General features: G+C 33.3%; 3 protein-coding genes across 7 annotated transcripts in view; 2 read left to right on the top strand and 1 right to left on the bottom strand.

The window, feature by feature from the left end:
* The window catches only part of LOC103498255 (chaperonin 60 subunit alpha 2, chloroplastic), a 6,438-nt gene extending 3,359 nt beyond the window's left edge, over positions 1-3,079 (top strand). Inside the window, exons 7-9 of one of the 3 annotated variants that reach the window (XM_051080612.1) lie at positions 61-311; positions 1,804-2,004; positions 2,369-3,079. In XM_051080612.1, the coding sequence (XP_050936569.1) occupies positions 61-311; positions 1,804-2,004; positions 2,369-2,383 (467 nt within the window). In that variant the 3' untranslated portion in view covers positions 2,384-3,079. Of the gene's footprint in view, positions 1-60; positions 312-1,799; positions 2,005-2,328 lie in introns of those variants that run through there. The other 2 variants (XM_008460801.3, XM_051080613.1) reach the window with 2 other exon arrangements.
* Positions 3,080-17,303: 14,224 nt separating this feature from the next.
* LOC127144161 (uncharacterized) lies at positions 17,304-19,789 on the bottom strand. The gene is made up of 5 exons (XM_051079730.1): positions 19,782-19,789; positions 18,350-18,668; positions 18,046-18,279; positions 17,874-17,943; positions 17,304-17,643 (listed from the first exon to the last, which is right to left on the bottom strand). The coding sequence occupies exons 1-5, from the start codon at positions 19,787-19,789 to the stop codon at positions 17,597-17,599; spliced, it is 678 nt and encodes a 225-aa protein (XP_050935687.1). The 3' UTR covers positions 17,304-17,596.
* Positions 19,790-26,414: 6,625 nt separating this feature from the next.
* LOC103498253 (protein NAP1) lies at positions 26,415-55,567 on the top strand. 3 transcript variants are annotated; one of them, XM_008460798.2, is made up of 24 exons: positions 26,418-26,655; positions 27,099-27,518; positions 27,633-27,707; positions 28,012-28,092; positions 28,985-29,065; positions 29,224-29,306; positions 29,459-29,543; positions 29,830-29,955; positions 30,072-30,179; positions 31,912-31,956; positions 32,038-32,180; positions 32,919-33,051; positions 37,522-37,632; positions 37,712-37,790; positions 38,638-38,831; positions 39,501-39,646; positions 43,229-43,310; positions 43,440-43,550; positions 44,594-44,719; positions 44,830-44,969; positions 45,490-45,586; positions 53,322-54,313; positions 54,496-54,711; positions 54,910-55,567. In XM_008460798.2, the coding sequence occupies exons 2-24, from the start codon at positions 27,108-27,110 to the stop codon at positions 55,400-55,402; spliced, it is 4,158 nt and encodes a 1,385-aa protein (XP_008459020.1). In that variant the 5' UTR covers positions 26,418-26,655; positions 27,099-27,107; the 3' UTR covers positions 55,403-55,567. The 3 variants fall into 3 exon arrangements, with proteins under 3 accessions (XP_050936568.1, XP_008459020.1, XP_008459021.1); XM_051080611.1 differs by lacking the exon at positions 54,910-55,567 and having other exon boundaries at positions 26,415-26,655; positions 54,510-54,669; XM_008460799.2 differs by lacking the exons at positions 26,418-26,655; positions 27,099-27,518 and having other exon boundaries at positions 27,639-27,707; positions 28,975-29,065.
* The last annotated feature ends 16,522 nt before the right edge of the window (positions 55,568-72,089 follow it).

The following is a 72,089-nucleotide window of genomic DNA, read 5'->3' as shown; positions in this document are numbered from 1 at the left end:
ATGACTCTGATTATGTTGCCGTACAATGTTAGATTGTTGACTTTATTTTAAAATTGTCAGGTGCTGATTTTCTCTCTGGAGATTTGGGTCTAGGACTTGAAGGTGCAACTTCAGATCAGCTTGGAATTGCTAGGAAAGTAGTTATAACATCTAATTCAACAACAATAGTTGCAGATCCCTCTACTAAAGATGAAATTCAAGCAAGAATTTCACAGATTAAGAAGGATCTTCTTGAAACAGATAATTCCAACCTCTCAAGAAAGCTGTCGGAGAGGATTGCTAAACTTTCTGGTGGAGTTGCTGTCATCAAGGTTTGTGGTTTTAAAAGATTACTTAAGGGTGTATCTTTTGAGAGACTTCTCATCATTCATTTGACTGCATGATTTTTCTGTATTCATACACTGGTCCGGACTTGCTGAAATTTAATTCCTTATTAGCTATGTGAACCATGGTGAAGGCTTTAGTTCTAGCTCATTAGTCATGATATTAACTGAAAACAGATTACCTGTTAGTTCAGTAGTTAAATGGAAGTATGGAAATTGGAAGTATCTTATATATCAAAGGGAGAGACCCCTCAAAAGCAATAGTTTCTTGAAGATCCTCCACGTTACCTTCTTTTCCTTGGAAGACTCTTACACCCCCTTTTCCATGCCCCCAGACAAGGATTTTAGAGTCCCAATGAGAAAGCTTTGGGGAAGTGTTTAAACCCTCGAGAAGCAAGGTCGAGAAGAAAGCCTTGTACATCTTAGATTAGCTAGCCTTCTAAATAGCCTCAGAGAGCTGAAAGTTAAATGCTTCTTGTTTCATCGTGAGCATGCCAAGAGGGGACCAGGAGTCTAGGACATTAAAGAGAAGGAACATGAAGAATTGGGAAATCAAACTCTACTATTCTCATTCAAAGATACCTGGAATTACCCCTGCTTCTGTTTATCAGATTTCTTTAAAAAGTTCTGAAATCTATTATCCATGTTCTATATTTGGGCAGGGTAGTATGCTACAACTCATTCTATACAGAATGCCGTACAGCCTTGGAAGCATAGTGCATAAGGGAGCGTTATGTATCCTAAACTTCCAAATTTCTCTGTTGAACAATTAATACTTAATAGCATGCGATTTCAGATTGATATAAAATTCAAAGATCTTATCTAGATGAAATGAAAGTTCATCTTAGCTTAACCAAGTCCTCAACTTATGACTATTACATTGCATGTTGTCCTGTAGTGTGTGAGAAGATTGGGGATAATCTTTTAATCCACCCAAGAACAAAAACAGCAAAAGATAATTACTAGAAAGCTCTGAATTTTTCATTTGACAGACATTTATGAAAAGAAAACTGTAGTGAAGAATTCGTTATCGTTCTGACTTTACTATGAGCATGAGTGACTAATCATTTAAAGGACTTCTTTGCTGTTTAATTTTTTCAGAATTGGGCTTTGAATTATCCTAACTAATGTTATTTTTCTTTTTATTTCTTATGTCACATTTTGTCTTATTTTCTTTATGAACAGTAAAACATCCAAGGAATAAAAATCTTTTCTAATTTTCTTTTATGGGGCATTTGCAAAAATAGCAAAAAATTTATGATAATAGGGCTCATGTTACTACATTTTCTAAATTGCAAAATTAGTAAATTTAAAAGCGGATAACTCTCTGATAGCCTCCCGATAGTCCTCTGATATCATCAATTATTTATCATATTCGCAATATGCAAAAAAAAAAAGGTGTTATGGGCTATTCTTTTTAAAAAAATTGTCATTTGATGCAATTTCCCTTTTTTTATTGGATCCATGTGGTTCAAGTTAGGTGGGAGCACATACAGAGGTGGAACTTGAAGACAGAAAACTTAGAATTGAGGATGCAAAGAATGCTGTATTTGCTGCCATGAATGAAGGCATTGTTGCTGGTGGAGGTGCCACCTATGTTCATTTGTATGAATTGCTTCCGACCATAAAACAGTCAATGGAAAATCAAGATGAGCAGATTGGTGCTGATATTGTGGGCAAGGTATTGTCGATGCCCCTTTTCATTGTCGTGGTTTCCTTATCTCTTCATTTTTTTTGTGGAAATTGAACTGCTATTACTTTAGTACCTCTTTGATGGTGAAATGGAAGTTTGGATTTGGGTGCCAGTTTTTTGGTAGATAATTCAAGTATTCTATAATGAAGAAGATGAATGGTGAATTTAAGTTCAGGCACAATATTTCGGTTTTTCTTGGAATTAGCAAGGCATGCCATGTATCATATATCGATTGCTTGTAGAAGTGCTCCTTTCATTAAAATTTTGTGTACCTTTCAAAATTTTGAATAGATTTTGCAAAAAAAATTGCAGGCACTTCTTGCTCCTGCAAAACTCATTGCTAGTAATGCAGGGGATGATGGAATAGTTGTTGTGGAGAAAACTCAAGCATGCGATTGGCGACACGGCTATAATGCAATGGCAAACAAATATGAAGATCTTTTCAATGCTGGTGTAGTAGATCCTTGCCTTGTTTCCAGATGCGCGCTTCAGATTGCAGCCTCAGTTACTGGAATCGTTTTAACGACTCAAGCCATAATTGTAGAGAAAACAAAGAAGCCAAAGCCACCCATTCCTCTTGTTCCTGGAATATCTCCATGAATGGGAAAGAAAAGAGAAATAGATATTCCCAAAAGTTGACATGAATAGACAAAAAATAGATTGATCAGGTCGACCTCGCCATGGTTTCTCTTGGAACCTTCTTAGCTTGAGTTGAATAAGGTAAAAAGATTAAGAAGCTTTCAGGGTTTCATGAACCATTAGGGAAAGCTCCCATTTTCACCTGTGGCTGATGAAGAGATGACTTGCCAAATTGCTAGGCTAATACGATGAAAGAAATTAATTTATAGGAACTGGGTTAGCTCCTCTAGTTTTCCTCTCCTAATTATTGCAAGAAAAGTACCTATTAAAGCAGAAACTTTGTCCATGTTTACTTTATCACCACAGTATTGGTATTGTTTCCAGGTTTCTCTGTTGTAAAGTATCAACATTTTGTAACGTCTGTTCTATTATCTTTCATGTCCATAGAAAATGATAACAGCTTGGTTTGGGCCAAATTTGACAATTGACATGGAGTGGCTTGTCCCAACCCAAACTAGCATTATCAACGATCAAGTTGGGCTAAAACTAAACATGTCTGACTGAAATCAATAAAAACTTCAATAAAAAAAGGGTTTTAAGGAGAATAGCCTAAATCGGGGCTTTTTTTCTAATATATTTTATAAAAGTCCTTAAAGGGTTAATATCTTTCGCAAATAAATGAGCAAATTTACTTTATTACCTAAATTTTATTAATCTTGAATAATATTTTTCTTAATTATTAATTATCAACAATCATATTTATTATATCAGTAACTTTCTTAATTATTTAATTATTAATACAAATATATTTATTTATTTATATAATATTTATTATCTTTAGAATAATTTAAATATGTTATAAATTATTACCTTACATAGTAATAAGATTTTTAATTATCCTACAAAATAAATATTTTCAATTTCATGTCCAACCAGAATTTATTTTCTCATGATCATCAATTCTGATGCTGACATTCTTCTTCGATTTCTATTACAAAAATAAAAAAAATTGTTCCTTCTTCCTCCCTTTCGATTTGTTTCTTGTGATACGATTAGTCTTTTATATATATATATATATATATTATTCATTCTTCCGTTCGGAGCAAATACAATTTTCCTTCAAAAATTTGTGCTTTCTTTTTCCGTTTCGTAGCATATATTCCGGTAACGTTCCTCATATTTTGATTTTTCACGTATGCTACTGAATAATACATTTATGTTTTGTAATTTGTTACATATGTACTACTACATATATTCAATATTAATACATTGACCTTTTCTCATGTTCTGTAATTTTTTTAGTCAATTTATATACTACTGCATATATTCAATAATTGCGACATATTTCGATCATCTTATTCATATTTTTTGTTTAGTAAAGTTTTCGTGAACAATATATACATTTATATACCACTGTTTATTCTACTTTTATTATGTGATTTATCATATATATACATCTTATTCATATTTATGTTATGTGATTTGTTACATATATACTACTGCATATATTCAATAATACATAAATTGTAGTTGAATTTCATTATATATCATTGCATACACAGATGATGTTACAATAATAGGTATTTAGTGATACATTGATCAGCTTTTTCTAAGATTCATTGGTCAATTATGTGCCAATTTTTACCTTTTTTTATTCCTCTTGAAAACCTAAATTTATTACTTCAACTAGTTCTTGGTGAGGACCTAGAACCTTATCTTCTTCTTCTACCATTCTTAACAATTTTGAGGATATTCCCACAGCATCTTCATTGTCACTTTCCTTGTCAGATTCCCTAGTGTATATTAAGGCATCAAGGGTAGAACTGGAATTACTAACATCTTCATTCTTATGAATATTGTCTATGAAAGGGTTTAGACTTTTGTGTTTAATTTGCAAATGCAAGAAAGAAAGCAGAGAGAAGAAGAAATTAAAATGAATGAAATGAAAAATGCGAAAATTTTATTAAATAACAAGAAAACAACACATCAATTTTGTAAAGCAAATAAATACTATGGTCATGGATAGAGCCGTTCGAAAAAATAAAAATTTTACACAAATAAAAGCTTAATCATTACTCTTGAAAATCTCTTGAAAACGTAGGTAGATCTACAATATCCCAGTTGTTAAGCTCAAAATCAGGCGGACATGCATAAACTATGTTGCCTTCAAATGATGCTTCTTGCGCCACTACTACAATCGATAAACTCTCCATCTTTGTTAACAATCCATCCTCCAAATCAGAGTTGTGTGATGAGTAACTTATACCAGCAGTCTTGAAAGTATCATATAATTATGGTATAAGTTTTATACTTGGATCAAATTCCCTCATCTCCAGCTTTGCCAAACGCCTTTTCTTCTTTTCCTCCTGAAGTCTAATCTTGTCATATATGGATGGTTTATAGCCTAAACCAAGCCTCTCATCATTGCTCGGTAAAAGTGTCTCTAAGTTTTGATTCAAAGAATATCCTCCACCTCTCATTATCCTAGTGGTCATAACTTCAACTTTAAACCTGTGTGGCTTTATCACTTCATCTACAGTTGCTTCCATCATAGTTGCATGAGCAATTTCAAAAGAGCGAAAAGAACACTCTAATTCTTCCTCTGTCGCCTCAACATATGGGGTTGAGACCAGTTTTGTTATTAAGAAATCTTCCTCTCCCATCACGCAAATCAACTTACTCCCAACAATAAATTTTAATTTATGATGCAACGTGGATGGCACCACTCCTCTAGAGTGAATCCAAGAACGTTCTAATAAAAAATTGTATGTAGGTGTTATCTCCATGACTTGAAAGACTATATTGAAAATACATGGGCTAATTTTAATTGGTAATTCAATGTCACCCATTACTTCTCTACGTGACCCATCAAAAGCTTTCACAACCATAGTACTTGATTTCATGTGTGACATGTCAACTGGAAGCTTCAATAGTGTAGATTTCGACGTTATATTAAGAGTTGATCCATTATCCACTAAAACTCTTGTGATGACGTAGTCTTTGCAATTAACTTGAATATGCAGTGCTTTTGTATGGTCTAAGCCTTCAGGAGGAATTTCGTCATCCGTAAAGACCATGGAATTTGAAGATATAATATTTCCAATAATTCCACTGAACTTTTCCACTGAAATGTCATATCTGACATGTGCCTTGTTCAAAATATCTAATAACACTTTGTGATGAGGCTCTGAATTAAAAAACAAAGATAATAAATAAATTTGAGCTTGAGTATGATGCATTTGCTCTATGATCTTATACTCACTTTGTTTTACTATTTTCAAGAATTTATTTGCTTCCTCATCCGTGACAAGCTTTTTATACTCTATATCTTTTACAATAATAGACATCTCTACATCTTGCTCTTTACAATGCTCCTTCACATTTCTTATCTCATTTTTCCTCCCTTACTCTAGTATTAGGCCATCTGAAGGGACTGTTAAATTATCTGGTTTGTAGCATCTTCCACTTCGGGTTATCCCACTAATTTCTGTAATGTTATCAACTGAAGGACCTGTTATGACTTGATACTCATACCGCCACAACACTGCTTTTAAATCCTTAAATTTGAAAGGACTCGGCACTTGGATCGTGAGATTTTTAGGATTGTAGAAAGTTGACTCATTACAACTTTCTTGATAAAAGACTGTCAAAGGTCTTGGTAAAAAGAAATCTTCCTTTTCTGAAACTTCATCCATTAATGCATATATTTTACTGTCTTTCATCTCGTATTTTTCTTGTCCTCTATATACCGTGAGTATCTTTGAATCCATAAGTTGTTATATTTTAGATCTAAATTTGTGGCACTGTTGGATAAAGTGGCCTGCAACTCCTTGATGAAATATACAATATTTGCTTTCATCATACCCTTCATATCTTTTGTTGAGGTCTAGATATTCCTAACTAACATATTCTGCTTAAAAAAAAAAACCTTCAAAAAGTGCTTCCATAGGCATCATTATCTCATGTACTTTATTTTTGCACTTTTCAACAAGTTCATCCACTGCGTTCACTTTTGGATTTTCATGATTAGGTAGTGGGTTTTTATTGACATTCGGCTTCTCACCAGATTTTTGAAGCTTAACCATCCAGCATTAATTAAATATTACATCTTCCTTTTCAAAGTCAAACAATTTTTAGTTGAGTGTCCCGCTCCTCCAGCATGATAATCACATCGAGCATTTGAATCGTACCATTTTGGGTAAGAAGGTTGTATAGGAGTCATTGGAATAAGAGCTAACTATCGATTTTGAATTAGCTGAGGTAAAAGCTTTGTATAAGTCATGAGAATTTGATCAAATCGCCATGTATCTGAATTGGTCTTGCTACCTTGACCCTGTACAAATGGTCGAGGAGAATTTGAGTTAACGAGTTTTGGAGTTTCAGAGAAGGTATGGACTGGTACATAGCTATTATAAGGGATATGAGAAACATTCTTATATATGACGAAAAATTTTGCTCATGTTTTCTCTAACCAAAAATTGATTTGTGCTTCCTTGAATTAGGAAAACCAATTGCATGAACCTCTCCTTCTTTCTTCTTAGATATTGTTCCTTTCTTTATTCCATCATATTCAGTTGTAGCCTCTACTAACCTCTCATGCTTTATCTCATATTCAATTCCTTTGCCGATAACAATAATGTCATAAAAATTGGTTGTTTTATTACCAATCATTCAATCATAGAATGGAGCCCGCAAAGTATTCATAAACATAGATGTCATTTCTTTTTTTTGTTAACGGTGGTTGAACCTCAACTGCCATATCTCTCCACCATTGAGCATATTCTTTGAAACTTTCTAAACTCTTCTTCTCCATCTGTTGCAAGTCTAAACGATCTAGAGTCATATCAATGTTGTCTTTGTATTGCTTTAGAAATGCATCAGCTAAGTCATTCTAAACATGAATGTGTGCATTATCTATTTGAATTTACCATCAACTAGTTGGACCAGTCAAGCTATCCTTGAAGCAATGGATCAACAATTTATCATTACCAATATAAGCTGCCATCTTTCTACAGTAAAATATAGGATGACTCCTTGGACACGATGATTCATCATATTTATCGAATTCAGGAACTTTAAACTTTGCTGGAATGATCAAGCCTGGCACCAAGCACAATTGTGTTGCATCTATATTTCCATAGACATCAGTCCCTTCAATTGCTCGCAACCTTTATTCCAAAACATTTAGTTTTTGCTTAGCCGGAGTATTCTCGCTTTTCCTTATGTCTTAAATTTTAGCTTGAGCTTCAAATTGTTCTATATCTGGAACAAGAGGTGGAACAGCATAGAGCGGATTCGTAGCAACATAATGTTGAGTGGTTTGAGACTGCGAAACATTCATGTGGCTCAGCGTGAATTCTGGAGGATAAATGGGATCATTGGTGTCTTGAACTGGATTTCTTGATTGTGTTGTATCTACACCGATTTTTTCTTTCCCTATTGAAAGCAATTTTAGTATTTTTGAAACCTATTCCCCAAAATTATTAATCTCTTGCCTCATTTTATCCATGTCTTTATCTTGTTCTTCCATGATTCGACTTTTATACCTCGTATTGTAAGAATGATGAATTGGAGTAGGACGAGCTATATTTTTCTTTCAAGATTTAAAAAGAAAAAAAATAGAACAAAAGAGAAGAGGGGAGAAAGAAATAAGCAAATTTTAGTATATAAAGTTCAAATACATTAATAAAATCAAACAAACATAATGTAAACTTGATGTAATAAAAAAAAAATCAAATTAAACTAGAAACAAACAAAACATAATAAACACCATTCTTATTGTCAATAGCAAAATGAACAATTAATGAAAACAACTAAAATGTCCGAGTTCTCTGCATATCATCTTCAAGAATCTATTTAGATCATCTGCATGAGGTTGCATTGAGAAAAAATTAACCCTCAAATCAGCTGTCCCATTCTGCCGTCTTTTGCTCTTTTGGACACCATTTTGAGAAATTCAATTGTTTGATCTACACGTTCCACTAGCACTTGAAAATCTCTCGTTTGCAGATCATAATCAAACTTCATTGGCACATAATCCATCTTCAATGACTCATATTCCTACACTATCATCTCACTTGAATTTTGAAATGCAGTAAGTTGATAGTGTAAGGAATCAACATAATTTTTCAATATCTCATACTCTTCAGAGCGCTCGTCTATCTTCAAATGTAGGCTATCAATAGTTTAATGCAAAGAATGTTTTGTGCTTCCAAATCCATTATTTGTGTTTCTCGTTTTTCAATTGATGTATCCAAATCATTGACAAGCTCGAGAAAATATTCCTTTCCACTTTCTAAATCTTTAATATATTCATCTTGCGACCCCACTGTTGCTTGTAATGTTGTCTTTTCATTTTTCAAACTTCTATTTGCTTTATTTATTCGCCTCATCTCCTTATCTAACTTCTCAAGATTTTTTTCTAACTTATCTTGATTTCTTAAGAAACTCTTGGTCTTTTCGAGTTCTTTCTGCAAATAAGTCGCATGGTCCATCCATTGACTTGTCTCTTTAATAAGTCGCATGAGCCACACCTGATGCAAAACCAACATAATAGTGTATAGTTAACACCTCCCTATGGTCCCAATAAAGGCACACTGTGAAAATCTCCACATCTATATATCACCGCCTTCAAAGGCATCCATTGAGCCTTCCATATGACATTTTCAGAAGTCAGTTTTGCAAAGAAAGACAACCAAACCTCCTTCCTTGGATATGTTGGATTCCAAACTCCCATACCAAACTCACTGATTGTGTTGCGCATTAAGTTCCATGGGCTACTGAAATATAACCTTGGACACCTAAACTTGATATGGCTATGTATCCAAATATATAATAAAGGAACACAACAATTCAATTTTCCTTCCCTTTTATTTCTACAATAGTTAAGAGATCGAAAAGTTTCAGTCAGAAAAACAATCTGATCACTTTTCCATCAACATAACCCTCAATAACCTTAGGAAAAATCACCGCGCCGTAAATGCACAATGCCAAGAGTGTAAGACCTTTGTCTTCATCAATGTATGTTTATGTCATCTTTATTAGATAATCAAATGGCATATTCTCTTCCTCACCCTTAACTTTTATATGCTTTTGAATTTCTGTGGCATGGACGGTTTCTAAAAATTTTGACAAAGTCCTTTTTGTTGTTTGCTTACGGTTAAAGAAATAAACAATTTTCCTTTCTTTTCAGGCATGCTAAGCATAGCTTGATATTCTTCTATGGTTTGCAGTAAATCACATGACCCAAACATGAAACAACCATATGCTGAATCTCAAAAGTTAATTATGGCTCTTAAGACAAAATAATTCACGGTATGTACATCAAGTCTGCTATATGTCCATACTTCTTCGAGAACATGAATCTACGCTGAGGTGTCAATACTTCCTAGATCATCTTTAGATTCGCTAAATCATTTTGTGTAAAAGATGATGGAAAAAACAAAGCATTAGTGACATGCAATAGTGGAATTTAAAGGATCATGCTTTACTTTATATGCATCTAAACGATTTAGAAGTTAACATGCATCTACTAAGAGATGGACTTAAACAAAAAGTCAAAAGGTAAACGATGTTCTTACCTATGTAGTTTTGAACTTCTTCTTTAATTCAACGCTTATTTGCCTAAATATCACGAGCAAGGACAACCACCAAGCTGACCTACTATGCTCAGGATCAAGAATGAAGTTGTGGGACTCGATTTTTGAAGTAAAAAATATTGAGAGAGATGGGGAGTGTATCGTTTAGATGTTGTTATTCAGATGAAAAAACTCATTCTTTTCTCATTCGGTAATGAGAAGTTTTATATGAAATTTACATGCAAATATGCATGTAAATTATTTCATATCTTATCAACACCTAATCAATTCATTAACTCTTTAATGAAATTAGTGGCTTCAAATTCATAATAATCTGCCACATTTTCCATTAACTATTAATTAATAAAGTAATTAGCCAAAGGGGCATTTTGATCATTTGACCAACTTAAGTCAAAGTAAAACTTTGACTTTTCTTAGTCAAAAATCAACTTTTTGATTTTTTTTACTAATTTTCCCGTCTTGGCTAATTCTAACCTCCCGAGTATGAATCCATCTTCATTTCTCTAAAATTCAAATCATATTTGAATATAAATCTGATCAAAGTTCAAAGTTAAAAGTCAACATGTTGACTTTTACAACTTTGACCGTTTCTAAATTTTTCAAGCTTTTAAATATGAACCTATATTCATATTTATTTAAATTATATTTAAACACAAAGCTTAAAGTTTATATCTACTGACTTATATCTGTCGGTTTCTCTCTCTATTCTTAATTCGAACAATTCGAATTACTTCAACATACTTGTTCTTGGTTGAATCCATATGAGCTAGTAAGGGAACCTAATGGACCTATAGATCATGGGCTCTAACGATCCGAGATTAACTGGCTAAACTCTTTTAGACCAAAGTTAATCAATATTCGTTAACTAAAGAGTCATTCCACTAAAGACTCTTAGTTGCACTCCCCTCACTATAGATATATTTCTGTCCACCTGATATAACCATGATGGGTAAGTCAATCCTTCACAGGTTGTTCGTAATCTTGGTTGGGTCAAATACCGTTTTACTCCCGAGATTACATCTTGCTCCTTAAGACCCACTGATCCACTATTGAACAATTGGTTTAAGGTTCAACCTATAAACCAGAATCCTTCTCGGGCCAATGAAAAGATGGGGCCCCTTGTTCAAGACTTGGATTCAGTCCTTAAGGGAACAACCTATCTACTATCCCAGAAGTGGGTAGGAGTGAATTACATCTTACACCCTATGTCCCTAGCTATCCATTCGGTCTTACCCCTGAAATGGGAGGCTTATTGGGCCAGCGATGTTGAGCTGCCCTCACCTATGTAGATTTAAGAATACTACTGAATGAACAGAAGTTCATAGTTAACTCAGGATTAAGATCAAGTTACCTAGGTCATCATAATTGAAATAGTCAGTTTATAGTTTACGGTGTTATAACTAAAAGTGACTATTTCGTGGTTCCAGTCTTATGCAAACCATTTACATAGGACGCCCCCACTCTCATGTCTCTACATGAACAATTCAGGATTACATCATTTGTACTAACTACGGAGCGGGTCGCATCCATAGTGTTTTTCTAGAATAAGGCGTCCAACCTTATTCATACACTATAGACTATTCGGGCTATTAACTTGAACTTAATCCATGTTTATGTTTCTACATAAAGTTCAAGTGTATTTGATAAACTTAATAAAATAGCCTCGAGACCTAAATTTATTGGTTTTAAGATTATAGCATTCAATAATAAGATGTATTGAATCAAATAACAAAGTACAAGTTTTAGAACACAAATTCCAACAAAAGAGAGTTGGCATCGGGATAGTACTGATACTTGAGAATAATTGTTTATATTGTCCCCAAATTTTTGTTGCATCTCTTCAGCCCATTTAAGAACATCACTTGGCTCATCAAACTTAGACTCAAAAGATGAATGCATCGACATATTGGACATCTTGGTGTTTCACAACTGTTTCTTTTTTGCACAATTATGACAAAGAGAAAGACAAAAAGAAAAAGAAAAAGAAAAAAGTTGTCATTTCACTTTGCACAAAATAAAATAGGACAAGTAAAGAAAAAAACAAAAACAATAAAAATAATAAGAAAAACTAATAAAATAATAAAAATAAATAAAATAAAAAGAAAATTAAATAAATAATAATAAATAAATAAATAAAATAAAATAAAATAAAATAAAGAAAAGAAAGAAAAAATGAAAAATAAATAAGGTTTTAATGCACTTGTACGAGGGTCATAATGTAAAGTAAACACTAATCTCCTTATTATTATTTTTTAGAAAAAATATTTATTTAATTTTAGAAAATGTAAAGGTTTTCATGTACCTTTACAGGGTAAAGACTATGACTCAACAACCATGATAAATAATTATTTAAATCAAACTTTCCTAACAAATCAGTATTGTGATTGAATCTTTTTTTTAACAAAGAAATATGTATGATTTAAAATTTTTAGAAAAATGCAAAATTTTGTTTAGAAAAAATAAAAATAAAGATAATTTGGATAGTTTAACTTTCTGATAAAAAATATGTAAAAAAAACAATGTCATGGTGTTGGTATCATCTAAACTCCTAGAAGGGAAAGACTCTCAAATTTATTCCAATGTTATTTTAAAAAATAACAAATAAATTAATCTAAGCGAGGATTTTTCATGTGCCTGCACGGGAGTCGAAACTCTCAAAGGTCAACACTACTCCATCCTCAATTCTAATCATAAAAGGTTATAGTCCAAGTAGAGGGCTTGTGAGTATGTATAAAAATGCATGATGATAGATTTAAAATAAATGTACCTTAACATAGTTCAAATATTCCATATAAATTAAATAAAAATAAATAAATAATTAAATGAGCCAATGAATTATAATAGAATAAGTATAAAAGATAAAATGTAACGGCTCGACTCTCTTACACATTTTTCAAATGTCCCTAGTGGAGTCACCAAGCTGTCGCGACGCGGAGCGGCCAACGTCCTCATTCATTTAATCTTTACTAAATAAAAGGTTTTGGAGAATCATATTCAGGTGTAATTGGTCACAAAAAAAACATCGATCTACGTCAATTCAGATTTAAAGTTTGGGAGTCAGTTGTGTGTAGGGAAGAGGTTAGCACCTAGAACACCCATAAAAATGGTTACCAAAAATTATCTTTTAAACTAAATTAAGGAGGTTCAAGTTTTTTAAGTGTCTCGTAGTTATCAATTCACATCTAAGAAAAAAAACTAAGCATGAATTGATGATTATATGTGAGAGCCATTAGAAAAATGAAATTTATTTTTTGTTTAAAAATATGATTTTAATTTACCTCAAGAATATTAAAATATCAAACTTTGATATTTTGATCTCCATCATAAGCCTCTAATGAAAAATTTCATGTATAAGAATTAATGAATTCTAAAAAAAACACTACTAAGTCCCATTTTAAAATATAAAATTGTTGATATATTTTGTTTAAAACTAATTTACTAATTAATTTTTAAAAATTGAGAAATTTCATGTATTTATGGAATTTTAACCATAAAATTCATAAATGAATGTTACTCTTTATCTCAAATTTATAATAATAATAATAATAATAATAATAATAATAATAGAAAATAGAAAAATTACACGTTGGGAAATGATACACAATTGGCAAATGTGGCAAATAATATAATAAGCAATATAGGTTGTCAAATAATACAGGTTGGAAATAATATACAAATAAAATATTGGAAATAATATACTATATTAGAAATATATACAGTTTGAGAAATAATGGTTGGAAAATAAATAATATGCAGATGGTGAAATAAGTATTCTGCCATTCAACAAATCTAATCAATTAATATCAACATATTTAATAAACAGTAAAACACGACCAAATTAAACCCTAAATCTAAAGAATTTAAATCAAATGACTTAAACCTAACAAAATTAAAACACACACAAAGCATAATTTGATGCAACAATATTCAATTGACCTAAACCTAACAAAAATTGATGCAACAATATTCAAATAGCCTAAACCTAACAAAATTAAAACACAAAGGAGATTTGATGTAATAGTATTCACATGGCCTAAACCTAAAAAAAATTAAAAAACATAATCAACCTAACAAAATTAAAAAACATAAATTGATGCAACAACATTCAAATGGTCTAAACCTAATAAAATTAAAATACCCTAAGCCTAACAAAATTAAAAGCAAAAAATTGATGAAAGAATACATTCAACTAGTCTAACCTAAGAAAATTAAAGAAACAAATTAAAAAAACAAAAACAAATTTGAAAAAAAATTCTAAATTATAATTAAAAGAGAAAAGAAGGAATGAAAAAAAAACTTACCTTTGAAGAACAAATTGGCAGAATAGTTTCCCTTTTCTTTTAACCTTTTCAATTGATCTCCCCTTCTTCCAAGAAAATTTCTTCATTTTCTCCTGATTTCCTAAAAGGAAATCTCCTCCTTTGTTTTTATAGGGCGTTGAGATGGTAGTTTTTGAAACCAGTGAAAAGAATGCAAGATCGTGTTTGAGAGAGTGGAGAACGTCGAAAGAATCGTGAAAAGGACAAATAGTGGGAGTTGTGGAGGGAGTAGTTGAGGGAAAATAGGGAGATGTGAGGTTTATTTTTTGTTTTCTTGGTTAAAAAAAATAAGTTCAAATTCAAATCAGCTTAATTTAATAAAAAATAAAGTAATAAAGTAAATATAAAAAATAAAAATAAATGGCCAAAATATGGTATCTACATGTATTATTGTATATATGAAGGGGTATATATACACTAAATAACAAAATCGATATATCATATTTTTTGGAAATTGTATTTCAACATATATTTATAATTATATATATCAAATGATATATATCTAAATGCAATATTACGAAATCAAAGTTTAAAACATTCTAGGAAATCTACAATGTAATGGAGTGAGGAAAAATAGTTGAGGAAGATAACTAACTGGAAGTATGAGGATAACGAAAAAACGAAATAAACTAAGAATCGGTGAAGAACGAAATCGAAATCGATGATGGAGGAAATAGGATTAGCTGGATGTACCAGAATTGAAAGAATGTTGCGAAATCGGGCTTACTTGAAGAAAACGGGATTGACTGAAGAAATTAACGAAATTGAAGAATAACAAGTTGCCGACGTTGGATGAAAAATTGAGATGAATTAGACGGTGGTGAAAATAATATAAAATATAATATTCATTACCGGAATTCATTATGATATTTTTAAAAAATTATTTCCATATTTGTTAACAAGGAATAAATATTATAATTAAGAAAATAAGGTAACGTTTAATTCATTACAATGATAATTTTACATTAATTACTATAATATTTAAGAAAATTAGAACTTAGATAATATTTAATTACTATAATATGAGCAATACAATGTAAATAAGGAAAAAATATATTTTTTAATTTTAAAAAATCTATATAATTAATGTTAATGATAATGTTAAAATTGTCCAGGAAATTCTATTAAGATAAAAATATTTTAATTTAGGACATTGGTGAAATATCTCAGTCAAATTAGGTATTTTTCTTATATTTTTTTTTAAAAAAATTAGCTTCATTTATTTAGATCTCTGTCAAGACTTTGGTACTTTTTACTTTAGTCTATTTTACTTCTACTACTTTCGAAATGTTTATTTTGATCCATGTTGAAAATGGATTATGTCTGTATTAGATCGTGATTTGTTTTTCTGCCTACCACAGATTTTAGCTTAACGTTATCCCTTTTTCTTTAAGGGGAATAACTTGCAGAGATTTTGATGGGTAGTGAATTCAGTTTTTGTTAAAACTATTGTTGTTTTCAAAGTATTATGAATAAAAGTTGTGCTTTGAATTTTATTTTACTTTGATGTTTCTATTTTTAAATGTCTAAATTTAGTTCAAACTTAAATTTAGTCTTTAGTGTTGATTTTTCTTTTTAAAAAATCGGTCTTTAGTAGCATTTTCTTTATAATTTTGGAAATATTTTTACACACTATATTTTACTATACGCTTATTAATACTATCCTTAAACAAATTCTTTTTTTAAAAAAAAAATCAATTTTGAATAACTAAATTCAAGAAAGTAGGACTAAATTTAGATAATTGAAATTAAATTAAATTAACTAAAATAAAATAAAACTCAAATACAGTAACCAAAATGATATTCTAACATTTTTCTTGAGTACATTAATTTGGGGATGGAGACTTAAAGTCTTCGACACCAACCTGCATTAGGATACTAAATAGTGAATAGCAATAGCAGCAGCTTCTTTAAGTAAAGTATAATACAAGTTGCCTTGATTAGCAGCCTATTTTTAGATAAAAAGTAGGGAAGTTTAAATGTCAATTTGAGAAATAAAAGACAAATCTATGGTGCATCAATCATCAGTGTGTTTGAACATAGGGTTTTCATTTTTTAAAAAATAAAATATTATATGTTTAACCACTCTGAGTTAGCAATCTAATGATTAATAAAAGATATGGATGATGGAAATCATAATATGATTTTTTTGAATGAATTTTTCATCTCTTTTACTTTTTTTTCCCCAAAATGACAGTTTTTTAGAAAACTAAAGTTAATCATTCAATAATCATATGGATTTATAAACAGTAATTCAAATACATACAATAATACTAACTTGGACAAGTTATCTTTCTATTCCTTAAACTTTGGATCGTTACACTACAAGAAATTTGACCTTTAATGTCGATTTAAAACCGACATTAAAGGGCTTTAATGTCACTTGACAACCGACATTTTTGCGAGCGTTATTAAAGGCCTTTAATGTCGGTTGGACTTTAATGTCGGTTTAAAAACGACATTAAAGGCCTCTTTAAAGTCGGTTTAAAAACGACATTAAAGGTCTTTAATGTCGGTTTTCAACCGACATCTTTGATAGTGTTATTGAAGCCCTTTAATGTCGATTGGGCTATGATGTCGTTTTAAAACCGACATTAAAGAGGCCAATAATGTCAGTTTAAAACCGACATCAAAGGCTTGTTTTTGTCCATTTTTAGAAATTTATATTTATTTAATTGTTGTATTATTGTCCATTTTTTATAAAACCAACATTGAATCCAACAAGTGAAATTAACTACAAACTTGAAACTACAAGTCACATTCTGTAGGAAACCATATTATTCAAGTCTGATTCCACCAACAATGAAAATGCTATTAGCACTTGCACATAAATCCCATTCATATCTTAAAGCAACAATAAATCCCATTCATATCTTAAAGCACATAAATCCCATATTATTCAAGTCTGATTCCACCAACAATGAAAACACGCTTGTAAAATTAACTTCAACCAAACAGAATTATATAAATTCAAAGATCACGACATTTTAAAGGTCTCGAAAATGCTTCTTCAAACAATTATTAATATTGGAAACAGGCACCAAATGCAGCAAGGGCTTGACATTCCTCTTCCTGAACTGTAGCTCAAACCTTATCTAGAAACTTATCATCCTCCTCTAGTAGAAAATGATCTGGAAAAATATACAGTTATCTACATTCAATCAAGCACGACAAAAACAATTGTTATCTACATATAATATCGAAACGCTCAAAGAACACTATTGTACAAATATCTAAATGATATCAAATATCTAAATCAACCAAAAACACTCTAAATCTCTTTAGTGGTTATAGGTAAATGATATCATCAAAGAAATTAAAGATGTAAATGTTTTGAGAAGCAAAATCTATAAACACTTACCAACATACAAGACAGTTATGAAATTGCACCAGCTACTAATCACAGCACCAACCCACAAGCTTACTATGGCCTGGAAATACATTCATATTAAAGTATCCACAAAAAAGTTGTCCAGGTTAAGATGGTTGTCACAGACAGCTTTCTAGTAGAATCATAATCCAGAACTTTTTACCTTGAGGGCAATTTGACGAACTTGGCCATTTAAATCTAAGCTTCGTCCCAGAATCCTTTCCCAATACAACTGAACAATACCACCACAAATGTTGGTATCTCCGGCACCAGCAGCAACAGGTACACTTTGGCCACTCTCCACAGTGTCAGGGCCAGCTCCATCACCAGCTTCATCTGTTCCCATTTGACCTTCCGCGTCAAGAAGGTAATCATACATATTTTGCAATGCTTGCATCTGCCCAGAAAAATAATTCAATCGTATGCTCATAACACTCAAGGACAACCAGAGGATATTATCCACTCACCTTAAGACGAACATCAGAACCAGATGACAATGAAAGAAATATCAAGCATACCTCTTTTGAGAACATATGTGCAAGCTGATTCTTCGGACCCTTGAGAGCAAAAAAGGATCCAATGATGAAGCAACATCCAAGCGTAAAGCAGATGGCAAACTTTTGAGGCATCAGAACCATGACAGGAAGGAACATTGTAAACGCAATGAAAATAAAGAAAACCCCAGTTGCTAGAAACAAACTAAAATACATAAGGGCTTTTCCTGAGGGAACATTGCTAGTGGCAGATTGGAAGTTTCCAGGAAGTTCTCTCACTCCTTTAGAAACCCTGTACTCAAGCACGAAGGCCAAAGCAATCAGAATTTACATATCTTAAACAAGTGACTGATGTGAATAAATAACTACAAACAACGATGGGTAAAAAAGGAGGCAGCATAAAGGATAGCATCCTTCAATACATAAGTAGTCCCTTCAAGACGAAACCTACTGGTGATTCCTAGAAGTTTAAGAAGTATTGACCAGATGGCCTTAAAATCATTTTTTGCTTCAGCTGGTGTTATTTTCTTTGGAATGAAGTGAATCTGGAAGCTTTGCAGGCTGTAGCGTGAAGGACCTGGAGCCTGTTATACAATAACCTCGCTGATTATTCTCATATGTGGATTCAGGTGTTTATTGCCCAGTTTCTTACATGACAAAATACATTTCTAGTAGCAGGAAATTGATAATTTGGCTTTGGCAGCTTTAAAGTAACTTGATTGGTCGAAAATTATTTCATATTCTAAAGCTCCCAGACTAAGAAGGAAAATATGTGCCATTTCCAATGTATTTTGAAAACCAAGTCAAACACTTGGAGAATGAGTCCTCAAACTTCAAAAATCCCAAAAAAACTTAATATAATTCCTCAAACTGTTGAGAATATGTGGTCCGATTGCCTTAAGAGTGAACTAAGAAAAAATAAGAAGTGATAATGTACATCTATAAGATATAAATGGCAACATTTTCGTATAGGGGTGAAAAACTACTCGACAATCAGCTTAAGTGAATTGATAAATGAAATTGGATGAGAAACTAGAAAACAATGCAAAACAGTTTGAGCTATATTGAATGAAAATAAATAAAAGTGGACGAACTTTTTAAGCTTAAATTTTGTTGAGGATCCCATACAAATTATTATCCAACAATTTACCATCTACAAACAAATTAAACAACATACCAAAACGAAAGAAGCATCAAACAACGTATTATCTTTTTGGAGTTTCTATTTCTCATAAACTAACTTTGTTCTGCTTATTGCAACATCCCAGCTCATCCCACTCTATATGTGAGAAAAATTCTCAAACTGAGAAGTGGAGAAAGACATCAACACTCAATAAAGAAAAAGAAAAGGGTTGGACTTAAAACAATTCTCCATAATTCACTTGAAGATTTCGCCACTTGGTACCTGGCCATCTAAGTGTATCTAAACTTCAAAAAAACCTAAATTCATCAAAACGAAAAAAAATAAAATAAAAGCATCAGAAAAACATCAATTCTGAATAACCGCCAGCGATTATCATCATCATCCAAAACAGAGAGTTAACGAGTAAAAATTAAGAAATCTAACCTCTAACACCTTTCTCGAAACCTGAAAATGAAAAATCCGATGAGAACAACTCAAGAATCAAAGGAAATGCGAGATGAAATCCAAGCCACGAACAAGAAAGCCACCAACTAAATTCGTAAGAACAACGGATCTGAGATCTGGGCGGTCGGAAACAGATTTCAGGTGTATAGAAAGTAGAATCAGATCGGAATACGACGAGGGGCGGATTAGTTAGGACCGAATTTGCTTGATGTCCAGTTTTATGAGACGGTGAGACAGTATCGGCGAGACAGTATCGGGAGCGACGGTGATGAAGATGGAAGATGACTCATTGACGATGAGACAGTATCGGAGTAGTCGGAGCCATTGACGGCAGCGACGATGAGACAGTATCGGAATAGTCGGAGCCTCTGGAAGGCGGATTTCACGGCGGCGATGGTGAAGGTGGGGAATATGAAGGTTTTGACTGGAAGCCAAGGGGAGATTAGAAAGTGATGAGATTGAGAAAGGAGAAAAGAGTAAAGTCTAGGGTTTGGTAGAGAAGAAAGGAGAAAAGAGTAAAGTAAGAGAGAGAAAAATTCAACTTTTTACAAAATTAAAAAAATAAAAAAATAAAATAAAAAAGACCTTTAATGTCGGTTCTAAAAAACATGATGTTTAATATCGGTTTTAAACCGACATTAAAGATAAAGCTTTAATGTCGGTTTAAAACCGACATTAAACATCCGCCTTTTGAAAACCGACATTAAAGCTTATTTTTCATTTTTTCCACCCGACATTAAAGACCAGATTTCTTCTAGTGTTAAGTTCTTCCATCTAAAAAGTTTGGGCAATGCTAATAGTACAGTACAATCTTCTTACCAAAATTTTCTTGACTCCAAATTTTAACATTGCATTCGAACAACTTTGATAGAAGAAGGTTGAAGGAGAAGAGTGAGGGGTTTGTTATTATTATATGATTTGCATTTTTGTAACTGTGAATATCTTTCTTACTAACGTAATGAAAAGTGTTAATTCAAAACTAAACTAAACTATTTTTTTTTTATTGGAAATCTTAGCTTGATTATATGATTTTAAAACTTAAAGACAAAATTAACATATGTCAAGACCTCGAGAATAAAAAAATTTAGTCTTTTTTTTTTTCTTTTTCTTGTTAGTTTTACCTTTTAAACTCATTTAATCTCAATTATTACAAATAGAACTTTAAGTTTTAAAAAAGTGTTTTCCTAACCATTCCTCAACTTCACTAATTATAGATGAGATGGGTTAACTTTTGTTTTCTTACCAAAATTCCATACCAAGTTACCAACCCTACAATTGTTTCAATTAATGCCTACACACATAGCTCACTCATGTATATATATATACATATCAATCTACATTACTTGCTTGATCTAGAGACCATAGATTGGTGAAAAGGAATACTTTTAATAGCTTTGCTAATAAGAAACATGTTAAAGTGGAGAAATAAGGTGGGTTAAAACTTTCTATTATTAGACTAATGGAACATATTAGAAAGGTTTTTTTTTTTCCTTCAATGAAACAATATAATTACGTGTTAAACTAAGAATTTAGCTTAATGTTAACTTACATTACTTTTCTCTTTCGAAGTAAGAGATTTAATTCAAAAGAAATCATGTATTTAGATATTGTTTTAAATGTTGACATTTGGTTAGAATTCACTCTATATTGTTGTTTGAAATTTTATTTGAGATAAAAAGATCTGGAGAGGTTTTAAATTATAAACATATAAAGGCTATGTTTACTTAACTGAAATAAAACTTGGTATAATCCTAATGAAATTTTATATTATAAATGTAATTGATTTTTTTTTTTTTTTCGCATTTGCTTAAAATTATAAAATTTGTCAAATTTATTATTATCGTTACCTTTACATTTACTTATGCGGATTAAGTGATAACAATAATAGTAATAGTAAAGATATCAAAATTGATAATTTTTTCTCCGAAATAATAACAATAATGGTAGTAGTAACCGTAACTATAATGGTACAATATAACTTTCATACACAATTTATCATTTTGCATCTTTTTTTACAATTTTAGAGGTGGGTCTCATGTGTCAATACAAGATGCAAAAAGACAACACAAAAGTAATCAAATGAGACCCATTTTCTCATATTATCTTCGATTTATTACGTTTTAAGCTCGATTTATTAAGTTTTAAGCAGAAAAAAAAGTGACCTGACATATATAAGACCTAGGTATAAAAAAACCCCCAAAATTTAATCACATCACTCGTCAAGTTCAATTTAAAAAAAAAAGAACCATTTTTTTCCAATAATGCATGATTATTATATAATATTATTTAAATAATGTAATAAAAGATTATTCAAACTTATAATCTATGGCTTTCTTAAATATAGAAAAAATAAGTATAACTATTCGGGATAACAAAATTTTCTATATTACTTTGATAATTGAGATGGATGCTAATAAAAATTGATCAATCTTTGTTATAATAAAAACTTATAAAAGTTTATCATTAATAGATGTTGATAGTTAGAAGTTCATAAATAATAGAAACTAATATAAATCTATTAGTGATATTATTAGTAATAAAAATTGATATAGATCTACTATTGATACAAGTTTATAAAAGTTTATTTATATATATTTTTTAAATTTAGGTAAATAGTACTACGTAATTTTTTTTTTCAGATTATACCTATAAACTATTTATCAAATTGAAATTCATTGGTTTGCTATTACATGCTCTTCATTAACCAAATACTTCAAACTTTTTTTTAATAAAGCTATATAGAAAGATTTTTTTTGGTCACACTAAATCATGATCATGATCAATGGTGACTAATGTGTTTGAAATATTTTACAGATTATTATCACCATTAAAGTGTGAGAGATAACAATCATGGTAGCTTGATGTCCAAGGTAAGTATGTCTTCCACTTCCAAAGTTCCAACTCACCAATTTCATTCAAATTATTGAAGTAACCAAAAATAAAAGAAATTATATTTTTTTAGGACAACCATAATCCAAGACTTTTAAATTTTGTAGTCAAAAGTATATATTTAAATAAATAAATTAGGAAATTTTTCAAAAATAAATTATTTAAGTTAGAACCGAGTTGAAAAAAGTGTTGTTTGCTATTTAACATCTAACATTTTACACAATAAAATCAGCAATGCTTATGTGATTTTTTCTTCTTTTCGATGAAATTATTATTTTAGTTTAGGAACCTTTTAAGGTTTCAACTTTTAAAAATTGAATTTATGAACCTTTCAAAACCTTAGTATTACTTAGCTCTAAAGTTTGATAATATATTTACATGTTACTTTAATTTTTAGGAAGATTCTATTGTATATTATTATTTACTACTATTTAGTTAATTTTTTTAAAAAAAATTAACTTTCACTGCTTAAATTAAAAAGGTTGAGATTACGTTAAAATAAATAAATTTAGAGCTTTTCCAAAAATATAAAAATTTGAACAACTATTTATATTTTATATAACAAAATTATTAAAATACAAAATTTATTACATTTAATATGTATGTGAAACGTTTATAATTTTCTTAATTAATATTTTAACCAAAATGAATTTATTTTTTCTTAATAGGAACTCTTAATTAATTTATATTGTAAATTCAAATATAGTTTAATGAGATGAATCTTTACCATCCGGTTGAGGAATCAAATCTGGACTAGAAAAAGGTCAACCACAAAATTTTAATTTAATCACTTAAGAAAAATTAGAAGAAGAAGAAATGAAAATTAAATTGGGAGGAGCAGGTCATTCAAGAACGTGGATTCCACTAACTCTTCCAATTACAAAATATAAAAAGTTAAAAATAAAGGAAAAAAGACATTTCGAACCGGTGGAAGATATGAAGCGTAATCTAAATTATTGAAAATTAGAGAAGGGCTAATAAGTATGAACAATTCAAAAAAATATAAAAAATAATTTAAAAAAAAATTGTGAATAAAATGAGTTTTGTATTTCATATCAAATCAAAATAATGATTTTTTTAACATTACATTACACATTCATTCTTTTACGAATCTTCAAGCATCACTATTGCGTAAGAAATTTTTTGTATTAGTGGAATGTGAGCTACGATCCACTCTAAAGTTGCCAATAGCTGGATGAGGCTCAAAGTGAATTTAGGTGTATCTGGTTTAATTTAACAATCACATTAGCATCAAATAAACTGTAAGGTTGAATTCACATATTCCAAAGTTTGATAATACAAGCCTATCTTAAATAAGCTATATTTGATAATACAAGCCTATCTTAAATAAGCTATATTTATACTTTTATCAAAATTTAAATAAATAATTATATTAAGTATTTCTCAAATTAAATTGGAAAAATATTATAAATTACAAATTAAAATTATTTACAAAATATAGTAAAAATTTATATTTTATCCGTGTCTATATGAAATTTGTAAATATTTTGATTCGTTTTGTTATATTTGAAAAGTTTCGATCCATTTAAATTAGACAATTATTTATGGACCAAATAATAAATCATATTAAAATTTAATTTAAGAAAAAACATGTGTAAAATAAAATACATATTTCTAACCATGCCAAATTTGGAGGTTTCTAAGCAGGTAGAAGATCTGATAAAGCTTAATAATAAAATGCTCAAAGCCAACTAAAATTTAACCCAAGCAATTAGAAGTATACTGCACACTAATTGGAGTTATAGGCTCATAAGTCATAACTAATCAAACATAAGTAATCAGAAGTACACATATTTTTGTTTTACTTTTCTATTAATATATGGATATGCATGTGTAACGTTACAAGTGAGTTTTTTTTTTTCCTATCAAATCTAAATTAAAGTCATTAATTATATTATGATTTATCATTTCATTAAGGTAGAGAGAGAATACAATAAGTCATGACAATAAATAAAGGTAAGGTGTCTTTTATGGCACTATAGTTATAAAGAAGTGTGACCACATTAATTAATAATGACATTATGTCTATATATATGCATGGAAAATATATATTCATACTGAAATAAAAAGAACAAAAAATAAAGGAAATAAATAAATCGTTTGATAATATTATTAATTAAGATTGTATTTAGGGGACATAACTTGAAGTTGCGTAATGATCCATAGATAACAAATCAAACAAATGTATATATATATATATATATATATATATATAATTAGAGGATGACATTTTAAATCAAGATGTTACCTTGATCTATACTGCTATAGTGGTTTTCAATTCACACGTTGCTATATAGTTGAATCTAACCAAAGAAGCCAGAGAAAAAACTCGAAAAGAAAAGAAAAGAATAGAAGAAACAATTTTGCATTGTTTTATCGTAGTTGGAATTATAAACATTTAAAATAAATGCAACAAAAGTTGTCATTGAATGGTAATATAGAAAAAGAGGTTTAAGCTTTGACTTGTTAGAAAATCATTTTACCACGAAGTTAAATTAAATACCTATTTTCACTAAAATATTCTATAAATTTGGATTAGTTTATATATATATATATATATATATATATATATATATATATATGGGCATTTTCAAATACAAAATCAATAAACGTCACTTTTATTTTTACCACAAAATAAAAAAGGTAGCAAAAGAAAAGAAAAGAAAAAACACTGTTTTTAAATTTTTTTTGATCATGTTTATATTTTATAACTATTTTAAATATCATAAAATAAATTAAAATATTTATAATATTTAGTAAATTAGGATGAACCGTAGTAGATCATGATATACACAAACAAATAATAGTTTATACGGTAATATTTTACTATATTTATAAATATTTATAAATATTTTTATATTTTTTATTATTTTTTACTTATTTTTAGTTCAATTTTCATTTAATTATAGATTTGTACTTCTTTATTTTTTTTTTCAATTTAGTTCTTAAATTTTAAATTTTATGTTTTTAAACCTCAAATGTTTACTGAATACTAACATTTCGACTAAATCATATTAATTAAGTTTCATTATTTTCATATTAAAATTAATTTAGAGATATTTTTAAATATAATAAAATATATAGAAGTGTATTAATATTATTAATATTACTAAAAGATACAAATAGAAGTGTATCAAGATATTTAAGTATTTATGGTAGAATTTAAAATTTTACTATTTTTTATAAATATTTTTAATAATTTGTTATTTATAATAATTACTCATAAATTTAAAACTCCAACTAAAGGGAATATTGGATAAAATGTAAAAATGAAAAAAAAAAATGAACTCTGTAATTTCAACTCAATAGAACAAAATCTAAATGATAAAAATGTAATATCTTTCAACGTGGTGATTAAAATCAATTTTAACTCAGAGAAAAATATCTGATTAAATCTCTAAAATTATAATACTAAAAGATACTCGTGACAAAATTAAAATAAACTCAAAATTTTAAAAAGGACCTACGCTCGGACAAAAAAAAAAAAAAAGTGTAGAAAGAGGAGCATAAAGAAAGAAAGATTACTAAAAATGAAGAAAGGGGTGAAAACTGAAAATGGAAGAGTTGAGAGAGGACTAAGTTAGAGATTCACATTTTTAGCTCAATACAATCTCTCAACAACGAAGAGAAAAAAGGAACACATTCTTCTTCTTCTTCTTCTTCTTCTTCTTCAACTCACTTCAATTTACCAACTACGCTTTCAACCCTCTTCCTCATTTTCCATTCACCTCTTGGATCTGACCTCACCTCACCTTCATTCTCACTTCAACTTCTTAACAAGGTATTTATTTCTCTGTTTTGCTCTTCCCTTCTCCCCTCTCATTCTAATTTTGTTGTTTCAATCGCAGGAGATTTATATGATTGTTGATTCTGTTTTTTCTTTTTTCTTTTCCCAATTTAATTCCACCTGTGTACGATTGTTGTACCCTTTTAACTGTTCTCATGGAATTCAACATTCAGCTTCTCAATTATTGAATGAAGCTTCTGTCCTAAACAACAACATTTTGGTTTTACTTTTACACAAGGGTAGGATGTTTAATTGCTTAGCTTCAATTTTCTACTATTGACTCTTGGAGCTGGAATAAACAACACTAACCAATTAGTCTCTTTTTTCTTTCATCATTTATCTCTTCTAGTGTTCACAGAATGTGTGTTGAATTGTGTTGTTCTTCTACTTAATATTCGGTTTTCAACTACCCCATACTCAACTTGCACATTTTCTAGGATTGAAGAATGGCGAAATCAAGACAACGCTATTCAGTTCAGGATCCATCTCTATCACCCACCAATACTAGAACAAGGGAGGATGACCAATCCAGATGGACCGAGTACTTGGGGCCAGATATGACTTCTCCAGTTGCAGCTCGGAATACTAGAAATACTGGTCATGATGGTCAGAACCCCATTTCAGTTGGCTCCCTTAAGGGTTTGAATGTTCAGTGGGTGTACCAGCTTATTGAAGTTGCCGAAGGTCTTATGGCTAAAATATATAGGCTGAATCAAATCTTAGACTATCCTGATCCAGTTGCTCATGTATTTTCTGAAGCATTTTGGAAAGCAGGAGTTTTCCCCAACCATCCACGGATTTGCATATTGCTCTCTAAAAAATTCCCCGAGCATTTTAGCAAATTACAACTTGAGCGTGTAAGATTTCATTTGTATTTGTCCTTTTCCGTTGGACACATTTGTTTTGTATCAGTCATTTTTATTTGTACACCACTAATTAACTTGAGACGCTGTTGGAAAATATTGTCTCAGGTTGATAAAATTGCTCTAGATGCTATCAATGATAGTGCAGAACTTTATATTCAGAGTCTGGAACCGTGGGTTCAGGTAGGATTTGGTAGATCTTTAACCAGCTTTCATCTGATATTAGCACGTTCAAATTATTTTACTGGTAGCTTTGTTTGCTTATGTCAGAATCTAGATGTTTTTCTCCAAGAAAGTTTGCATGTAGATTTTCTTACAAACTCTTTAGACTCTCAACACTCGTTACTTCACAATATATAACCACAATCTAAGATAGAGTTTACAAGTTGGTTGCTATGTGATTTCAGATTTATACTTTTCTTTTCATCAATTAGATTTCAAGCATATATATAGCATAATTTGTAACAGTTTCCTTTTTCTTTAACAGCTGCTGCTTGATTTGATGGCATTTCGAGAGCAGGCTCTGCGACTTATTCTGGATATTAGTAGTACAGTCATAACTTTATTGGTGAGTCTTAAAGATAGTCATGTTAAAATGTAGGCGATGTTCACTGGGCAGAATGATATTTATGGATGTAAAATTCAGTTTGTAAATTTTATTATTTTTGCTTTAAAAGGAATAACCCTGAATGGAACCAACAAACACATGTAGTAGAGGGCTCTTTTATAGTTTCACTTGTTGAACATTCCAGAAAGAAGGGGTAAAGAAGAAAAAAAGAAAAAACTATGGGACCTAGTCCTAACCTTTTCCTTTAATGGAATTAGGCTTTCTTTTCCAGATCATCACAGGCCAAATTATGAGATGGCTTTCTGAGTCTCCTGCTGTGGCCTCCCTAAGGAAGTTCCTCATCACTTTTTCTGGAACTTAGCCACCCTTATGGGAATCTTAGAAATAAACAAAATAGACTAGAAAAATAACCAGAACTTTACGTTTAGGTTCAATACCCCTGTTCTTTTGAAATCTTCAATATTTATTTTGATCTTTCATAAAGGCTTAAAAAATCCCATTAGAGTTGAATTTGTTAGAATGTTGCACAAAAATTGGGAAATAGGACTTGACACGACCACACTGTTCCAAGTCACTGCCACGCCTGCCAGGTCCCCATTTTTTCCATTGGATTCCTACTTCAAGAATAACTTTGAAACAATTATGAAAAATCAAGGATAATATTCCAACTTTTGAAAGAGTAGATATTTTTGAAATAATTGTCAGGCTTTGGCTTTAGTCTCATCCATATAATGTTGATATCACGGAGTGAGTAAATAAAACTTGATACTTGTAGTGTCACCACTTCTTTTTTTTATTTTTTTTATCATACTTTCCGGTGTATTTATTGTTTGGATAATAGTGGCAATGATTCTGTATGTTATCTCTAATAACTTGTGACAGTATTTTGCAGCCCCATCAAAATTCAGTGATTCTGCATGCTTTTATGGATCTATTTTGTTCCTTCGTCCGTGTTAACTTGTTTGCTCATAAGGCAAGTCAGCTACAAGGTTTTCTTGTTTTAGTATTTTCCCTGTGTTTCAATTTCATTAATCGAAGAGGTTATCAACTATACATGCTGTCAACATCCGTACTTTCATCGATATGTTATAATGTTGATTTTCAATTTTGCTGATAATGGTTTTGTGACAGTTGCCGAGGAAAATGATGCTTCAGATTTATAATCTATTGCACGCCATGACAAGAAATGATCGAGACTGTGATTTTTATCATCGGTATGAGGCATAGTTATTCCTTAAGTCCTACCTCAGCCTGTCACTGTTTGTAATAACTATACTTATTTTCATCATGACCTCTAACTTTCACAGTTTCAAATACTCAGACTAACAAATTATTCGTTTTATGTTTTCTTTATCCTGAGTTACAGGCTGGTTCAATTCATTGACTCATATGATCCACCTCTGAAAGGACTACAAGAGGATCTAAATTTTGTCAGTCCACGCATTGGAGAGGTTAATCTCACTTTTATTTAAACAAAGCAACGAAATGGCCCTTCTTTTCTGGGTATAATGGGAAACAGAAATTATATGTTAAATTATAATTTTTAAGTTTGGTCCATTTAACAATTGTGTATAAGGGTCATGGATTTGGAGCCTGGTAGGTCTGAAATCTCTTACTGTCGTGTCTAATATATTGTTGAACTTCCAATTATATTTAATGGGTCTCAAAAATCCTATTGTCTTATCTATTCATGATTTATGAAAAACCTTTAAAAGTTAAGAGTGGGTGCCATTTCAGGTCTTAGAGGCAGTGGGTCCTATTATTTTTCTGTCAACAGATACAAGAAAACTTAGAAATGAAGGATTTTTAAGCCCATATCACCCTCGATACCCTGACATACTTACGAACTCTGCCCATCCAATGGTAAATCTCTCTTTTGATGATCTTTCTATTTCTTACTACTGCTAGTTAGAAACCTCTTGAAGTAGTTTTTTGTTTATTGTTTACTTTTCTAAGCTATTCCACCACTTCCTGTGTAGAGAGCTCAAGATCTTGCAAATGTCACCTCCTACCGGGAGTGGGTATTGTTGGGGTATCTTGTTTGCCCTGATGAGCTGCTTCGTGTAACCAGCATTGACATTGCTCTGGTACTTGCCTCTATATTATGAGTCCTTTCCTTTATTGCTAAATTTTTCATGTGGACTAAAAATATATTCATGTCCTACTCCTATCTATCCTACTATTTTTGTATCTCTGGAAATGTGAGTTTACTAGATCGGTCAGAGAACATCTCTTTTAGACGTTTGAGATCTCTCTTACTCGACATAGGGACATGAGTGATTTGATCGGAGAGTTCCTCCTTCATCCCCCTTTTGTGAGAAGGATCTTTTTTTGTGGCCTATTGGGGTGCTTTCTATTTTGTGGGATCTTTGGGGTAAGCATAAGAATAGAATGTTTAGAGGGGTGGAAAGGAATCCTTTTGATGTTTGGGGCCCCTCATAGATTCCATGTTTACCTTTGGATTTCAATTTTGAAGACCTTTTGTAGCTACTCGATAGACACTATCTGGTATAGTTGGAGCTCCTTTTTTTTGTTGAGCATGTGTTTTTGTATGCACTTTTATGCCTTTATTTTTCTCTCAACGAAAGTGGTTTTTTCCATTAAAAAAGAAAAAAATAAAATAAAAGAAAAAAAAATATGAATGATATTTTTACTTTTATTTCAAAAAGAGCTAACGTTCCAGAAGTCCCTAGGTAGACATCACTTTGTTTCTAGGAAAAAGAACTTTTTCATTATACAGTCTCAGAATTTGAGTCCATATGATCGTTGCTGAAGTCTTTGTGAAACGGTCGAAAAGTGTTCTGTTTCCATATCTTCATATCTCGGGCTACTTTTACCATTATTAGACAAACTATTGACTCTATTTGTGGCCAAGATAGCAGTTCATGGGTGGTGACGGAGTCTTGGAAAAACAAAGGAAGAGGTTGGTTTCCAACTACTCCACAAAAAGGCCACAATAACGAGGTAGGTTTGGAGTTTTGGATTCTTTGGAATGGTGGGTGTGGGGTTGTATTTCTAGTCTTAGATCTTTTTGTTGTTCTTGATGGGAAACCAAAAGGAGTTTGGTATCTCAAAAAGGAAAATTTATTGTAGGAGGCCACTAATTTCGCTGACTTGCAATACCAGTTGAATATGGATTCAGAAATTTACTTGTTCCTAATAATCACTCGATATAACTTTAAGGTTCTTTTACAGTTTCTCTCTCATACATCTAATAAAGCGAAAGTGTCTGCCACGTTATGGCCTCCTCAAACAATTTCTTCTAGAAAAGGAATTCACTTTTGTTAGAGGTAGACGAAAGCAAATGAAATGATGGTCAAACTTTCTGCAGCGATTCAGTGTTGGAATTTCTTGTCTTAATGGCATCCTAGTCAAACTTTCTGCAGCGATTCAGTGTTGGAATTTCTTGTCTTAATGGCATCCTATTCTTTGCTTTATATGTAACAGTAAAAAAGCCTAAGCATTCTGGTGGAGTTCTTCAACCTGTGTAAAGATGTCCGTTTTCTGATTATTCTGATGTATTGTTGAGTTTCAAATATTTCAGCACATTGTTTGTTGGCTTCTTGGTACTAGCTACTTGGAGAAATTTTCGCCATCTTCTTAGTATAGTTTCGGTCATCCCTCCCTTCTGTTACTTGCCTTTTTCCTTCTCTACAGAATTATTGACTTTCGCGGGCTGAGTGTAAACTTTCTTATTTCTTTCTTGTTTTACTAAATCTTTCTCACTATTTCAATGAAAAAGAGAAACTCAACATCATATATTTATCAATAATTTCTTTTGGGTTATCTTCTCTCTCATCGTCGATCTTGACATTTCAGGTTGTACTAAAGGAAAACTTAATTCTTTCATTATTCCGAGATGAGGTAAGAGAATAAACCTTAGAAGCCCTTATTTGACTTTTTTTTATTCATTTGTGGTCTCATTGTTGTTCAACTGACATGTAGTTCATACATCTACATGAGGATTATCAATTATATGTTTTGCCAAGAGTATTAGAATCAAAGAAGATGGCCAAATCTGGGCGTACAAAGCAGAAAGAAGCCGATCTGGAGTATAGTGTTGCCAAACAGGTTGAAAAAATGATCAGGTATAAAGAAAGTCTTATATATATATATATATATTTTTTTTTTCTGTTTCATTTCACTATATAATCATCCTTTCATTTCATTTTCTAAATTTCTATCACCAGTACATTAGAATCATGTTGGTTGGACAGATGTCATTATCAATCAATACCAGTTTTCCTTTTTAAGAAAATGCTTTTCTATATCCAATCATGTGTATTAACTGTGCTCTGCAGAGCACATTACGTACATGATAACTTGTTAAGAAGTTCAAGCAAAGTTTCTTGGAGGGTTGTAGTAGAATTCCCTTATTATCTGGTATCATCGTATTGATCAGTAAGCAAACATCAGCCGCATGTTGAATAATGTGGTTCGCTTGATGGCTCTGGATAGGAAATGGGTAGTAATGGTTAGCATAGTAAACTGTGCAAGGTTGTGTAGAAGTTAATGTTAGGTAATCTATTTGTATGCATTTTATAGGTTTAGTTCATCTGAGTGTTTTGTTTGATCAATAGTAAGCCTTTGTGAGGTAGGTTTGAAAAAAATAGTTGGAGGTCCATCCTTGATGTTAAATCTGTAAACCTTAATTTAAAAAAATGCTTTAGTTATACTGAAAAATTCTTCTGATCTTGTCTTCATGAATTCCTCGATGAGTTTTGGCCTGCCTGATTGTGTGTGTATTTTCTCCTTTTACCCCTCTTTTCATGTTTGTGGCAAAATCATCATGAAGCTGATGATGCAATAATTCGTTGTGATTACAGCGAGATCCAGGAACAGGCAATAGTGTCTTGTGGTGCCATACATCATGAGAGAAGAATATTTCTCAAGCAGGAGATTGGAAGAATGGTGATATTCTTTACTGATCAACCGAGTTTATTGGCCCCCAATATTCAGGTATGCTTCTTACACTATCTCACAATCAAATGAACTATACCATAAAAACATCTATAACAAGAGGGTTTTTTTTTCCTTCCTTGAAAGATTCTTCTATTCCTTTCTTGCCACATGTCCACCCGAATGCTCTATTAAAATTCTCCCAAATAAGTTTCTGTTTTTTATTTTTTACTTTTTTCATTTTTCATTTATTATTATTTTTTCTCCCTTTTGGAAGGGGTGCTCTCCAAGGTTATGGAAAAAAAAGTCTTTACATCTTCGAGAATAGCTATAGGCCAATTAAAAGATGAAATGTGAGATAGTTCCTAAAGGTACTGGCAAATGTACTTGATACCATAAGGTGGATCTGTCATTTAGAATGTGTGAATTTTTCCCCTGTTTTCTTAATAAGAATCTAAATTATGATATTAAAGAAGCAAGATTATGTTGGGAGATCAGATGATATTTGGGTTTTATTCCTTTCAGCGTCCTTTTTAGTCTGAGAAGCACAGGTATGAGATATGGATACAATACAACATGGACATGACAACATCTCATTTTTTCTAAAATTTATGACATCGACAAGGATACAAGGACACATTTATTAAAATATACATTGTTTAAAATAGATATCACTTTTGTATGGGAAGGAAATTCGAAGTTAATGAATGTATATGCATTTATATGTTAAATCATTCTTATCAAATATATATATGCTAAAGAAATCATTTGATGCATTTTGCTTTACAAATTGGTTATTTTTATCGTATGTGCCTATTTATTGTACTTAACAAGTGTTCGATGCATGTTTACAAATCTTGGACCTACTTTGACTTTGTAAAACTAGTGTCTGACTCATCTATTGCACTAACAAGTAGGGGTGAGCAGCGAGTGGTTGGGGTCGGTTTTCCGACCAAATTGCCCCCGAACCGACCACAAGTCGCTACATATGTTGCAAAACCGGCTTCAGCCGCTGCTTCCAACAAAACCGGCTGGTTCGACAGGCGGTCGGTTTTTGTCGGTTTTTGTTTTTTCCTTTTTTCCTCCTCCTTCTTCCTTTTTTCCTTTCTATGTTTCTTACTTTCTTTTCTTTTCCTCCCTTTCTTTTTTCTTTTCTTTTTTTCATTTTTCTGAAATGTGAAATATATAGATTCAATTTCTTTTTTCCTTTGGGCTTTGGATTTCCTTTTACAAATATTATGGATTGGGGTTTATGGTTGGAGCAAAATTTTCTTTGATAGACGATTTTAAAAATGAAGAATTGCATTATCTTGTTTTAATTCTCTTTTAAAACCTAAACTTATATTATATAATATATTATATATATAAAAAATACATGGGTTGGTTCAGACCGACCATATCAACCAAACCGATCGTCCGACAACTTGGGTTTTGAGTTTCTAGAACCGAAACCTGATTGCCGATTGTACTATCCGACCGCCCGACCTCGGTTCGTTCGATTTTGGTTGTTCGTTTCGGTTTTTTCGATCCACCATGCTCACTCCTACTAACAAGTGTTTGATATGTGTCCAACAAATGTTGGAGTCTCTAAGTGTCCAACACGTGTTGAACACAGAATCGGTAGTCAAACTAAAGTGTTCATGCTTCCTAGTTTTTAATACTTGGTTTGTTCTTAATTTTCTATATAAACAGAGAATTTCTCTTCTGTATTCCATAACTATTGATTCACAATAAAGGACTTGTGTTTTGATTCTTGGAGAAACTCTCAAAGTGATCACTTGGATCAACACTGGTTGCTGCTGGGGAAGACTAGAAAACTCTTGTTGATACCGATTAGGTGCTCAGAAGAGAGAGCTTTGTGTGCTTTGCTTGTTAGTTCACAAAACAACTATTGATTCCTTTAAGAGTACCCTTGATGTAATTCAAAGTTGGGTAATTTCCTCAAAATGAATTCTCTGCCATGAATGGCTAAGGGATGGGGTATTTATTGAGGGGATTTGAAAGTTTGTTACAAGGTAGTTATAGGAAAGTTGTTACAAAACAGTTACGGTGTTTAACTAACAGTTAACTAATCAGAATAGCTGTTAGTTTTAACTGTTTTAACTATCTTTATTCTACTTATACTCTACTTATTACATCAACCCTTTTCAAGAACAATAAAGGGGAAGGAATTTCCAAAAGATTGAGAATGGAGTACTATAACCTGAGAAGAAGCTTCTTATGATTATAGACCATGACCAAGGAAGGCAGAAGCCTCTTCAAGATGGACCAAGACTGGATGCCAAACTTTGCACCAACTCTTGCAATATAGAGAAAATCAATGAGGAAAAAGGCCTCAAACATACTTTGCAAATTTAGGGATTGTTTATTTTTTTTTAAACGGAGACAAGCCTCTTTATTAATAATGGAAAATGAGACTAATGCTCAAAGTACAAGAGAATTATACTAAAAGCAAAATAATAAAAGACAAAAACTACTAAACAAACTGCCCAAAGATGATCTCAACCAATACAAGAGAAAAAAAAGACCAAAACAAACATTCACAAAGAAAAAGCTAAAAAGGTGAAATCCAATAGAAAAATGAAGCTAAAACAGAACCAAAACGAAGAGATGTGAATACAAAGCATAACGAAATAACTCTCTCAAAAGGAAACATTCGAATTAGAGACTAGCAAGAAAATGCAGCCAGCGATCTCAAAGCTATCATGCCAAAGTAGTCCAAAACCTAGAAGAGGCATGAAGAAATCTTTTGAAATATCAGAACCTGCAAAAGGTTGTACTTCCTTTTGCAACACCTCAACACCCCATGTTGAATCTTCAAAGACAAAGATTGATGATCCAATTGAAAACACATCCCCCATGTGTGTAGAAGTATTAAATGTATTCACCAAAATATTTCTCCCGTAAGCCACTCTAATAGATTCTAGCACCTTTTTCGACCATAACACGATTCATGATGAACAAGATAATCTTAGGGAATAGGCTTTAGAAATATTAGAAGAGCAGCCATAGTTTCTTCAACGAAGACTTCCAAAGATGAGTTGCATGAAACATTAACATTCTCTCTAACTTCTTTTTCTGCTTTCTTTTACTATATTGGAATAATATTGGAGGACTAACAACATGGGAGGGCTGAACTGCTAATTTAAGCCAAAGTAATTCCATAATCATTGACTATTGGCAACAAATCCTTTGGTAGATCCAGGGGAACTTTATTTGGAGAGACACTTTCATCATTAAACAGAGCATTAAGATCCACCCCTTCAATTTCTGAGACTAATTTAAGGTCAAACGCGCTGAGAGCACCGGTTGATTCTTCACTACCAACACTAAATGGAGAGGAAATATCAAGATGGTTCTCGAAAGAATAATCAGATTTGTAGGGGGAACCTCGCAGAATAGAAGCCTTTGTGTTAGTGATGGTGGATTTAGAAAGATTTAAAAGCTCAGATGTAGAATCTGCATTTACTGACCTAATGAAGCATTCAGGGGCCTGGACTAAAGAGCTGTATACTTCCAGAAGATCCGGATTTTTATCAGAAACGGAGTGCTTGATAGGATGGATCTGAAGAGAGTCCAAAGGGGGAACTTTAAGGTCACAAACCCCATTTAATTCTGAATTTAGGGCTTGTTTAGGCAATCTAAAAACAGAAATTTGAAAACAAGGGATTCAATAAACACCAAAGTTGTATTTCATGTTCTTGGATATGTGTTTGGTAGCATATTAAGAAATTTGATTCCAATTTTGACAACTGGACTTTTGTGGTTTTGGAGGTTTGGCCATTTTGTCTTGCTTAGAACTCTTCCTTCTAGCTTTTCCACTAAGTTGGTAACTCAAGTCCTATTGAGGATGGTTTTCACTGTGGCTTCAGCTTTGGTTAAAGTTTCTCTTCAATTTATTTTGTTCTTCTCTTGGTTTTCAGGTATTTTAGTCTCCAGAAGTTTCCTGTTGTTTTGGAGAGGTTTTATCTTGTCTTTCGAGGCTCTTTTGGGTTTATTCAGAGGTTTTTTTCATTGTTCGGCTTCTGGGGCTGTTTTTTGCAAGATTTTTCTTTGGTTATCTCAGCATTCTCTCTGTGTTTTGTGGGTTTTTATGTTTCAAATTTGGTTCAAGCCCCGAATTCTTGCCTTTATGTTCTCATTTTGTTTCTAATCTTGTTTTTTTTGCACTCCCTTATGGAATTGAATCTTTTGAACATTTGCCTTTTTCCATTTAGTCTATGAAAATTCCGTTTCTTGTTTAAAAGAATTGGTATTTTGGAATTTGTTTTTTGTTGAATTAAAATGTGCATAATATGGCATATTATTAAGTATAGGCCAGCTTGAGCCTAACCCTTGACACAAACAGCTTCTTGCACATCCTTCTAGCCGTGTATGTTATATATTTTCATATTTGAAACTTCTCCAAAAGAGTCTTCGTTTTCATTTAAATATTAGTACACACCACTTAATCCGGGTTTGACTGGTACTTCAAAAAGATACTGATGCATTAACTTTTACATATTTCTCTAACATCAATATTTATGACAGATGGTGTATTCTGCATTGGCTTTAGCACAATCTGAAGTGACCTGGTATTTTCAACATGTGGGAATTGCATCCTCTAAATCCAAAGCGGCCAGAATTATACCAGTGGACATAGTAAAGTGCTTCCACCCTGTAAAATTCCTATACTAAAACGTTGAGGAAATGTTTGGTTTTAATAAAATTTTGTTTGCAGGATCCTAGTGATCCAACTATTGGATTCCTGATAGATGGAATGGATCGTCTTTGTTGTTTAGTGCGCAAGTACATTGCTGGTTAGTCAATGCATCTGAACCTATAAGTCGTAGATTATTGTGAATAAAATGTATTACTCCACATGATATGTAAAAACTATAGCTGTTAGTGGTCAAATTGATTTTCGTACTGTTCATAAATAAATGTTGAGAATGAAGGAGTTTTTAAATATGGCAAAGTGAACCAAAATATTTACAAATGTAGTAAAATATCACCTAGATTGATTGATAGTTTACTATATTTGTAAATATTTTCAGCAGTTTTGTCATTTAAAATAATTTTTTAACGAATAGATTGCTTACACTTTAAGGTGAGTTAATTAACCAAGCATGTTTTTAGATTTTTTTTTTCTTTTAAAAAACAGAATAGTTTTGAATTAGAATGGTAGGCTTGCATATATTTTTCATTCATTTCAGCTGTAATAGTCACGTACTGAATTTCATCAATCAAACTAATATCAAAGTCCATTGTAAAAAATGGATTTAGAAATGATTAAATCTATCTAACAATGTGTTAGGATTATTAGTAAAAAAATTAGGATATTTGAGACATTCTTTATTAGATGACAAGTTGGGTAAATAGAGTTAGAGAATCAGACAATAGAATATTATAGAATGGTCTTTGTGAAGAACTAAGCTCTCGAATAGATAGTAATTCTAGAACATATAGAATGGTTTTAACCTATTGTGGTCACCTATTTAAGATATTATAATCCTAATTACTGATGGGTGAGGTGGTTGTCTTGGAAAGAGCTAGTAAGCAGTTCTAGATACTCTAAAATACCCACACCAAAAAGAAAAAAATACCAATAACATAATGCTCAATGTATATACATCTTTTGACAAATTTATATACGTTCGTGTGCAGCAATTCGAGGTTATGCATTATCATATCTTTCTTCCTGTGCTGGTAGATTCCGGTTTTTGTTGGGCACTCCTGGGATGGTGGCTCTGGACCTAGATGCCAGTTTAAAGGATCTTTTCCAGCAAATTGTTCTTCACCTTGAAAGCGTACCTAAACCCCAGGGTGAAAACATATCTACACTCACACGTGATCTCTCAGTAAGCAACCTTGGAAAGAGCATCTGAACTTTATTTGTACATAGTTTAGTAATCATAAAAAAGATGCAGTTTCTATGCATTCTTTTTCCTAATATGACAAACCTTATTTAAGTTAATGAACAGGCTTAGAAAACTGAAGTGACTGTTTACATCTTGGATGGGTATTTGATAAGTGCTGGTGCTTTTTTAGTAATAATTATTTTTTAAGAAACATATGTGCGCTCTGTTAGTAGCATAATCAGAAGAAGCATTTTGATGCACCTTGTTCCAAAACAGGCTGCAAAGCCTCAATAGCAGCACTCCTTTCATTTCCTACGAAAATTATTCTCATTTCTCTTGCTCACCATTTTCTGTAGAATTTTCTTAAAGTTTTTCTCACTAAAATTTTTTGCTAATTGTATTGAATAAGAGAAATAATTAGTTCAATGTCTAAGAGATTAAGTCGTTTTAACTTTGAAGTGTTACTATTCCCATTGGTTTGAACCTTCCAAGTGTTCTAAAGGAAAAAAGGAAAGAGAAAAAAGCCTAAAGAACCTAGTAAGTATAATCATGCATGTGGTATACAATAGAGGTAATTTAAGTTGAACTTTTGTGTCTACACTCCTTGTTTAATATTTATCATTCTTATGTGCTAGCAGATTCTGAAATGGTAGTTGTCTCCATTTATAGGATTTTCGGAAGGATTGGCTGTCAGTATTGATGATTGTCACATCTTCGCGGTCTTCTATTAACATTAGACACTTGGAGAAGGCAACTGTTTCCACTGGGAAAGAGGGCTTATTATCAGAAGGAAATGCTGCATATAATTGGTCCAGGTTCTTTATCTACCTATAACTCCTTATTGTAATTGGCTTGTAACCCCACCATTGTTTAAGTTTCATTGCACGAAATTCCATTGAATCTATAGTAATATATATTTAATTTGTTCAATTTTTTGCATAACAGTATCTTTCTGAAGAGTGTCTTGTTGCATGTTCTTTTTATACCATGCCAAATTACGAAGTGTAAGGTTTGTCAGGTTTCAATAGTGTTGCGTGGGGATACCTCATCTCCCCTTTCTTTTGTATCGTTCTTGTTTATACTGAAAGTTATCTTTCCTATTAAAAAAAAGTTTTAATATAGTAAATTAAGTACGACCATCGTCCTTAAGATTGGGTTTCTAATCTGACCTATTGTAGTTACTGAGACTTAATTTTTATCTAGATTCTAGAGAACCTAACGGAAAAGTTTGATTAAACTAAAACTACTCATACTTCTAAATAAGGTCAAACGAAATTAAAAAAGATGCCTTACAAATGTGGTTCCATGTATTGGACAATAAACTAAAAGGATAGTTGCAAATGTAGCAATTATATTCAAAATAATTAAGTATATAGCAACATTTTAAAAAAATTGCAAATATAGCAAAATCTGTTAAACTCTATCAATGATATGAGTCTATCACTGATAGACCATGTAGCAAATGTTGGTCTATCACTGATAAACCATAACAGTCTATCAACGATAGAAGTCTATCACTGATAGACTTTACTATATTTGCAATTTTTTTAAAAATATTACTACATACTTAATAATTATTCTAAAAATCGCTACCTATTATAATTATCCTTTTTATTAACTTCCTCTCCTAAGCTAGTTAATTCGCCCACTAATTGGTAAAGTTAACCTCCCTGCGTATTTCCTACAAGCAAGCAAGACATTAATGAACTACTCCAAAAGTATTCTTGATTGTCAGCTATTTGTCACTACAAGGAGATTTTCCCTTTCTGTACTTTTAGTAAAGTAATTAACTACTTCTACTGGAAAATCTCCACCTCCAAGTTCCATGCAAGACTTCACTAACAGTTAATACATTTTTTGTTTTAATCTAATTTTCACTTTCTCAAGGTAAAACTTAAACTAAGTAATAAATTCATCTTTGATTAGGAGACTGAAAGCATTAAGCATACAAACATACAAATGAACTGTTGCAATTTGAAATGGTCTATGTTTATTAATTAAATCAAGAAATAGAACCATCCAAAACAATACACCAAATCTCTAAAACAGAGTTTCTTCACTTAATATCACAATAAGAACAAGAACTGTTTTATAAAGTTGGAAGAAAAAAATCACCAAAGTAAAAGGAGAAGAAAAAACATCAAAATGATGCATCGTTCCCCATATGAAGTCTGCAATCGTGAGTCTTGAATTCCTTCCTTGGCTCTCATGAATACTTTCTAACCTTCAAAATTGATAAGAGTGTATAGAATATATAGAAAGTCCTTGGTAGCATCTCGATACCCGTCTTGACAGCCCATTGGGTCTAATGATTTGATTGCTTATATTTTCAGCATTTAGACACTGTGGTTAGGGTGAAAGTTGACACTATCCGCTAGGGAATTCTTCCTGTAACATTTTCTCATATGTCTCTTTGGCCCCTAAGTGCCCTTTTTTGCTCCAGTTATCCCCATTTTTTGTGCAAATAATCATTATTGCTCTAATTGCTCGAATCCCATAATATAAGCAAACATTCTTATGGAAACACATTTTAATCCAAAAACTAGCTAAAACTACGCCCTAAAAATAAACCATTTTGTGTGTTATCATGTCTCATCAATAATACTCAATTTTCAGTTTGTTAAAAGGAGATAAAATTAGGTAAAAGTTAAAAGTATTTACTTATCCAATTTTATTACACGAGAAATATGAGTTTTTTTTTTTTTTTAATAATAGAAATAACAACTTCCATTGAGGAAATGAAAGAAAACAAGGGCATACAAAAAAAAAAAAGAAAAAAAGGCCCATCGGGAACACCTTGACTAAAAGAAGGGAGTCTGACTGAGTAAAAATGTTACCAATAGAATATTACAAAAGGTCTTTGAAATCAAAACCCAAAGGGATACATGAAATCTAATCAAAGACCAAATCTCACTATGATCCCTTCCCTACCATGAAACATCTGGTTGTTCCTTTCCCTCCAAATGTCCCACAAAATAGTACACCCTTGCAAGCTATAAGAACCCCCTTCTCATTGCAGGGCGGATGGAGGTGGAACTCCTCGATCGTTGCACGAATGCCTCGATGGCCTGCATGGCTAACACTGAACTCCTGCAGAAAAAAGGTCCACACAGCGCGTGCATACTGGTAATCGCAAAAAAGATGATTAAGGTTTTCGTCTATTTCCAACAAAGCATGTAGCAAAAAGACCCAACAAATGAAGTCCTCCTAACAAGTCAACCCGACCAAGAAAAATTAGCTAGATGAAGAACTTGACTTTCTTAGGAACCTTGGTCCTCCAGACCACATAAAAAATAGACTTCCTATGAGGGGAGGGATCCAACAACAGACTGAAAAAGGAATTACACGTATATATCTTTGACTTGGATTGGGACTTTAAACACGAATGTCCCTCCTTCCCTCCCCAAAACTGCACCCCTCAACCAAAGAAAGAAGAGAGGCAACCTCCGCCGTTTCCCTATTGGTCAAATTGTGGCAGAAACCCAAAGAGAAGGACGTAGAATTATCGGATTTAACCAAAAAATATGATATCATACAATTTTTGGAAAAGATAAATGATAAAGATGTTGAAGTGAAGAATAAAGGGAAGACTCCCCCACCCACTGATCCTCTCCAAAATAGGTACCCTTACCATCCTCCACAAAGCAATGAGTAAACTGGGAAAAGGTCGGAAGCTCGAAAGAGATATCTTTCCAAGGATTATGGTGTGAAGGCCACCAAAGAGAATTGGGCTCAAGGGAAAAGTGTGAAGGCCACTTGGCCAACGAAACTTTGTTGCGAATTCTAAGATTACCCAATACAACAACCGTGAGGTCTAAAAAATGGAAAAATGGAGACAAGGCTACAAAACTGGAAGGCATCTAATATTATATGATCATGAACAATGGAAGACTAAAAATCTTTGGCCAAAGAGACAAACACACGACCTTACTTGAGAACTCTGTACTAAAAGTTGTGAGATTGTTTCTACCAAAGAGATCCATGCACAATATAATCTTTTTTAACTACTTTTTAATGTAAAATGTAAGGCACACTAAATTGCAATAAACCTCTTGGGTATAAGTGCGAAGCACAAAAAGAAAGCAGGTTGTTTTCCAGACCCAATTGAAAACTGAAAATATTTTTAATATATATGAGGGTTAATAAAAACTTTAAGAAATTAGAGGTTTTGTGAGAGATTATATGAGAAAGAGAATATTTCTCGAGGATGTTTTTTAATTTCTTTAAATTTTTTTTGGCGCTAACTCTAAGGCATCTGTCTTTTATACTTTCATCTATTTTAATAGAAAAACTTTTTCTCATGACTATAAAAATGTAAAAGGATGAGGATGAACATTATTCAACCACTTGTAGTGCAAAAGATTAACATTTGGATTTTTTTTTTTTAATCATTGCAGATGTGTTGACGAGTTAGAATCCCAATTATCGAAGCACGGAAGTCTTAAAAAGCTTTACTTCTACCACCAGCACCTTACAGCAGTGAGTTATTGTTTTCAGAAACTGCATGGTCCCTATTACCTATATATTTGCAGCTATATTTTGAATATTATGTTTAATTTATAAATGCACTGATAACTTGCTAATGAGCTTGTCTCTGTTTTTCGAAAGGTCTTCAGAAATACAATGTTTGGACCTGAAGGGCGACCTCAACATTGTTGTGCATGGCTTGGCATTGCCAGTAGTTTTCCTGAGTGTGCTTCGCCAATTGTCCCAGAGGAGGTAATTGTTCAACTCATCTTCCTTCTTATAAATCTTCCATCTCGGATTAGGATAGTCCTCTTTTTTCTTTTTGGCCATATTGTGGGGTATTTGGATTGAGATTAGCAATATTTTTAGGGGTTCAGAGGTTATGGGAGATGTTAGATGTTGTTAGTTTTAATACTTCTTTGTGGGTGTCAGTCTGTCCCTCATTTTGTTGTTATCCTTACCTTACCGGCTAGGTTTTATTCTTTTAGATTGAAGTTCGTTCCTGTATAGCTAGGGTTTGGACTCCTTTTGTGGGGTTATTTTATTACTGGCTTGGCCGTGCATATTCCTTAATTTTACTTGATGAAAGCTTGGTTTCTCACTTCTACAACTATATAAATATACCAAATGAAACCGACATCAAATTTGTAGCGTACAAACTGAATTACAGTCCCCCAACTTGGTGGCATCCAGCTTTGTGATTACCAAAGAAAAATGAGCAAGGCGGTTGTTTACATGGCTTAATATTAAGGTGTGACAACTTCTAAAGGAAAGATTTCACCAACTATTAGAGAGTCTTTCTTTCTCTAGAGTGAGGCTTTCTTTGATTCTTTACTTTGCCATTGGAACTTGGAGTAGTACCAAGAGCCTTCAAATTGAGGCATGTGGAGCAATTAGTTTTTTCATTTTTGTGTTTTCATCAACTGAAACGTCTTCAAATTCTCTCAACTGGAATGAGAAGTCTATGGTAAATGTTGATGTACATATACAACACTGTTTTAAAATCTTATGAAGGATTAAGTAAAGATTTGTTGGAGTTGATGTTGATATCTTAAAAGTAGAGAATGAGTGTGAGAAATGAGAGTTTTAGATTATTTCTCTGATATCTGTCTGTAAATGTTTACAATTTGTCTTTAGAGACATCTTGTAGTGGACTAGTGGTGATGGGATCATGATGATTTTTATCTTGGGGGTCTGATTTAGTTCATATTCATATCCACCTATGATTGCATTTCCTTATTGCAAACTCAATCAAATATTTCGTAGTAGCATATTTGATTTGAAGTGCATGGCAGGTCACCAGAATTGGCAGGGACGCTGTACTCTATGTAGAATCTCTCATTGAGTCTATTATGGGTGGTTTGGAGGGATTAATTAATATCCTTGACTCAGAAGGAGGATTTGGTGCCCTAGAGATTCAGGTACTTGTATATTGCGACACTTCAGGCAGCATTCTCATTTGATTAACCAAATTTCACTCTGCTTTCATTTTTGTAAATATTGCTGAGCCTAATGCTTTAACGAATTCCAGCTTCTACCAGAGCAAGCAGCTTCTTTTCTGAATTATGCTTCGAGAGCTTCAATTCCTTTGACTAAATCTCCAAAAGGAGCAGCTGGTTTTCCTTTACCTGGCTATGAGAGCTATCCTGAGAATAATGGTTCAATCAAAATGTAAGCGGTTTTCTTTCTTATAACTTTGGTTTTACCAATTTTGTGACACGGTGGGGTCTTTGAGTTGAGAGGAATAATAGGATTGTCAGGGGGCGGGAGGGTCTTCTAGTGATATTTGGTCCCTGGTTACATTCTGTCTCCCTTTGAGCATCAATGACAAAGCCTATCTATAGTTAATTACACTCTTAATCTTATTTTACCTCACTAGAGTCCCTTTGTGTAATTTGACCCCTTTTGAAACTGCTTATGTGTTTGTATCCGTGTGTTTTCTCATTTTTTCTCACTAAATATCCGGTTAAAGAAAAACTCCAGTAAATATTAACCTGAAGTGGTTTAGCAACGGATTATTTTGTCCAAGTAATCTGTTTCTAGGATGTTGCCTGGAATTTTTTATGCTCTGTTTTGACTGTTTTGGATACTTTGTGTTTCTTATGGAATAAGGGAAAAAAGAATTCTTTTAATACGTTGTTAGTTTTATCATTCAATAAAATGAAGTTAGTCTTAAAAAATTCTCTGACAGGCTTGAAGCTGCAATGCAAAGGTTAACCAATCTATGCTCTGTTCTGAATGATATGGAGCCGATATGTGTTCTAAATCACGTTTTTGTTCTGAGGGAGGTATGATATGATTGCTTTTCACATCTTTTCTTTTTCCTTGACTAGCTTTCCAATCCTTTATGATTTGGGAGTAACGTTGCAGTTTCAACGAGCATTTAAAATCGGCTCCATGCTTTTTTATTCCTTTTTTCTGGGAGTGCAGTGGTATAAGAGGAGGTTTTTCTTTATGTTTGACAATGATATTAGCAAGTTTTCTTTTCTAGTATACTTAGGCAAATTGGACCCTACGGCTTCTTCTAGTACATGGGAGAAATAATAAAATAATTTATTAATATTCTCGTCCATGCCCTACATGGTATAATGAGTTTCTTTCTTTCTTTCTTCTTCTTCTTCTTTTTTTTTTTGTTTTTTTTTGTTTTTTGTTTTTAGAAAGAAATAATTAAAGATCGAATTATATGATAAAAGAAAGAATAACAGATTCTCTTATAGCGTACTTGATCTCATCATGCTGACTGCTGAGAGTTAAGGAGTACAAGTTCTTTTGCATGGTTTGCTAAAATATCATCAAATTTTCTAGATTATTGATTAGAATGTCCTCGTCAGGAAAGAGTTCTTCCAAGTATATTCATAAACACTCTAATTTATCATCTCTTAAGACAGAAATTTGCTGAATAAAACGTTGTTAGAGTGTTTATAGAATTAAATTTATTTTAACTCATTAGCATAAGCTTTTGGGTTGATTGATGGTTATTGATTAATATGGTATTAGAGTAGGAGGTCTAGTGTTTGTGTTTGAACTCCCTTTATGTCATTTTCTATTCAGTTAATATTAATAAGCCCACAAATGTAAAAAATTGTTAAAAGTATTTGTACAATCAAATTTACCCTGACCCATCATTAAGTTTTAGGGTTGAGATTGATGAAACAAAAATATTTGCCTTGTATTTTTCTATTGGATTTGAATAAAATATTTATTTGCTCTATTGTCTGACCACGTATTTCATTATCATAATTTTCTGTGTATTTTCATTTGTGTCTTGTAGTTCTGTAGCTTTCTCTTTGCGAAATTTTTTTTTTATCTGACGTCATTCTAGTAATATCATCCAATTGTTTATTATCGCATTGTGTGCCACTCGTAGTGTAACTTCAGGCTCAAAAGTATGAGTTATAATGAGGCATAAGATGGATCATAAGAGACATGAACTGTTTGTTGGAAAAAGTTCTTATAATGGGTCAGTTGGAATATTTCTTAGAAAATAGAAATATTCTTTCTTATGAAATCAACCTCTTATGTTGTCACTTCTTGGATGAGTGCTTGTATGTAAACAAAGCTGTAAATAAAGCTACAGTAAGCTGTATTGTTAGTTACTATAGTTAAAGATTGATTGTTAGTTAATGTAGTTAAAGATTGATTGTTAGTTAATGTCGTTTAAAGATTGTTAAGTTAGTACTAACTTCTTTGTATTAAATCTTCCTTATAAATAAAGCTCTTCCCTCTTATTGGGGAGTAGAATATTGGTATGAGAGGGTATGCTCTCGAGACCTATGGCTATCTGGCGAGGAGTACAACCGGTGGTAGTTGAGCAACCTGCTCAAAATCAAGAGGTGGAAGACACTCTCGTCTTCTCTCTAAGAACCACCTCGAGATGCTTGCTGTTTGTGGAAGCTTCGTTGGAGGGAATTCATGACATGTTGAATATGGTAATTCAAAGGCTAGATGCTTTAATCAATGTCCAGTCCACCAAAAAGATGAAAGAGTCGTACGGCATTGGGGAAGACGAGGAAGAAGAGGATTTCGACAACAAAACCACCAAGAATTAAATCAAGAAATGCAGGAACGTTGGCCAGAATTTCAAGATTGTCTCCAAGAACATGATAGCTGGAGTTCTCCGGTGAAGAAAACGGAAATAATGATTTTGGCAATGCAAGAACACAAAGAAATAAAGGCCACGGAAGAAGGAGACAAGAATCACATGAGTATAAGATGAAGATTGACCTCCCCAATTATGATGGTAAGCGTAATATTCAAGCTTTTTTAGATTGGATTAAAAATACTGAAATTTTTTTCAGCTAGATCGGAACACTCGAGCACAAGAAGGTTTGTTTAATTGCTTTGAAACTAAAAGGTGGAGCCTCGACATGGTGGGATCAGCTTGAAGTTAACTGCCAAAAAACAAGGCAAGAGACCAATACATTAAGAATGAAGAATCTAATGAAGCGTTTCTTGCCACCAAACTATGAACAAACCTTATATGTGTTGAGATGTTAAGAGTCCTACATTGGAAAAACCAAGGAGACTCACATTCCTTATAGGGTAGATGAGCTAGTCCTCTCATTGCCAATTGGTTTTGAGATGAAATCCCATACTATCAAACACGATATTAGAGTAGGTGGCCCATAGAGGTTCTATGTTCAAGCCCCTGCATTGTCGTTTCCTCCCCAATTAAAATTGATTTCTACTTGTTAGGTCTTTCGAATATTTCAAGCCCTCAAGTGAGGGGGTGTGTTAGTGATATATAATTAAATTTGCCTTCAACCAGAGCTTGAACTTTTGGGTGAATCGGTAGTTTAATAATATGCTCAATACCAAAACTGCCAACAGAGAGTTTGAAAAGTAGCCGACTACATTGAAGAATTCCTTCGATTAGGAGTTAGAATCAATCTGATGGAAGGAGAACAATATCTAATGATATTGTTCTATTTGTTGGAGGTTTACGGCTGGACATAAAAGAGAAGGTGAAGTTACAATCCTTTCAATGGCTTTTTGAAGCCATTTGCTTTGCTGAAACTGTAGAAGAAATGATTGATTCATGAGCAAAGAACCCAAGATAAATGCAATGGGATCCTTCTTCTTCAAAGAAGATTCCATGTACAAACTTTTTAAAGAACCTTCCCCAACCTGTGAAAGAGAAAGTAAGTGACAAGATTGAGGAGAAAAACAACAAGGACAATTCTGAAGCTGCAAAACCAACCAGGAATTCTTACAATTGTCCTTTTTCTGGCACATGTTATAGATGTGGCCAGACCAACCACCCTTCTAATGCTTGCCCTCAACGAAAAATGATAGCTTATGTTGAAGAAGGAAATCGATCAATTGATGATTTTGAAGAAGAAGAGGAAGCTGAATTAGTTGAATCCAATGAGGGACAGAGATTATCATGTGTTCTACAAAGAGTTCTTATTGCTCCAAAAGAACAGTCCCATCCTCAGAGGCATAGCCTCTTCAAGACCCGATGCACCATTTATGGGAAAGTATGCAATGTGATAATTGACAGTGGCAGTACAAAAAATTGTCTCTAAAAAATTAGTTGCAATCTTGAATCTCATAAGAGAAGAAAATTCCAATCCTTATAAGATTGGGTGGATCAACAAGGGAGGAGAAACTTAAGTCAGCAAGATTTGTTCAATACCTTTATCCATTGGAAACCACTATAAAGATCAAGTAGTTTATGTGATGTTTTAGAGATTGATGTATGTCATATCCTTCTTGGACAGCCATGGTACTTTGATCTTCGTACTACACATAAAGGCCGAGAAAGTACTTATGAGTTCCACTGGATGGACAAGAAAGTAATCCTTCTTTCGTTGAATAAAGGAGAAGGAATGAAGAGCAATAAGAAGAGTGGCAGCCTATTTGTCACCATCAGTGGGAAGAAACTTTTAGAAGAAAGAGATGAAGATATTTAGGTGCTAGTTGTTTCCAATCCCCAAGAAGAAGATCCTACCGAATTGCCACTGTTTGTTCACACCCTGTTTGAAATCTTTCCCAAGCTGATTTAAGAACCAACTACACTACCTCCCCTCTGAGATATTCAACACAATATTGAGTTGTTGCCTGGTGCCACACTTCCCAATCTTCCTCATTATCGAATGAGTCCCAAGGATAATGCTATTTTGCACCAAACTATTGAAGAGCTTCTAAAAAAATGACACATTCAACCGACCTCAGTCCTTGTGCAGTTTCAGCCTTATTAACTCCAAAGAAAGATGAGACTTGGCAGATGTGTGTGGACAACAGAGCAATAAACAAAATGTTAGGACGCCTTCCGCTGCACTTACAAAATCCCAACAACACTAGAGAAACAGAGAATACTTTGTGGATATTTATGTATTGCTATCAACCAGAAAATGTTCACAATGATAATCCAGAGCAAAAGGAAAATAAGAACAAAAAGATATGAATAAGGAAAAATAATAAAGACTCCCCAACAATTTGAGAAGGCTGGTTCTTCTCCCAAAGCTCTCAGCAACTTTTCCTAAAATATAACCTACCTCATCAATCCCCAAAAACATTACTTAAGTACCTCCATTCCCCTGGTGGGTCCCCCAAGAGATATTCCTTTAATTTATTCCTATTGGCCAAGCTATTTTCTTGAATATTCTCTTTTTTACCCCTGCATTTGTAGGTATGTATGATAGGAGGTCTAACACAAAATCCCTGTCAAATACAGGTTTCCTATACCAAGAATTGGTAATTTGCTAGACCAACTTGGGGGAGCCTCAATGTTTTCTAAAATTGATTTGAAAAGTGGATATCACCAAAACAGAATTCGACAAGGAGATGAATGGAAAAATCTTTAAGACAAATGAAGGCCTTTTCGAATGGCTTGTAATGCCTTTCGGGTTGACAAATGGCCCAACACTTTCATGAGACTCATGAATTAAGTACTACATCCTTTCCTTAATAAATTTGTAATTGTTTATTTTGATGATATCTTGGTTTTTAGTAGGGATATTGAAGAACATCATCAACATTTACACCAACTATTCCAAACTTTAGCTCTTAATTAACTTTACATCAACCTCAAAAAATGAATCTTTTTTGTCAAAGTGACTGCATTCTTAGGTTTCATAGGTGGTGAAAATCAGATCAAGATGGACAAAAAGAAGATTGAAGCTATTAGTAGTTGGTCAATTCCCACTTGTACAAAAGAAGTTCAAGCATTCATTGGTTCGGCATCCTTCTACCTAAAATTTATTTAAAATTTCAGCTCTCTTGCTGTTCCATCTACTAATTGCTTGAAGAAAGGAAGTTTCGTGGGGAATATTGTAGCAACAAAGCTTTGATACTTTGAAGAAAGAGCTTAGCAGCAGCCCAGTTTTTAAGACTACCGGATTTCTCACATTCATTTGAAGTAGCAGTGGATGCTTGTGGAACCAGCATAGGGGCTATTTTATCTCAATTTGGACATCCGGTTGAATATTTAAGTGAAAAACTTAGTCCTTCGAGGCAAGCTTGGAGCACTTATGAGGAAGAGATGTATGCACTTGTTCGAGCCCTAAAACAGTGGGAGCACTACCTACTGTTCAAAGAGTTCTTGCTGATAACAGATCATTTTTTCTCTTAAATTCCTACAAGCACAGAAGAATATCAACAAAATGCATGCCAGATGGGTGTCTTTCATCCAAATATTTGACTTCGTGATCAAACACAAAGCTGGACAGGAGATAAAGTTGCTTATGCCTTACGCAGGAAGTCCTCATTGCTCATGCTCCTTTTTACCGAAATCATTGCCTTCAAACACCTACCAGATCTCTATGAAGATGATACTGATTTCAGCAAGCTGTGGTACAATTATAGTCATCATATCCAAGTAGGGGGATTCCTTATTGTTGATGAATTCTTGTTCAAAGGAGAACACACTTCAGTTAGAGAAGCAGTACTGAAAGAAGCACACTCAGGAGGATTGGCTGGTCACTTTGGCCAAGATAAAACATTTGAATTGCTGGCTTCTAGATACTTTTGGCCACAACTTCGAAAGGATACAGACAATCTTGTGAATGCTAAAGGAACTAGCTCTAATGCTGGTTTATACACCCCTTTGCCAATACCAGCAACCATCTGGGAAGACTTCAATAGATTTTGTTGTGGGATTGCCCAAAACACAAAGGGAATTTGATGCCGTAGTGATAGTAGTGGACAAATTCAGCAAGATGGCTCATTTCCTAGCTTGCATCACCAATGATGCTGTTTATGCTACTACCCTTTTCTTCAGAGCGTTGTGAGACTCCACAGAATTCCTAAGACTATTGTTTCTGATAGGGATGTTAAGTTCCAAAGCAACTTTTGGCAAACCCTTTGAGAAAAATTCGACACTACACTCAAGTTCATCACTACCTCACACCCTCAAACTGATGGCCAGACTGCATTTACTAATAAATCCTTAGGAAACTTAATTCGATGCTTGGGTGAACACACCCAAAACAATGGGACATGACCCTTGCCGAAGCTGAATTTGCCTTCAATAATATGAAGAATAGAACCACTGGCAAATGCCCCTTTGATGTTGTCTACACTAAAGCTCCTAGACTCACTTTTGATATAATTAACTTACCTACTAGTGTGAATATACAAAATGAAGCAAAAGAGATGACAAACCACATACAGAAGTTTCATAAAGAAGTTCACGACCACTTAATAAAAAATATAGCATCATGTAGAAAAGAGACAGATAAGAAGAGAAGAGAAGTTCACTTCCAAGTAGGAGATCTTGTTATGGCACACTTGAGAAAAAAAGATTCCCAGCCGGAACTTATGGAAAGCTGAAGGATAAGCAGACTGGCCCTTGCAAAGTGATTGCAAAATATGATCATAATACCTACAAAATTGAACTACCCGGAAGAACTGAATATCGACCCAGTTTTCAATGTGGCTGACTTAAAGAATATCTCGTCCAAGATGATTTCAAGTTTGCTGACCCAGCTTGAGGACAAGCCTAGTTTTAGGGAGGTGGATTATGGTGTAAACAAAGCTCTAAATAAAGCTATAGTAAGCTGTATTGTTAGTTACTATAGGTAAAGATTGATTTTTAGTTACTGTAGTTAAAGATTGTTAAGTTAGTTACTTAACAATCTTTCTTATAAAAGCTCTTCCCTCTCATTGAGGGCTAGAATACTATTCATACAATTATCCCTTTGGTAGTTTACACTATGTATAATGTCTGTAATTCATTTGTTGTCTTTTTTTGAAATTGTACGAGAGCTTGGAACAAATTCTAAACATGATTCTCTCTCCTAAGAATTCAAACTTTCAAAATAAATTAGTCCCAAATTAACTTGAAATAGAAACCATGCAGAATCAACAAGTTTATAAAAAGGAAAAAAAAAAAAAAAAAATTCAACACTGAAAATATTTGTTTGTCAATAGAATTTACTAGACTTGGTAGTCAATGAACTCGGGAGGTCTAATATGTTAAGCTGGTGATCCAAAGAATTGGAAACATTTTGTAGTCGGTTAACTCATGAGGTTCAATAAGCGAAGTTGGTAATTTTCAAGGAATTTACAACATTTCGTAGTCAACCAACTGGTGAGATTTAACAAGTTAAAGGACTTTGAAACCATGATCTCAGTTTAGTAAAGAATGCTAATGAAGTTTGGAAGTTTGGCTCAATAGAAATAATAGGTTTCTAAGAGTCATAGGTCAAGTGAGGAAGGTTGGGAGTTGGGGAGGTTTAGCCTCCCTGTGGGTTTTGATCACTAGGTCTTTCTGTATTTATGATCTTAGTTTGATTTGTCAGATTGTAGTCTCTTTTCATTTTTCGTAGTTTTTCAAGATCTCATTTTTTTTATTGGGCATTGTTTTTCTTATGCCCTTTTATATTTTTTCGTTATGCTCAATAAAAGCTTGGTTTTTGACAAAGAAAAAACCACTTTGTTCTTTATATTATTGTTCTTTCTTTAAATGTGGCTTCCTTTGTCTTGTTAACAATATCAATATTTATGATTCTTTTTGCATCGTGCATCATCTAAGATAATCATTTGACTTCATGTTAGCTTACAAACTATTTGTTGCAGTATATGAGAGAATGCATCCTTGGGAACTTCAGGAGGAGGCTACTTGCTGTAATAAAAACTGAGAATGACCTTCAACGACCTTCTGTTTTAGAATCTTTGATTCGTCGGCATATCAGCATCGTCCATCTTGCGGAGCAGCATATTAGCATGGACCTTACCCAGGGAATGCGAGATGTTTTGCTTGCTGAGGCTTGCTCGGGTCCAGTTTCATCTTTGCACTCTTTTGAGAAGCCAGCAGAGCAACAAACAGGATCAGCAGCTGAAGCTGTGTGTAACTGGTACATTGAAAACATCATCAAGGATACTTCAGGTGCTGGAATTCTATTTGCTCCAGTTCACAAATGCTTCAAGAGTACAAGGCCTGTGGGTGGATATTTTGCTGACTCTGTCACAGATGCAAGAGAATTACAAGCCTTTGTTCGGATATTTGGTGGCTATGGAGTGGATAAGTTAGAGCGTATGCTAAAAGAACATACAGCAGCACTTTTGAACTGTATCGACACATCATTGAGGTCTAACCGTGAGGTGCTCGAGTCAGTTGCCAGCAGTTTGCATTCTGGTGATCGAATTGAAAGAGATGCATCCATTAGGCAAATTGTAGACATGGAGACAATAATTGGATTCTGTATTCAAGCGGGTCTAGCTCTGGCTTTTGATCAAAACTTAGCTGAAGCAGCTGGAATTGTTCTTGAAGATAGTGCACCCTTGATTTATTCATTATTATCTGGGTTTGTTAAAAACATACCCTATTCATTACCTGAAAGGAAGGATATTAGGAGAATGAGAGAAGTGGCTAACGGTGTTGCAGTAATCTCTGGTCATGATTCACAATGGATAAGATCTATATTGGAAGATGTAGGGGGTGCTAACGATGGTTCGTGGGCTTTGTTACCATATTTATTTGCCTCCTTCATGACTTCTAATATTTGGAACTCAACTGCCTTTAATGTTGATACGGGAGGCTTCAACAATAATATTCATTGTTTGGCAAGGTGAAATGGCACGTCTTTTAATCTTACAATAACTGTTTCCAAGTTCAAATACTCGTCAAGTTTTGTTGATTAAATCTTCATTTGTAATAGTGTTCCATCCCAACTTAGCCTTGTGCTAATCTGGTTTTTTCTATTATATTTATTTTTTATCTCTTGCAAAACTCAACTAAATGTGATTGCAGGTGCATCACTGCAGTGATTGCTGGAAGTGAGTATGTGAGATTGGATCGTGAACACGAGCAGAGGCAGTCTTTTCCAAATGGTCATGCTGGTGGAACATTGAATTCTGCCGAGGCTGAGAGTCTTTCATCGGTTGAAGCAAGCATAAAGTCTACAATGCAGCTCTTTGTAAAACTTGCTGCTGGAATTATTTTAGATTCGTGGAGTGAAGCTAACAGGTAATCTAAGTTTGCATATTTATTTCTTACTTTACGTTCTGATTGTAACTCAAACTGTTTGTTTGAATGTCCAAAACTTGCTCAAGCTGAAGGTTTAAGTCTTCCACATTAAATATAGAATGCACTTCAACGTAAACATTTTTGGTTTCATTAATCGACATAATATGTAGGTTGGGTACTAACCTCGTTTCTCAACAGATCTCATCTTGTACCACAGCTTATCTTTCTCGATCAACTATGTGAGGTCTCACCTTACCTTCCAAGAAGCTCTTTGGAGCCATATGTTCCTTATGCCATTCTACGTTCAATCTATAGCCAGTACTATGCCAATTCTCCAGGGCCATTGGCGCTCCTCAGTCCTTCCCCACACTATTCCCCCGTCGTGTCACTATCTCATGGATCCCCTGCGCCACGCCAGCCTCGTGGCGATGCTACTCCTCAGCACGGAAGTAGTGATTTGAGTTACTTCAAGGGGTCAATGATGCATGGTCAGAGTTCTGTCTATGATCATGATAGTGGAAGCTCAAGAAGCATTGAAACTAAACACCGGAATGCCCGTCGTTCAGGTCCTTTGGATTACAGTTCCAGTCGGAAAGCGAAACATGTTGAAGGTTCAACTTCAGGCAGCTCAGGTCCTAGTCCCCTTCCAAGGTTTGCTGTCTCAAGGTCTGGACCGCTAGCGTACAAGTAAATGTAAAACTGCCTTTGCCAAATTATACATAAGTTATCCTTTTCCATTGTTCACTTTCTTTTGGCATTGTAGTCTATGAATTTTGTTCAAAAGATACTTCCGAAATTGCTTCAGGCTCTATGATAGATTAAATATCAATCAAATGAAGTAGTTCCTTCGATCTTACTTATTGTGATTACGATTCTTCTAAACACTTTTGATGATCATTTTACAAAACTTTTCTTCTGAAATTTTCAAATTGATCAACGTTACCAATGATCATCAACTGAAACTCTTAATTGAAAGGCATCTACTTTGTTCCAGGTTTGGCTTCAAACTAACGCATCTTTCATTCCCTTTGATGAAGAGTTTTGATAATGGCATGTGGGAAAGGTGACTCCAATGAACTGTTGTAAAGGAGAAGAAAAAAGATAGAATCCAAAATAAAGCAGCTGCAGATCTCTTACTAAATGTTTGAGAAAAGTAACTCTAGCCATGAGAGAATTATACCATTCGATCTCCACATTCAAATTAAATTTAAATAAACTATCTAGCCATGATAGAATGATGTGAGACCACCCATTTTTTACACTTGAAAGAGTACTGTGAAACAACCAATTGGAAATGTTTATAGAGGGCAACAGAAAAAATGGAAGGAAAGTTGGGTTTAGTCTATATGCTTTCAAGTTGGTAACAATATATACTTTCCGATTCGTAACGATTTAGTTTTTATATTTTACAATTTATAATAAATTTAGTCATTGAAGACTTTTATCAAAATTAAGTAATGTTCTAAAAAGTGAAGTTTTGAAGCTCTTAAGTTTTGAAGATAAGAATTGAAGATTCGAAGAAAATAATTTCTTTCAAGTTTTGAAAATTGAAATTCTAGAGCTCTTAAGTTATGTAGACCAGAGCTTTAAAACTTTAAAAATTAGAAGAAACTCCTAAGATTCAAAGATCGAAGCTCCTAAGTTTTGAAAATTAACGCTCTTAGGGAGTTTTGAAGAGTTAAGTTTTTCAAGTGTGAAAACCGAAGTTCTCAAGTTCTAAAGAATTGAAAATCTAAACCATACTATAGTGAAATTAATAAATGCAAAGTTCAAATTCTACGAATCAATTTTTTTTGAAAATCTCATCAGGTTGACACGTCTAATAGGACCTCTCTACTTTTATCTCTTTCTGTTATATACAATTAGATGTCATCTAAAGACATTACTTTCAGAACTTCAAGCGACACTTATATGCATGGGATCAGTCACTTGTAGTCGTTTCATAGAGTTTATGTAATAGGAAGGGACACTAACCATTGAAATCACATGAAATAATATATGTGAGAAACTATCGAAATCAACAAAAATAACATGATTGTCATCAAAGAAAATCCACCTCATAAAGTTGAATTAAATTTCTTCGAAAATCTCATTGAACATGGACAATGAGGGAGAATTTTCACTTCCCTTTACAATTCTTAACAATTCTGATTTTATACCTATTATATTCCATCGTTGAAATTTAAACACCTCGCAAATTGAACTCTTGCTAATTCAACCCTCTAAAGAGAGACTACAGCCATGCCTTGCTCTTTTTATTTTTTTTAAATCTATTCAAGTACTTGCTATATATATATATATATATAAATTATTAAAGATCAATACCAAACATAAGAGCATAAATACTACAAAATCTAGGTCACATTGATACAGTGAGTGACAATTGAAATCTTAAGGTAGAATTCATAAACGATAATTTCAAGGTTTTTTCTTCATCTCTTTTACTTTGTCGGAATTACTTTTTGGAGAAACTATTTATGATTGTGAAATTAATGTAAAATTAAGGTTAAATTTCAAAATAAAATTTCCTTGTTTTGGTAGTATGTTTCAAAATGAAGAAAGTTTTAATGGTAGTATATTTTTATACTTCGGTTAATTTGATGATTTTTGTAATGTACGTTTTGGATGTGTTCAGAGGTGACAGATTTACAAAAATGTTAAAGTTTTATAATAGAACGTTGAAATATTATTGTTTGTCATGTGTTCTGATTACAACTTTTTTAGAAAGGATCAGTATAATTTGGATATGATTTTTTTATTCACATTTTCGCAAGGGAATATGGTGTCCATATTGGCTGGTTAAGATTCATATTTTGGTTTTTCAATTTTTTTTAAAATATCGTGCAAGCATATAGGTGCGTTTGGGTTTTTCAAAATTTTTAAGAAATAGATGTGTTTGGATTGTTTATGAAAATAAATGGTTTTCTTTTTAAGAATACATTTTTAATTTTTTTTTCTTTTAATAAAATGTCAATGAAGAACATGATCGTTCGGTTCAGGTTTGGTTCGATCTTTTTATAAATGTTTATATGCAAAATTGTGTTTGGTTTGTTATATACTAGCAACGTTTATACTTAGGTCAAATTACCATAAAAGATCAACTACTAATATTAAACATTATGAACTAATTTTATAAAAAAATACACATGTTTTGAATTTTTTAAAAAATATATTTTGAAATTAATCCCTCCTTATCTTGACATTATTAATTTGTTAGTTACTAGAAACTAAATATTAATTTCATTTTTTTGTATTAATTTTTTTATCTGGACAATTTAATTTTAGAAGCACAAATATCTTGAAATGTAAAATATAACCATAAAAAATAATGATTGCCAAGAATAAAATATAAAAAAGATCAATAATTTTTTCGAAATAATATAATATCAACTAGACACAAAGTTGTGCAATTTGATCACGTTCTTCATTCATCTTCATTTCATGAACTGAACGTGTTGAGTAAGAAATTTTGGCCAATTAAATTCTGCTACGTCATCATAACAAACATTGTGATAATTATAATTCCATTGGGTTTGGGTAATTTTCTCATACCCAATTCAATTAGGCCGAAGATATAAAAAGTGAGCCAAAAAAATAATGAGCCCGAGCCCGAGCCCACCAAGCAAATGAGTCCAAGCCCAAGCCCATCAAGTAAAAGGGCCCAAGCAACCAGGAAATGGGCCCAATCCCAAGCCCAATAGGCAAATGAGTCCTAGCTACCTAAAGCCCTTTATTTTAAATAGAGACCTTTGTCATTCATTTTAGAGGCTTTGGATTGAAGGAATAACTGAAGCTCTGAAGAATTGAAGACTCAAACTTCTAAAAGCTCTCAAGACGTGCAAGTTCTTATCAACCTCGAGATCATCCTTCTGAAAGATTGAAGACTTTTGGAAGATTAAAATTTTCCAGAATTCCAGAAGATTGAAGCTCGAATCGACTTGCAATCACAACTTCCAGAAGATCGAGGACCACGAAGTTCTAAGTTTAAATTCTTCACGAGAGAAAGAATTAAAGGAGTAAATACTAGAGATTGTATCCACAATACATAAATCAATACAAAGTTCAATTCCATGAATTACATTTCTCTTAAAATCTCGTGTGAATAGTTTGGCACGCCCAATGGGGCCGTCTCTACCTTTCATCTCTTTCACTTTTTGAAGAACATCTAAAGAAATCATGACATCTCAAGGCAACACTTCCAAAGCTTTCAGCGATATTAGCCAGCGGCCAAATACTCGTAGCCACTCAAAGGAGACTCAATCATCTAAAGATATGCCACCATTTGAAGTTGCAAAGAATATTTGGGAACAAATCTCCAAGCCACTAAAAGGTGAAATTGTAATCAAAGAAATTCCTGCAATTGACAAACACAACTCGTCATTTGAGTGCTCAAATGAAGAGGTGCCTCATCCAAATATAATGTCAGTTATGGTGATTGATGTGGATACAAGCGAAGACAGAATGGCAAAACTCGAAAAAAAGGTTAATATGCTCATAAAGGCGGTTGAAGAAAGGGATTTTGAGATTGCATCGCTGAAGAATCACATCGAGAGTCGTGACACTGCTGAATCAAGTCACACACACTATCAAGAATGTTGAAAAAGGGAAGGCAATTATACAAGAAAGTCAACCACAAAATTCGACCTCAATTGCATCGTTGTCTGTTTAGTAGTTGCAAGAGATGGTTGCAAACTCCATCAAAACTCAATACGGTGGACCTGCTCAAACTTTCTCTTTATATTCTAAGACATATACGAAGAGGATTGATAATCTGAGGATGCCACATGGATACCAACACCCAAGTTCTAACAGTTTGAGGAAAGGGCAACCCATAACAACATATTGCTCATTTCATTGAAACATGCGAAACTGCTAGTAACATGAGAAGATTTGTTAGTCAAACAGTTTGTTCGAACTCTCAAAGAAAATGCCTTCGATTGGTACACCGACTTAGAGCTTGAATCCATTGATAGTTGGTAGCAGCTTGAGAGAGACTATTTCAACCATTTCTACAGCACCCGGCGTATTGTTAGCTGATGGGAAAAAACACCAGAGAAACATGCAACGAAAGACTAGGATCATGCTTTACTCTATATGCATCTAATCGATTTAGAAATTAACATGTTGTAACTAAACGATAGACCTAAACGAAGAATATAGAAGGTAAACAATGAGCTTACCTTTGTAGTTCTCAACTTCTTCTTCATTCCAAAACTTCATCTCTGCCTGAAGATCACGAGCAAAGGGCAACCACTATGTTGACCTACTAATCTCAGGACTAAGAACTGAGTTGTGGGACTCATTTTTATGAAGGATATCTTTAGAGAGATGGATGGAGGTAGGTGTATTGTTTATAGATTTTTCATGAGAATCATCATCTTCTCATTCTGTAAATAGAAGTTTTTATAGAAAATTACATGCAAAATACATGTAATTTTCTTTTATGTAATCTCAACACCTAATTAATCCATTAACCCTTAATGGAATTAGTGACTTATAAGTTCATTACAAGCTGCCACATTTCCCACTAACATTTAGTACTAAATATATTAGTCAAAGGATAATTTGGTCATTTGACCAATTAAGTCAAAGTCAAACTTTGACTTTGCTTAGTCAAAAAGTCAACTTTTTGACTTTTTGCTATTTTATCCGTCTTGACTAATTCCAACATCCCGAGTATGAATCCGCATTCATTTTTCTAAAAATTTAAATCATATTTGAATATAAATCTGGTCAAAGTTTTGTTTTTCAAAGTCAAAAGTCAACATGTTGACTTTTACAACTTTGACCGTTTCAAAACTTTTCAAGCTTCTAAATATGAATCCATATTCGTTATTTAAATCATATTTAAACATAAAGCTTAAAGTTTATATTTACTGACTTATATCATATACACTTGTCGGTTTCTCTCTCTTTTTACCTAATTCGAACAATTCGAGTTATTCCAACATATTGTTCTTAGTTGAATCCATATGAACTAGTAGGGGAATCTAATGGACCTATAGATCATGGGCTCTAATGATTCAAAATTAACTGGCTAAATTTTTTTAGACCAAGCTTAATCAACATTCGTTAACTAATGAGTCATTCCACTAAAGACTCTTAGTTGCACTCCCCTCACTATAGATATATTTCTGTCCACATGATATAACCATGATGAGTAAGTTGAGCCTTCACAGGTTGTTTGTAATCTTGGCTAAGTCAAAATACCGTTTTACTCCCGAGATTACATCTTGCTCCTTAAGACCCACTGATCCACTATTGAACAATTGGTTTAAGGTCCAACCTATAAACCTGAATCCTTCTCGGGCCAATGAGAAGGTGGGGCCCCTTGTTCAAGACTTGGATTCAGTTCTTAAGGGAACAACCTATCTATTATCCCAAAAGTGGGTAGGAGTGAATTCCGTCTTGCACCCTATGTCCTTAATTATCCACTCGGTCTTATCCCTGAAATGGGAGGCTTATTGGGCCAGCGATGATGAGCTGTCCTCATCTATGCAGATCTAAGGATACTACCGAATGAACAGAAGTTCATAGTTAGCTCAGGATTAAGATCAAGTTACCTAGGTAATTTATAATTAAAATAGTCAGTTTATAGTTTACGGCGTTATAACTAAAAGTGACTATTTCGTGGTTTAAGTCTTATGCAAACCATTTACATAGGACGCCCTACTCCATGTCTCCACATGAACGATTCAGGATTACATCGTTTGTATTAACTATGGAGCGGGCCGCATCTATAGTGTTTTTCCATAATAAGGCACCCAACCTTATTTATACACTATAGACTATTTGGGCTATGAACTCAAACTTAATCCATGTTTATATCTCTATATAAAGTTCAAGTGTATTGACAAGTTTAGTAAAATAGCCTCGGGACCTTAATTTATTGGTTTTAAGATTATAGCTTTCAATAATAAACTTTATTGAATCAAATAACAAAGTACGAGTTTTAGGACATAAATTCCAACAAACTCCCACTTGGACTGAAACTCTCAATAGGATATACAAAGTTTGAATTTTAACAATGAGAGAAGAATATATATGAGTACAATAAACATATAAATATTAAACTAGGGCACATTCCCAATAAGTCTCCCACTTATCCTAGTTTACAAATAACGTAGACCTAAACCATGTAGGTGGCTTTCAATCACTTTAGCCGTAAGAGGTTTTGTAAACGGATTAGCTATGTTTTGTTCGAAGGAGATTTTTGTTACTGTAACATCTCCTCGATGTACGATTTCCCTGATAAGATGGTACTTTCATTCAATGTGCTTTCCTCGTTTATGACTTCTAGGTTCTCGTGAATTTGCAATTTCACTATTGTTGTCACAGTATAAGGTGATTGGCAGATGCATATTTGAAACAACTTCCAAATCTATTAAGAACTTTTTGTGCCATACTGCTTCCTTTGCTACTTCACAGGTTGCTACATATTCAGCTTCCATAGTAGAGTCAGGAATACATAATTGTTTTATGCTTCTCCATACTACTGCTCCTCCATTCACAGTGAAAACTGATCCCGATGTAGACTTTCTAGCATCTTTATTAGATTGAAAATCAGAGTCAGTGTATCCAGTAAGGATAAGATCCTTAGAAACATACACAAGCATGTAGTCTTTTGTTCTTCTAAGATATTTTAGAATATTCTTAACGGCTGTCCAATGATTATGTCCAGGATTGGACTGATATCTACTAACCATCCCTACTGAATAGCAAATGTCAGGTCTAGTACATAACATTGTATACATCAGACTCCCAACAGCAGAAGCATAGGGAATGTTACTCATATCCTCAACTTCTTGAGATATTTTTGGACATTGTTCTTTTGATAAATAAATTCCATATCTGTACGGCAACAGACCCTTTTTGGAATTTTGCATCTTATATCTTGACAACATTTTGTCTATATAAGATGTTTGAGACATGACTAGTGTTTTATTCTTTCGGTTCCAAACTATTTGGATACCAAGAACATATTGAGCATTTCCCAAATCTTTCATTTGGAATTGAGTAGCTAGCCATTTCTTAATATCAGTTAGATGACCTACATCATTCCCAATTAGTAAAATGTCATCTACATATAGAACTAAGAATGCTATAGTGGATTTGATGATCCTTTTGTAACATCAACATTTTGTTCAAAACCATAAGATTTGATCGCAGTATTAAACCTTATATTCCAGGATCTAGATGCTTGTTTTAATCCATATGTGGATTTTTGAAGCTTACAAACCTTTTGTTCTTGACCCTTTTGTATAAACCCCTCTGGTTGGACCATATAAATACTCTCCTCAAGATTTCTGTTCAAAAAGGCTATCTTGACATCCATCTACCAAATTTCATAATCATAAAAAGTGGTGATGGATAAGAGTATTCTAATCGACTTCAGCATGGTAACAGGATAGAGTTTCTTCATAATCCACTCCCTCTTTTTGTGTATAACCTTTTGCCACTAGTCGAGCTTTGAAAGTCTGTACTTTACCAGCTCAGTCTCGTTTTCTCTTGTAGATCAATTTACAAGCAATAGGTTTTGCATTATTTGGTTGATCTACTAGAGTCCATACAAAATTGGAATACATGGATTCCATTTCGAGGTCCATGGCTTTGACCCATTGGTCACAGTCCACATCATTCATTGCCTGTTTATAGGTCAATGGATCCTCTATCCCATCATCAGGTATGACGACTTGAGCTTCACTTAAACCCAAATAGCGATTAGGCTGTTGTACAACCCTCCCACTATGTCGAGGTTCTCCCAACTCTTGAGAAAGATGTGTTTGACCAATATTCCTAGTTTTATCAACTACTTTAGTGGATGAACTAGGTCTATCTGTAGTATTTTTGGAAATTTCTTCTAATACTAGTTTACTACGACTTTGATGATTTCTTATGTGGTCTTCCTCTAAGAACGTAGCATTTGTCGACGCAAATACTTTATTTTCTTGAGGGTCATAAAACAAACCACCTTTAGATTCTTTTGGATAACCTACAAATAGGAATAATTTTGAACGACGTTCCAACTTTTTATGGTTTTGCACCAACACGTCTGCTGGACATCCCCAAATTCTAAAGTGACATAAACTACCTTTACACTATTTCCATAGCTCATAAGGTGTTTCAGAAACACTTTTAGAGGGAACGTGGTTTAAAATATAGATAGCTGTTTCTAAAGCATATTCCCGAAAAGAATGCGGCAATTGAGCAAAACTCATCATACAGCGAACTATGTCCAACAAAGTTTGGTTTCTTCTTTCTGATACACCGTTCTGCTGAGGCGTACTAGGTGCAGAGAGTTGTGATTAGATTCTATGTTCTATCAAATAGTCTTGGAATCGTAAGTCCATATACTCTCCACCTCGATCTGATCGAAGTGTCTTTATTGTTTTACTTGATTCATTTTCAACTTCAGCCTTATATTCTTTGAAATTTTCAAAAGAATCAGACTTGTTCTAAATTAGGTAAACATGACCATACCTTGAATAATCATCAACAAAACTAATTATTCATATCCTCCTCGAGATTTGACATTCATTGATCCATAGAGGTCCGAATGTACGAGCTTTAAAGATGTTTTGGCTCTAAGACCTTTTCCAGTAAAAGATCTTTTGGTCATTTTTCCTTCAAGACAAGAATCACATGGAGGTAAAGAGTTATCTTTTAACTAACTTAAAAGTCCACTCTTAACCAATCTCTCAATCCTATTGAGATTTATGTGACCAAGTCTTAAGTGCCACAAGAAGGCATTGGAAGAAACTTTTTGTCTTTTATTATGAGTTTCAACTGTTCTAAACATTTCAGTATTTAAGATAAAGTTTGCTCGTGTTGATCTTAACTTATATAAGTTATCTTCAAGTATAGCAGAACAAACAAGAATAACTTTTCGAAAAATGAACGCTTTATTAATTTCAAAAGATATTTTATACATATGTTCTAACATACAAGAGATAAATATTAAATTTTTCTTCATTTGAGAAGCATACAAGACATTCTTGAGCATGATATATCTATCATTAAAAAACAACTTCAAGTCTCCCACTGCTTTAGCTGAGACCATTTCTCCAGTTCCAACTTTAAGAGTGATCTCGCCCTCAGAAAGTCTTTTCCAAGAACTATTTTCCTGAAATGAGAAGCAAATTTTATTAATGGCTCCTGAATCTAATATCTAAGTAGAATTTTCATTTTCCACTAAACATGTTTCAAGAACAAGTAAATCATATTTACCTTGTGCTTCCTTCTGTGCTTTTTTCCTGAGCAATGTATTTTGGGCAGTTCTTAACCAATGTCCACTTTCACCACAGTGGTAACACTTACCTTTTTCTGTTGTCTTCTTTTCCTTGTTCTGTTTGGGAGTCTTTCCCTTTTCCTTCTTTTCTATCTTTCGATTAGGTTTTGATGGTCCAACTTTAGATTTAGAGGACGATCCTCTTGAGAATTTTTTTTTGTAGTAGCAACATTTGCTTCTACTTTCTTTCCCTTACCCATGGTAAGATTCTGGAACGCTGGAGCTCATTTAGAAAGGTTGTCAGGTTAAACTCTATCTTGTTCAGGGATGCATTTGTTTGAAATGGTATGAAGCTCTTCGAAAGAGACTCTAACATAAAGCTAACCTGATTAGCCTCATCGATGGTACCACCATTTACCTCAGAAATATTGAAGTGCATCATCATGTCCAGGACATGTTCTCTAACAGAGGTTCCCTCCTTCATTCGCTTAGTGTAAATGTATTTAATTGCCTCGTGTTTTAGGGACCATTCTGGTTGCCCAAACATTCCTTTTGATGATTCCATTATCTCTCTAGTCGTGGCTAAGGATTCATGTTTCTTTGCTAAAACATCAGATATGCTAGCAAGGATGTAGATGCAGGTTTTCTCATTTGCTTTTATTCATCGATCGTATGCTTTCCGACTAGTTCAGTTTGCATTTGAGGTAGGGGTTTGAGGACATTCCTCAGTTAAGACAAACCTTAAATCATCAACCACTAGTATTGTGTTAAGGTTTGATTTCCATGCCGCATAATTATCGCCATTAAGTTTTTCGGAAGCTAACAATTGAACTATCGAGCTATTCATGCTGAAAACAAACATATTTTGTTTAGAAACCATAATCCTAATAAACCAATCTTTTTAGCAAAACTTTTAATAATGTACCCTTTATTATGTTTTGCAATGATATTTCAAAGGTTCAGAATAACCTCTACCGCGGGGTAGTCGATTACTCATCCTTTGAATCAAGACAATCTTGACCAAACTATGGTCGTCAGTACGATCCTTTTAAAGTTTGTCTCCAAGAAACAAAAGTAGAAAAATGCCAAGATGAAGACAAAAAAAGACGTCTGACGTTGAAAGAGAGATAATAAAAAGTTTACAGTTTTCCGAACTTTGACTTGCCTGATATGTTAGAGCAACTACTGGAAAAACAATTCATTCAACTTATATATGATCTCAATTACTATAAATATCATCGGGTCGTCGGCCATCCTGCTGAAATATGTTTTTCATTGAAGAAGTTGGTCATAAAATTAGCTCTGGATAGAAAGATTGAACTAGATGTTGATGATGTGGCACAAACAAATCATGCCGCAGTAATCGTTAAGCCAAATAGTTGATTGCCTTCTATGGGATTTGCAGGCAAGCACAGTATTTCATGTGATCGATTCAAGGACTACTGATAAAATGTTATTAGGGCGTCCATGGATACATGAAAATGGAATAGTAACCTCCACGCTCCATCAATGTTTTAAATTTTATAAATATAGAATTAGGAAGGTTGATACTGACACTAAGCTATTTTCAAATGTTGAGTCTCACTTTGTTGATGCAAAATTTTACACAAAAAGTGATGATGTGAGTGAAGTCATATCAATTGAAGTTCCCATGGCTAAAGGCACTTAAAAGCATGAGCAAGGAATGATCACAACGAAAAAATCAAATGAAGAGGATGCACTCAATGGTCAAGAAAATGATGAACCAACGACCCAAGCTAAGTTGAAGGAGCTAAAGAATGAAAAGATAGAAATGCTACAAGAGGAAGTCTCAAATCCCTCTGTTTTACGCTATATTTCTCTATCCCGACGTAAGAAGGGAGAATCACAATTTACATAATGTTAAAAAAACTTGACGATCGGAAGCATCGAGATATTAAGGGAAAACTTCACCACACTACTTACCAATATAGACAAAGGAGAAGCAAAAAGGCTTGAGAAAAAGTGTGTAGAGACATACCTTCCAAAAAGACGAACAGTGGAGGGATTCGACCCAAAGGCATATAAGTTGATGGCAAAGGTGCGTTATGACTTTATAACTTGTACTGAGCTTAAAAGCATGAAAATATTAGATGAAAGGCATGGGCTTTCCCCTACACAAAGGAAGCTTAAAAAACAAGGATATTCTATACCTAATTCCAGAGTTGGAGTTGGATATAAGTCTTCCGAGCCAGTTTGAATAGCTGGTAAAGGAAAAGTAAAAGTTGCTAATACATGCCAAATTATAGTTCTGTTTTTTATCGTATTACTTCTTCTACTACACATCATTAAGTCTTCCAGAGGTTGAGTACATTGACAGCGGATGACAAAAATCAAGGTTCATCTTCCGGCTCCACTCGACTTTCTGTCTTTCAAAGGTTAAACACAACTACAAAGAAAGTATAATCTACAAGCCCAACTCCGGTCACAAGAGAATTCGCATTCAAAAGGTTAAGTGTATTGATAACAAGAGGCCAAAAGAAACCTCCCATATCCGTCTCTAGAAAACCTAGTTTAGTGGCAGGGGATGAGAAAATTTGCAGTGTAGTTCTGTCAAGAATGAAAAGGAAGATGTTCGTCTTAGTAAATACTGAGGGTTCATTGAAAGTAAAGCAACGTGACGTTGTTTTTACTTGACTTGAAAATAATGAACCAGAAGATAAAGTAGATATGGCAGGTTGAGGCCATGTTACAATAGAAGAGGCATCTGACCGACACTTGAAGAAGATGTCGAAGCTGCTTCGTTATCACTTGAGAACGGGGGTCAATCAACGATTGATGGGTTAAAAGAAGTCAATCTTGGTATGATAGAAGAGCCTCGTCCAACCTTCATAAGTGCCAAACTTTTGGATGATAATGAAAATGAGTATGTGAGCTTACTCAAAGCATATAAAGATGTCTTTGCATGGTCATATAAGGAAATGCTTGGACTCGATCCAAAGGTGGTCGTTCATTGTTTAGCAATCAAACTAGAGCATCGACCAATTAAGCTATCCCAATGACGATTTTGACCCGAACTCATTTCTCAAATCGAGGAAGAGGTAGATAAGCTCATTGAGGTTGGATTTATTCGTGAAGTTAAGTACCCAACGTGGATAGTTAATATTGTTCTAGTAAGGAAGAAGAATGGCCAACTACGTATTTGTGTCAATTTTCGCAACCTAAATAGCGCATGCCTTAAAGATGACTTTCCTTTGCCTATCATGGAATCGCGCATAAATCTCTACTCCTTCGTCAGTTACGTCTCTCGTCATCCGTTTGAGCATTCTTCGATCTAGCCTAGCATCTCTATCTTTGAGCCGAGACCTATCCAAGCCTCTTCGTCTGTGTTGCATGTCTCCAATCTGAACAAGCCGAGCTGCACACCGACATCATTAGATCTAAGCCACCGAGCCGATTTCCTCTTTCCTTTACCAAACAGCGCATGAAGCTTTGCCTCCATCCAAGTCGAGTCGTGGTTTTCCCTTTAGCCAAGCCGCATCCCTTCCCCAAGCCAAACTTGATCTTTGGCATTATTTGAGCTATTTGGGATAAGTTGTTGGTGAGTTTTTTATTGGATTTTTGGTATGTCATCAAATATTTAATTTTGGCCTAAGTAAATTTAATTTTAGATTTAAGATTAGTAATTTTAGATTTAAGATTATTTTTGTGCCTCTTTAGAGGTGTATTTTGGCAAATTGTAGATCAATTAATTTGAGAAAATTTCTAAGGTTGAATTGGTTTCAACCTCAATTGTTGGTAAATTGACTAGGGAAATTTTAGCAGTTGACCATTATATTATTAATTAAATTTATTGAGATCTCCTTTATTGTTTAGGATCGAGTTAATTGGAAAAATCTCGACCGTTAACTAGAAAATAATTGTTCTAGTTAATCTCGAGGGAAGAGATTCTACTACTGGATCTTCGAATTGAATTTAGAAGAGACTACATGTATTTACGGTTATGCATTAATGGTAGCTAAAATGCATAATGCGATGTTATCGATGATGAATGATATTATGTTGATAATGATGACTGATATGTTTATGATGTTTATGATACATGATATACTAATCACATGCTTAAGGAAGTTATGATTAATATTTATGTCATGTTTACGATGTTTATGATGATGTTACATACTTTTGGATTGTGGTGTGTTTGATAATTTTGTCTATTAAATTTCTTACCCCACTTGTATTGTGATCCTATCTATAGGGTCACTCACATGACTAGGGGTGTTCCTACGAAACTACACGCACGATTTAGGGGTGTACCTACAGATCACATGCACGTTTAGGGGACAGTTATATTGTGTATACGGGGTCACTCACACGACTAGGGATGTTCCGACGGTTCCACTAGCATGATTATGGGTATACCTACGCATTACATATATATTTATGAAGTGTGTACCTGCGATCACTCACAAGATTTAGGTGTGTTTGTACGGTCTCACTCACCCAAGTGTGCTTCATTAGACGCACAACGTTATGATCATGTTTGTAACAAAAAGTTAACATACCACCTAGCGGGACCAATATTGGGTCCTTTACTAGGTATATTTATATGCTAACTTTTTTCTGTGTTTATTATTTCAAGCTAAGGTAAAAAACATGGGAAACAAACGAGCGACAGAAAAGGGATTTGTGGCTTGCCATATGGGGACATATTTCAACTTCTGCGTATATTTATATGTTATTTTAGTATTTAAAATTTTTAACATTTTATTTAAGATTTTTTCTTATTCAATCGTTTTTATTTTCTTTAAAATTGTTAGAACTTGCGTAGAACTAGTAAACGTTGGTTGTACTGGGCGTGCCCTACACAATGTAATGAAGTCATGTTAGTTAAATAGTTTATAAACAGAAAATGTCTTGCTAGATTTTATAGATATACATATTGAATGTTTGAAAGAGCTGTTTTTTTGAAAATAATTACAATTAACGCTTTGCTTGTTTGATTTATAAGTTTTCAAAGATTATTACGAGTTCTGATTTACAATTTTAAAGTATCGTCACTCACTGAGCTCTATAGCTTACCCTTCCAAAATGTTTTACCCACTTTCCAGGTAGAAATCGAGTTCCCGGTGCCTGATAGACTGCCTTAGTCTGTTGAAGCTCTGATATCGATTGCCAGTACGTGGTTAGAGTTGTGCAAATAGTTTGTTGTGTTATAATGTATATATCTTTGTATGATATAGATATTCTATAGTTTGTGTAAGCTTTAGGAGCTGCGATTTTGTAAACCTTTGTTGGTTATGTTTTGGTTAAGGTGTCTCTAGGTTTACTTGCGAAATCAGTTATTTTTGGGTTACACTTCATGTATGTATATGATTAGTCTAGGTTTCGCTGTGTATTGTTGCATGTATAATAGTTTATATACTAGATTAGCAAGTTTATCACGTTAAAGAATTCAACAGAGTCGACAGATATCGGTAGAGAAAAGCGTTATTGGTCGACTTCACGTCGTCTTTCGGTTTAAGCTAGCAGGTAGTCTGGGAAGGGGTGTGACATCAGATGTATTAGTAAATCTTAAATCTTTAAGCTTTCTAAATGATGCAAAATTCATATGTCCTAGTTTACCATGCCATAAATCAACAAATTTAACTATGTAGGCAGAAATAGAAACATTTGCATTCATGGAAACAATATTAAGTACAAATAGACCATTAGACAGATACCCCTTCCCGATAAATTCTCCATTTTTTATGAGGACAACCTTGTCAACTTCTAATATAATCTTAAGACCTGTTTGATTCAACAGATTCCCTGACACTAAGTTCATACGTAGGGAAGGGACATATAAAACATTACATAGAGATAAAGTTTTTCCAGAAATTAATTTCAAAATAACCTTCTCTTTCTCGATTACTCCTCTAGTAGCTGAGTTTTCCATGAATACACATTCTCCATCTATAGTGTCTTCATAGTCAGCTGGATCTAAAGACCTAGCTAGATTCATTCACGTCTTTTATGAATTATGAATCAATCTTGCAATATCAACCCAAAAATAATCATTATCAAATATGTACGACATCTGTGACACATCAATAAATGTTATTGATTGGCGTAGAAGTGTCTTGAAGCTTTAGTGTCGATAATCTAGTCAGACTTATTTTTAATCATGTTAACCTCCACAACAGCTGCTAAGGTATCGTCATCTTGTTCAACAAGATTAGCTTAAGGTGCAGGTTTCTGGTTTGGTCTCCCTTTCCTTTGGTTGCATTGGTAAGATTTACGTCATTCCTTTCCAAAAACATGACAGATTAACTTCTTCTTAATTTTTCCCTTAGAAGCCTTGAACTGTCCCTTTTCTAAGGTTCTCCCATTTTTCCTTTTATCCTACTTGGGCCCGTCTCTGTTAACAATAGAAGATTCAACTAAGTTAGCATTAACAAAATTTAGATTTGTAGAGACTAACTTATCTTTCACTCTATTGGCTTCTTCCGTGCGCATGTGGTTGATCAATTCTTGAAGTATCAAATCCTTCTTTTTGTGCTTCAGGTGATTGCAGTAGTCGTTCCATGAGAGAGGAAATTTTTCGAGCAAAACATTTGCTTGGAGTATTTCATACCTTCATTCCTTTCCATAAAATATTTGCCACCAGATTTTCGTATTTATATATTTGTTCCACAACCAGCTTGTCATTTGTCATCTAAAATTGCAGGCACTTTCCAACAACATACTTCTTTCTCCCACCGTCATCTCCACCATAGCGAGATTTCAGAATGCTCCAGATATCCTTGGCAGATTTTTTAGCTACGAACAGGTCGAACATCGAACCTGACATGTGGTTCAACAGATGCCCACAAATTGTCTTGTTGTCCTTTATGTACTTTTTGGGATCAACTGTGAATACCTTCTTCACCTAGTTAGTTGCAACTACAGGAGGTCCCATGGATGATTCTAGATTAGAAGGTGCTGGAGTGGTTGCTGGAGGATCAGATGGTGAATTAGTGGTAAGAATGAAGTCGACTTCGAGCTGCACGAAGAAAATTAACAGTTTTTAGGACCAATAATGGTAGTTTATTCTGTTGAGTGGCTTAAGTTTGGATAGGTCAAGTAAAACTTTATTGGAGGCCTTGATCGACATCATAAAATTTCTTTTAGAATGTTGAAAAATATGTAAGAATGTCGATCAATAGAGAAT

Source organism: Cucumis melo, chromosome 12 (assembly GCF_025177605.1).
Source record: "Cucumis melo cultivar AY chromosome 12, USDA_Cmelo_AY_1.0, whole genome shotgun sequence".
Classification (NCBI taxonomy): Eukaryota; Viridiplantae; Streptophyta; class Magnoliopsida; order Cucurbitales; family Cucurbitaceae; genus Cucumis; species Cucumis melo.
The sequence above is the reverse complement of the archived record's forward strand: the minus strand, read 5'-3'. Positions and strand labels throughout refer to the sequence as shown.

Coding starts and splice junctions, on each gene's coding strand:
- LOC127144161 (XM_051079730.1), bottom strand. Junction 17,944..18,045: donor TTCGTCAAATTGCCCTCAAG/GTAAAAAGTTCT, acceptor ATGTATTTCCAG/GCCATAGTAAGCTTGTGGGT. Junction 17,644..17,873: donor CATAACTGTCTTGTATGTTG/GTAAGTGTTTAT, acceptor ATATTTTTCCAG/ATCATTTTCTACTAGAGGAG.
- LOC103498253 (XM_008460798.2), top strand. CDS start 27,108: ATGGCGAAATCAAGACAACGCTATTCAGTTCAGGATCCATCTCTATCA. Junction 28,093..28,984: donor GTACAGTCATAACTTTATTG/GTGAGTCTTAAA, acceptor AGTATTTTGCAG/CCCCATCAAAATTCAGTGAT. Junction 29,307..29,458: donor GACTGTGATTTTTATCATCG/GTATGAGGCATA, acceptor CCTGAGTTACAG/GCTGGTTCAATTCATTGACT.